This window comes from Juglans microcarpa x Juglans regia, chromosome 5S, assembly GCF_004785595.1.
Source record: "Juglans microcarpa x Juglans regia isolate MS1-56 chromosome 5S, Jm3101_v1.0, whole genome shotgun sequence".
NCBI classification, from domain to species: Eukaryota; Viridiplantae; Streptophyta; class Magnoliopsida; order Fagales; family Juglandaceae; genus Juglans; species Juglans microcarpa x Juglans regia.
The window spans coordinates 23,542,245-23,613,913 of record NC_054603.1 but is presented as its reverse complement, the minus strand read 5'-3'; the positions used below and the strand labels follow the sequence as shown (position 1 = coordinate 23,613,913).

The 71,669-nt window shown below is 37.4% G+C and overlaps 1 pseudogene; it reads right to left on the bottom strand.

Annotated features, from left to right (window-relative positions):
• Positions 1–30,392: 30,392 nt before the first annotated feature.
• On the bottom strand, positions 30,393–61,949 carry LOC121267695 (annotated as a pseudogene).
• Between the last annotated feature and the right edge of the window lie 9,720 nt (positions 61,950–71,669).

Sequence of the window (71,669 nt, the reverse complement as noted above, 5' to 3'; positions counted from 1 at the left end):
TGAGGGCCCTAAATAAAATACTATTGGGCTCACACCTAAATCCACCTATACTTTGCCTTTTTTACTTAGCCCACTAAGGATGCCAAGTGTCATTCCCCTATTGGCTTCTTGACAATTAATCCAAAATAAAACACTAGAGATCTTCCAATGATACAAAATGTGATTCTCATGCTAAAATAATCCAAAAAAAAAAAAAATTCCAACAATAAAAACTCACACTAACTAAGATTAAGGGAGCTAATGATTATGTCTTAATGGCCTTTTAGGTGGGGTGTTACATTACGTCCCTCCTTGCCTTTGGCACTTAAAAAACTTCTTCTAATGGAAGAGTGTTTCTAGATATTAGTTTGAGTTCAATTTTTCCTACTCTAAATACTTTTGCAGAGGTGGAGTTACCCATCATCACTTTCATGTCGCTTGTATCTTGTTACGTTGAAAAAGTATTGCGGTTAGAAGTGACATGTACGTTGGTTATTGTGTCTACTATCCAATCAGTAACATTACAAGTTCGATAAACTTGGGGACTTATAGTTTACATATTGTTCATCTGTGATGACCCGAGCTTGACTAAGCATGGTTCATAGAATTAATTCTTAGTTGCCATAGCATTTTAAGGGCTTTAGTTATTTTTTTTGCTTAGTTAAGGAAAGGCCTTAGAATTTTTGGTTTAGCAACTCGAGCCCAAGAAAGGAGTAACCCTAGAATGCCATATATAATTTTGGCCCTATTTAGAAACCCAGGCCCAATGGCTTTAAGCCCATGACCCAAACCCTAGTCACTAGTGCTATGTGTCATGCATGTGTTGCACTATGAATCTGGACTTGATAGTGGACTAAGGGGAAGAGAGGAGTGTAGGAAAAACCAAAAGGTGGCTTGCACACCTACCCTAGAGGAATTGCCACTTGTCAAGCATGCTAGAAGCCTTCTAGAAGAAATAAGGGGCAAAATGAACCTAGGAAGACTAAGGGATTTTCGGCCAACCCTTTCCCACATGCCTAGGCCCATTGTTTTGGCCCAGTTTCAAGTTCCAAAGTAGATATTCTTGGAAAGGGGAGCCTAGGGAAGAGAAAGGTGGTCTTTTCTAGGAGATCTGCATGGGAAACCGAAGGGGGCACAAGGGATTTCGACTTTGTCAGATTTTGCCACGTGTCAAACATGCAATAAGCTTCTAGAAAATTAGATGAAGGGACTTTTGCATCAAAGGACCAATATACCCTTAGGATTTTGACCACCACACTCCCAAGCACCATTCACTTGCCACTTGTCACTTAGATTACAAAATAGACCAATGGCACATTAGGAGTCACCTTGAGAAGGAGCAATGGAAGATGAAGCAACAAGAGAGAAGGAGAGGGCAGCAATGGACAAGGCACACGCCCATGCCACTTGTCACCCATGCCAAAGGCTGTTTGTTGGGAAAAGGAATAGGCAAGAGATGTTTTACAAAAGTACCATTGAGGAAATATTCACTTGCTTAAGAAAAAGGAAGGGCATAAAGGGAAAAAAGGAGGGGTTTCGGCCAAGGGAGAGGAAACCCTACATGCCACCCAAGTTGTCCCTTCCCAATGCAATCCCAAGTGGGATTCTAAGAGTCTTTTTGGTAAAAGAGAAGGGGGAAGAAGAAACACTTGTCCCCCATGCAAGGGTTTGGGTGGCAACCAAAGAGGGAAGTGATGAGACCACTATAAAAAGGAGGGAGTACACGCCTATGGGCTTTTTCCCTTGCTATTTTTCAGAATTTGCATGAACTCTCACTCTCTCCACACAACTCTCACATGCTCAATTGAAGATTCTCATACTTTGCATTTTCCTTCCAACCAAACAAGGAAGATTCACTTTCAAGAGAAGATTTCGCTACCTTCAAGGATAGACAAGGTAAGGCTCAATTTTCTCTTAGTTTCTGCACACACATGTCACTTTTCCAACTCAAAATGAGATTTAAATCTCAAAGGATTTTGAGAGTGGTGAAACACACATGTTTTTTTACTTGTTTTTATGAAAAATGATTTAGGGTTTTCAAGAAACCCTTGAAGTTGAATATTGAGATATTTTCATCCTCCATGTTTTTGATCACCACATGTGTTCTTACCTTACTTTGAGTTTTGTATAATAGCACGAGTGAAATGAAGGGGTTTTTGACTTAAAACCCTAAAGGCCAAATAGTTTAAGATCAAGTGATGCCCTAGAAACCCACAAGCACACAAGAACATGAAATAGGATTTTTAGACACTTTTTAATGTAATACATTTCAGATTACAGCTTGCTAGTTTTTCATTACGTGGATTTTTGTAAGTCACTTAACTTGCTCTCGGTTAATACTTGTATATATTTGTGTAAATCTTTTTATTGTTATGGTTATTTTGATTGCTATTTCTTGTTTGTTTGCTTGAATATGCTTGTATGATCTTGGAATATGAATATGATATAAATGGTATGATTCGGTTTAAGATGAAAATGGCAAGAATGTCCTTTGCATGTTTCAGTTCTAAAGAAAATATTGTTGTTAATTTGTGATACTTGATGATTGGGCTATACCATGTCTTAGGAGTTTCAGATCTTAGCCATGCTTTGATTTCTAAGCAATATGTTTGAAGTTTGAAGCATGTTTAAGTGATGATTCTTCATGTTTTTGCACTTACATGTTTCGGCCAATGCACTTTTTCATAGTTCCAAGTATGTGTTTTGATAGTTCATGTGATCTATGTTATCATGCCATGAATTGAACATGTTATGCTTGGTTATTTCATATGTCATATGTCAAGTACAAGAACGTATGTATTAAGTCTCATGTCACATGCATTTGGGGAGAAGTGTTTTCAAAGGAAAGAGTTTAAAAATTTTATCACGACCCCAAGTGTTAGGATGGGAGAATGTCCTAGTGGAACTCGTTTATCTACTCTGGAGTGCTTAAGAATGGAGTGGTAACCCCTGAGTCGACAAAGAACCGTCGACGAGCCTCAAATAGATTCTTTTTAAAGAATGCCGAAGCGAGGAAGCGCCTAACGCTAGTGGGTGCATAAGGCATATAACCTGAAGAAGTATTGTCGAGTTAATATGAAATCTCTGTTTATGACATATTCATCATGGTGCATGAACCATTGATGGTGCTGTAACTAACACGAACATGCGGTGTAAAAGGGAACCATGTTGTGTCCACCTTCTGAACAAGAATAAGAGCTCACATGTTATGGATCACTTGATGAAAATCTCGTGATATGATAAGGATCACTCGAGGAAAATCATGAGATATATTTTGATAAGGCAAGTTCTGATTAAGATCAACATGAAAAAGAAAGTCAAAGAAGATTTTCTGAAAAGTTAAAGTCTCTGTTACAAGTCTTTTGAAAATGGTCAAATGCATAAGTTAAGTTCTAGTCAAGTACATGTCCATGCATACATTTCATGATATGTCTCTCGTATGCTTGTGTTAACTATTGTATGTTGCGTGTTTACTTGCTGAGATTTCTCGAAATCTCATTATGGTAGTTTCTACTACCATTCTCCAACCAAAATGGTAGAAGTTGTGACAGGTACCCCGAATTCCCGAGAACCATGAACCTAGATGGTTCTATGATAGAGGACGAGTTTACTATACAGGCTTGTCATAACTATATTACAGACGCATTAAAACACACGGCCAAGCTTCTTAGGGAAATTCTAGCTAGTATTAGTGAGACCGAGATCGATGCTACGATCTACCAACCATCCAAGAATCTAAAATTTTGGTAGAACATGGACCAGTTGCCTACTTTTCTTGAGTAAGCCTCGAAGGTCTCAGCTAACGCAAAGGCAACAGCAAAAGACTTAGGACTGACACCACCCGAGCCTCAGCAATCTCATGGGATCTTCTGGTGTCTGACTCTTGATGGGATAGTAGTGATGAAGAAAACGGAAACTTAAGATATTTTGTGGAATGAAGAAAATAAAAGAAAAGAAACTTATGACTTTAGGTCTCAACTTTTTGAGGATCAATATTTTGAAAAGGTCCCGTGTTTTGGGAGTTTAAAAATATACTCTATGCTTTTGGGATACTATATCTTTTATGATGCATGCTTATGGAAATTGAGAATGTTCGGGTATTTTGTTAGTAACGGTACCATGTGCTTTGCAATTGCTTAGATTATCCAACTTTCATTATTATTCCGCTGCTATTTTATTGTATACTACTAGTATACTTAGGTGCATAACATATTATCTGTCATATACGAGGGGTGTGTAGCCATATGTTACATGTCCTGGCGTTTTAGTCATCGTCCAATCCCAAGCGGGGACTGGAGGCCTTACATTATCGGTTCCAACAGAATTAGTCTTGGAAGGCACCATATGAGCATGTGGGTTAGGCGATATTGGTTGTTCGTTGTCTTGGCTTTTTTTCTTCTTATAGGGACATTTTTTGGCCAAGTGACCCGATTTGTTATAGTTAAAACAAATAGGTCTCTTATCATGCTTGTTGATATAGGACTTTGATTTCAAATTGTGCTTTTATCATCCTAGTTTTACCTTTATTGAATTTTGACTTCTGGTGCAATGAATTCCTATGTGTTCTATGGCCTTCTACAATATTTGCTTTAAATTGAAAATTAGAAACCATTAGTGGGATATGATCATTTTCCAAGTGTTGTTCTTGAATCCTAATAGCGAAATCAAGGTTTCCCTGGTCATATCTTCAATCTTATGTTTAAGCACTTAATCGATTCCTCCAAGTTTCTTGGATACAATAGGTTCATTAGAAGTCATGGTGGCAATCAATGAATTAAAACACACATTTAGTTTAACAAAAAGAAAATCTACTCTAAGATTGATGGGAAAATTTGGATAATAAAACATATATGTGTAAATGCTTTGTAATTTAGAGAACATGTAAAAATAACAAGAACAAATTAGAAAGAGAGAACCTAGTGGTGTTGAGACCATGTTGTGAAGGACACTTTCCTTAGAGTAGATTCCACCGCCTCCAAATTTAAACATGCACTACTCCCAAAAATATAACAACGTCGGTTCCCTTTAATCTTATTTTTGGTACACACTAAAGGAAATCCTCAAACCCGATATAGACTAGCCGAAGCCCAAAGAAAGAAAAAAAAAAGGGAGTGTTTCTCTAATTTTGTAGAGAATTTGGAGTGAGTAAATTTTTGGGTGGGGTTCCCTAGTTATAGAGAATGAAAAGATACTTGTGAAAAATCACAACTTATATAAATGAAAAAGTACTTTTAAAAAGTCACAACTTATATAAATGAAATGGTACTTGTGAAAAGTCATAACTTATATAAATGAAATGATACTTGTGAAAAGTTACAACTTATATGAAAGAACACTTATGAGAAGTCACAAGTTTAAAATTGTAGAGAATACATTTAAAAGGTTTCTAATTCACCAAAGGGAACAACTTCTCCTTTGGTGGCCAAGTGATTAAGGTTCCTATCTCCAAAGCCATGCATTGGTTCAAGTTACCATGACACATTTTCATTTAAATCTTGACAACCGAACTGACACATTGAACAATAACAATGGTTCACATTATTTTTTACTTAATGGTAAATATTTTAATCATTTCTAAGTCTAAAAACCAACATGAACATCAGGTCAGGCAAGCTTGGCGAGTTATAAACACCAGGCCGAGTTGATACAAGCAAACTAAAATTTAGGGGCAAGATACCAAGTTTGATAAATGGGGGCCAACAGCTGATATATGTGATCTCAAGAGGTCATCTAGGGAGGATTTGTATAAAATTAATGATGAGATGACCATTGGAGCGAGTAGTATTAATTATTGAGAGACCAAACAAATCCATCTAGGGTGTGCACGTCTTGATGGGAGTGTGGACAACACATAAAGGGTCAGTTGAACAAGAGAACACACCAGAGTCTTCTCCAGCAAACCACCAGGCATTAAATGTATAGGTATGGTACTCTCTATCCAGAGTCTTTCCTCACTTTCCAACAAACCTCCGCTCCTCTATGGAGTCTTCTCTTTACTGTTAAATACCAACTCAGAACTCAATTGCAATCTACACCTAAATGGAAATGGACTCCCTAATATAAAAAACTGAAGCTCTCTCATGGCAAGATCTCAAGTTAGAACCTGCAATGGAGGAAGGAAAAAAAAAACCATCAGAGCAAGCATTAGTAGAGCGTCTAGTTGTTGCATGCCCCTTGAACAAATTTGCAATTCATGCAAGTATCAAAACTGCATGGAGTTTCATACAAAAATACTTGATAGAAGATCTGGAAGCAAATTTGTTCTTATTCATTTTCCAATCCCCTCAAGACAAACACAAAATCCTTAACCAAGCCCCATGGAACTTCAAAGGACACATGCTCATCCTTAAACAGTGGCCACCTGGTTCCATGTTGCAAGAAATTCGTCTGAACCACTTAGCTTTTTATGTGCAGATACATGGCCTCCCCCTGGACCACATGACTCATGACAATGTTACATATATTATAAAAGCTTTGGACAACTTACTAGAGGTAGAAGAAGATACTCAATTTGGAATTACATGTAGGAAATTTATCAGGATAAAAGTTGAGATCGACATCATCTTTCTACTGAAACAAGGGTTCACTCTCCCAAGAGCCTACAACTTAAACACTTGGGTGGGTTTCGTTCAAATACGAAAGATTGTTAGATTTTTGTTATGCTTGTGGAAGATTGGGTCATTCTCAAATTTACTACACTTTCCTAAAATTTATTCCCATACATCTTCCATTTGGTCCATGGCTACGAGCTAAGAACCCCAATTCGCACTATCTCGGACAAACCTACAAATTCCAAGCCAAGTAGAAGAACCACATCCGACCTTCTCCACTAACAATTCCTAGCAAACCTTCTTCAAAGCATTTCCCTTCCACAGCATCACTCAGTCCCCTTAGCAAACTTCTCTAACCAGAGAAACCCAACAACTAGATCCAACAATTCTCAACACAAAATGCAAAGGAGAAAGGGAAAATGGTGGAAAACACACAGGGAATACTCGAAAAACATTTTCAGAGCTTCATTCGGTGGAACTAACCAGCAGAACAAGCCAAGACAAAATTGGTTTGGACTTCATTAACCTCTCGCTGATCTAGCAATTAGAAAACTCTCAGCACTTGGCATTTCTGATGAACTTTCTAGCCATCCAAGGCAAGGAGCTACTATTGCTCATCATTTACTCATATGGATTTAATCCACTAGCCCCAACCATCTCCAACCCGATCTGAGAGGGGTTTAATTTTTTCATTGTACTCTCCAAGCAGCAGTCAAGGCAACCTCAAACCTCCCATCACAAGGGGCTATATGCCTTCCAAGCTCTAACCGAATCGGTGCCTCAAGAAAGGATTTCATCTCCCTTAACTGTTACGAAGAAGCTTCCCTGGCGTTTACAATGGAGACAACTGCAGTTGGCAGTACAAGGCTATCAAGCACAGCAAGCCAAGCACAAGGCCCACCTCATCTCAGTCCTTCAAAGTGAGCCCATTCCTACTCTCTCAAATTTTATTCTACAAGGCCTTTACCTTAACAAGGGAGCCTAGTCAGCTAACTCGTCTAAATCAAGCAATCCAAATAAGTCAATCCCACGGGTTATTTCAGTAGTCACTACCACCAAAATTTCATTTGCTGCAATAGCCCAGTTACATCCACAAAGGTCTCACGCTCGTCCTCACTCAACTCTGAGAAAATTACAAAAAGGCAGAGCCCCCCCCCCCCCCCCCCCGGCGGGCACCTCAGGTCACACTCAACTATGTTTGGAAAATCCAAAAAAATCTCCCTATCACTCTTGGCTTGTTACATTTGTATATGCTCTTGCTTAGTGTCACTTTAACACTATTTTTTGTAATTTGTTCGATTCAATATATAAAGTACTCTTGGGACCATGGTGTTGTATAGGCGATTTAAATGACTTTCTAAACCAATATGAAAATTCTTGGGGGTGCCCTTTCTTAACATGGTTAAAAGGCTTAGAACACCCCAAGCCCATCTCAAGGTCCAACCCACTGACAAGTACAATGAACTAACCAAACTCAAGCACTTCAGTTGACACTTAGGGTTCGTTTGGATACTTACAATCTCAATATATTTGTGAATAGTAGTGAAATAATTTTAGTTAATATGTTTCATTGGATTTTAGATAATGAGAAAGAAAAAGTTGAATAAAAATATTATAAAATTAAAAAGTTATTTGAATATTATTTTTGTTTTGAATTTTGAAAAAATAGTATTGGTTTTTGTGTTTTGTTTGAAAGTTTGAAAAAGTTGTAATGTTTAGATGAAAAAGTTGAAGATTTGAAATATTTAAAGTATTTTGTGTTTGTGTGATGTTTGGGAATGAAATATCTGAGAATATATGAGAATACTTGAGAAAGTTGTATTGCCAAATGGAGCCTTAAACACTTAAACAAAACAAAATATCCTCCACTTGCACTTAGGGTTTCATCACTTCTATCCCTTTTCAAACCATGATCTCCACAGCCACTCTCTTTCTCCAAACCCTAATGCTCATGGTAGGCTTGTTATAGGTCCTCTCCCTTCAAAACACCTTGCCTGCAAGGTGTGTAAGATCTTATTTAAACTTAGAATAGACCACCCACGTGGCGTCATCCAATCCTTGGCCCTGCCAACGTATGAATAACTCCACCATAGCTCGATTTTCGGCCTTTGTCATACAGTGGCTCAGTAGCTCCTTTGGCTCAAGTTGCATGATCCCTTGGTCATTGATCGGGGGCTACAATCACTATCACTTTAGCCTTAATCTTTTGCTTAAGATGAGACACGTGGAAGGTGGGGTGGATCCATGAGGAAGAAGGTAGATCCAGCTTGTATGCAACCTTTCCAACCTTCTGTAATGCCTAAAATGGACCAAAAAAATATGGGGCTAGCTTGAGGTTGCATCGGGTTTTAGGTACATCATTGGGCGTAACCTGAATATGGTGTTAGCTGGATCTTAAATCCAACTTAGAAATAATAACTAACTCTTATAACTCGTCCACCAACTCCTCTACCACGGGTATGGAAAATTTGTCCTTGATGGTCACACTATTCAGCCCTCTATAATCCACACAAAACCACCATGTTCCATTAGCATTTCAAGCCAACAACACCGAAGATGAATTTGGGCTTTGGCTAGGTTATGTAACTCCAATAGCTAGCAACTCTTGCACTATCCTCTCAATTTCATCTTTTTCATAATACGGCATCTATAGGGCCTTATAGATATGGTTTTTGTGTTGGGTATCAAGTTAATGGCATGGTCATGGGTTCGTGGTGGTGGTAGCCCCTTACATTTAGAAAATACATCTTCAAACTGCTCTAAAAGGATCTGTATAGCTGCTAGGATTTCCCTTCTAGCTTGTTGTTTAGTGTCAAGTTCGCTTTCCAATAATTGTAGAATTACCCCATTTTTCTCTAGTTTGTTGAACTTATCTAGGGAGCCTTCCTCAATCATCTGGGCAGCAGCCAAGCCTTGCATTTTCATTTCTTTTTTCCATAGCAAACATGCATTGCCAGCCTTTCAAAGTTCCACAAGACTGATCCCAACTTCTAGAGCCACTTAATGCCCAACACTATATCACATCCAGCCAATACAAGCAGTTGCACCTCCACAATGAAGGTAGTCCCTTGAATTAGGACCCTAGCCCCACTACAGTTTTCTTCACTAGGAATGAGTTTCCCACTAGCAATTCTCATCTTAACCCTTTTTGTGTTATCCAAGGGTAGTTTGGTTCTTTTCATTATGGCAGGCTACAAAAAATTGTGAGTAGACCCTGTGTCAATTAAAATGGTGACCCACTGTGTCCAATTCTCCTTTTTATCCTCATGGATCTCTAGTTGTGTGATCCTATCAGAGCATGAAGGGAAATATGTGGGTTTCCTTGGTTTGTACACAACTCCAGGGTTGATGTCTCCTCTCCTTTGTCACAAACTTCTTCTTCCACCACCTCACCAAGTTCCTTTTCTAATAGCGCCTCTTCTAGCAAATAAAGTTTGGGGTTTTGACACTTATGCCCAGGGCTCTATTTTGCATCACAATAGTAACACAACCCTTTATCTCTCATCTCTTCCATTTGGTGTTGATTGATTTTCTGTATGGCTAAATTTGGTTTCTGGTTGGTTTTGCTAGATTCGGTTTGGTCATTGTTGGATGTTTTAAGGATGCCTGGGTTAGGTAATAGGTAAGGCTAGATTTTTTGTAACAGCCTGCTAGAAATTCAGTGGTGGAATTTCTATTGACTTTAGGAACCTCGTGAAAATCCTATAAGTTTTTACGAATCGACCAATCGCATAGGTTTTAGTTTGTCAATATAGTCAGTATTATCACTCACTATGTTGTCGGAGGTGAGATTTTAATTATTTGAGGTAGTTAGAAGTGTCAGAATGCATTATGGTCTGCGCCATTAGACTCGGTTGATTATTTAGGATTTTATGGCGCAATAACCCATTTTCATATTTTCAAACGAAACGCCTGTTCGAAACTGTGTTTTTATTTTTAGGGGCACTTCGGAGTTGAATTTTGATAAACGATTTTTACTATAGGTTAATAAGAATATTTATGATTTTTCATTACTAAATTTATTATTCACCTTCTTCGGAGTGAGTGGTAACCTCAATAAGCGCACCAAATGCAGTGTTTTCTAAATCACAGTGTAGAATGTCCAAATTAGATGGGCTTTCTTTTTGTAAAACGTTTCTCCCGTCAGTGCCTTCATTTCTTAAAGTGCATCATGCATTCATGTGTTCATTCATTCATACATACATTCTTTCTTATCACTTTCATAGGCCGGTATACACTATTACGCCCCGTGTGTTGGGGTTAGTGGTCTTCCTTTGGACTCGGACTCTGCCTGTGGCCAAGGGTTGGGAATCCCTTTTCAGTCAGGGGGCAGCACTGAGTGCACTACCAGTACTACTTACCCGGCATTGCAATCTGCCCATTCATTGGTACCATTTTCATTCATTAAAACATTCATTCATTCAGTCTGATTCATGTAAGTCCTTTCATTTTTAGTCCAGTCCATTTAACAGTTTGTTCATGGAAAACCATCTTTTAAGAGTATGGGCTTAAACATCATCTTCCATGGCATCTATAAGCATCACCTCATGGCATCCATAAAAGCGTCGGTTCGTAGTATCCATAAAAGCATTGGTTCACAGGGACATTTTAACACCAGTTCATAGGGACCATTTTAAAACACTTTCTTTGCATCATTAGCGTAAAGCTCGAGGCACATGCCTCAACATTGATTTTCTTGAAAAATACGTACAATAGATACAACGTATAGTCATCCATTCATATGCGTACAATTAATAACTATGAGTGCGTAAAAAGGGGCTGTCGAGGAAGGGCCGTACATACTTATACTTTTGAACGCTTAGCATTTTCTTTCGTAAGGCGTCTTAAAGAAAGAGTGTTTCCTTTTCATTTCATTATTTCTAGAAAACTATAGAAGGGCATGAACATAATACTTACCTGGACTCCATGCTACTTTCATACCATGCAGTCCATTCATGCGCGTGTCAGATGGCAACCTACATGCATGCACATAACCTTAACGTCATTCTCTATCTAATGCATAAGTAGCTTAAACTATAAATAGTGCTACACTTCACTTGGACACTCTCCTTCTATCCCATGCTCTTACGTGCTCTTTACTATGTTAAAACCTTCGGGGACCACTTACGGTCACTATCTCTTCCAAACTCGACGTTCTACTTCGAGTGCTCATCTACTAAAGCGAACCCATGATTCGCCTTAGGATTAAGACACTAAGGGGTGGTTTGTATTCGCAAGTCATTTCAAGTCATCTAAACTCATCTCACTACTATTTATTACTATTCATCAACTTTAACTCACAAATCTCACTACTATTCACAACCCATCTCAACTCATCTCAACTCATCTTCGAATCCAAACGACACCTAAGACCTTCGTCTTACTCTCCTTTTTGAACTCATCTCAATGCGTGACTCAGACCGACTAAGTCACGCATCCCAATCCTAGACAGTACACCCATTACTACCTCCATGCATCTTAGCCCATACTAAATCCTCATTCCCATCCATACAAGCCACACGGCTCTAAGCCAACTCTGAGGCTTAAGCACCGTGTAACTATGCTTAGGACAGATTACCCATTACATATGGTGAATCCGTCCGGTATACGTGTCTCACCAGATTACACGTGTACCTTACGCCTTATCACCTAAGATTAACATATGACACGTTGATCATTTGCTTATGTAAACAAGCACTAAACTCCGATACCAACCTTCTCTTAACCCGACTAGCATGACTCTTCATGCTACCCGTCCTTTCTTACAGTTCATCCCAACACTTAGCACGACAAGACTTCATTCACAACTACGACTTACGTCACGTCATATAGCTCGAGACTACTCCCAAGGTACACCGTGACCTTGTCACGTCACCTAACATCCTGCTACGCTACTTCTACGCCAATTCCTAACTCATCACAAGTACGGTTCCTCACGTACTTCCGTCTCATCATGACATCTCATCACGTTCCTACTAAGCCATTTCTACACTAACTCCTCACACATCACAAGCATGACTGTCAATAGTCACGTCACTTTGTGACATTCCCCAGTCATGCTTCCGCTACGCACTCTTACACTTGTTCTGCTACTACACCCATACTGCCAACCATAAGTCAATTACGGTGACACTTGTCACCTCAGACTATAGGCCACATCACAACTACTTCGGGACACTGTTCCACAGTTCCCGACACTACTCATCATGCTCTACGCCCATCAATCACACAACCGTCCTTATCTCTGCGACATGCCACACGGTGTATCGCTGCACTTCTTGGAGTACACTCCCCGTATACTCCCTCTACACACGTCACACCACATCACCACTACGCATACCCGTCGTATGGTGCATCACTCCACTACATGGAGTACACTCCGCATGTACTCCCTTCATACACACTACGCTACACAGAGTACACTCAGCATGTACTCTTCCCGTTCCACATAATGCCACGCCATCATTACAACACATACTCCACAACCACACTACATAGCACACTTCCCAACTACGCCCAACACTTCTTTACATAGCACATCACAACACAACAAACTCCACAAATACTGACAGCACACTCCACAACCTAATCAACTAATTAACATCTAACATAAATAACGAGGGATAGAGAGTTATACCATCGGCGGAATAACCCGCACGTTAACCCACGTACGTCACGGTCGATGACGTCGAAAGGGTTGTATGTGGCGGCTAATCCACGTACGGTGGTTGTTTGGGCATTTGGATAGCTAAGTGTAGTCTTGGAAAGGCTCATGATGGCCCTGTGATGGTGGCAAGGGCGTAGCACGACGGATCTGGCCATGTGCAGTGGCTATCCATCACGTGTAGTGGTTACTCACTACACAAAGTGGTGGTTTGGACCTAGGGTTCGACTAAGGGAGGTACGGTGGAACTCGTGGTGGCGTTGAGGTGGCGCCACGGTGGCTCATGGCGGTGGATCTGGCCGCACGGTGGAGGAGAAGTCGTGGGAGAGTGAGAGAGAGTGCATGCATGGGTGGCAGATCGAGGCCATGGGTGGTTGGGATGAGATGGTGGTGGCTCGAGAATGCAAGAGAGGGTGGTCCCACGCTGTGGGTGGTGGTGTACGATGGTGGAAGGTGTGAAACCCGTCGTGTAAGGGCGAAGAAGCCGTGGTGGAGGAGGGGGCTACTGGCCGTGGGTCACGTGAAGAAGGAAGGGGGAGGGAAGGGGAGACTCATGGTGGCGCCTAGTGGCCGTGGAACCCGTGTACGGCGGCGTTAGAGGCTGCGCACGGCGAAGCCGTGCATGGGTCTCTTCATGGGTGCGACGAGGAAGGTGGCTACATGGAGGGGGCCAGCTTCAGTGGAGGATGATGGCCGGTGGGAGGGGAAGCTGCCGTGGAGGTGGTGGCGCCGTTGGGTGGCGCACGGCGGTGCAACGAGCACCAAGCCCATTCGGGCTTTGCATGGCCAACGGGGAGAGAGAGAATGGGATGGGAAAGCTCACCGGAGGGAGGTGGAGCTAGTGGTGGCAGTGGTGAGGCCTGCCAGCTCACGGCGATGCCGGTCTACGAGATGGAAGCATCGGCGAGAGGGAGAGAAGCAGCGTGCGACGTAAGGGAGAGGGAGGAGACAGAGAGAGGGCTGGGGGAAAAGTGATGGAGAAAGAGAGAGGGCACTGGGTTTTAATCAAGCCCTTCGTCTTGGGGTCTACGCAACGATATAATGATAGACCTCAAACACTGATTTAAAATGCATAAACATTAATCCAATTAAAAGCACTTAGAGGAATTAAAATAGAATATTATTTAAACTAAACTTTAGTTTATAAAATAATATTTATTCATCATTAATAAATGATGAAGTCTTATTTAATATGTTTAAGAGAATAAAACCATTAAATTAATTAAAGTTTTCAACATAATTTAAATCTCATAATATTTTAAATAACTGAAATCATTATAATAATTAATATTAAAATGATTTCCGACAATTATAGTATTTTGGAGCTCTTCAAAATATTATAATTGTCTTATTTAAAAATAAGCTTAACTCAATAATACTGAAAATACCTCATATAAATATTTTCAGTACATTTAAAACAAGGGGCGTACGTAGAAATCACATAATATCTCGAGAGACACGCCATCGTGGTTCGGTACGCATGACGAGGCTCACAGCCGCTAGAAAGGAGGGGCAGACTGTTACATAATTCTGTCCCCACAATTTGCTTACGTTAGAAAGAAGGAATGTACTGCAGAAAGAAGAAGCGTACGTCAGAAGAAAGGAGTGGGGTGTTACAGAATAGTATTAGACACTTGGCACCATGAGGAACGTTTGATAGATTTGAAGGAACAAAGGTGTGAGATCATGCCACCTAAGCAAAAACCCTGTTCCATCTGACCAATTAAATTGTGCCAAACCAAAGTGGATTTACACACTAGTAAAATCCTATATGGGTGGAGTCCAACTAAGAACCCAAAAGCATGGTGGAAACTGAAATCCCAAACAGTTTTATCCCAACCATAAAGTTGACCTCCAAAATCTAACTAAATCGGTTTCTAGCATTATTTTTAATCACTGGATTAAATTTATTTCACATGCTATTAATCCTTCAAATTTATGTTAGAACATCATTATCCAACCTTGTTAATCTTGGATAATTGATTGGGCCAAGAGAAATTGGATTTGGGCTTGATAGCAACTCAAACCCTCTTAAAATCCGAAATTGAGGCCCATTCGGTTAAGGCCCATTAAAGCCCACGAATTTGGCCACATTAGCATTGCTTCTTGGCTAAGTTTTGCACCCCCACTTGGCTGACTAGATCTTTCCAAAAGAGGGCCTAGAAGGTTCTTGAAGTAAAAAGCTAAAAGGCGACCTCACTCTTTCAATTCTACACTCCAACTAGAGAAAATATCTTGGGCTATTTTTTTATATTGTATTGGGTAAGAAGGACCAACACTCAAGCTTCATTTCAGTCTTATCATCTTCCATAACTTGTGCAAGAAGCCCTCCAGCCCACTTCCCACAAAAATATCTCTTATTTACACTTTTATTTGAAAGAACACAAAAGACGCTCTCGGACAGCTTTTCTGAGCTCTTTTGCACGTCTAATTCTAAGTTTTTATAAGTGTTTTCTCACAAAGTTTCCTTCATGAAAATTGTTTCAGTTTTATTCTAGTTTGCACAGATACCTTATTTGTTCCATTTGAAGATCTTTGGCCGGTCAAATGTTGTTTAAAACCTAGAAAGGTCATTTTGGGTGATAAACTAGAGAGTGTGTCATATTTTAGAGTTTTTGACCAAGCTAATAGATAGATCTTGGTTCGAAATTTTTATGGTGTATTTTTAACTTGTGTATATGATTATTGGTTGAGGATTTTTTGCATGATTAAAAGTTTTTGTGAAAGATCTTCTTAGATTTAGAAACTTAGAAATTGGAAGAGGAAAAACTATTTCTGTTTTGAGAAAGTTTAAATCTTTTATGGTCTAATCTTATTCCAATGGATTTGATATTTTTGTTTCAGGATCCTAAGCCTCTTATTTACATGTTAGGATGTTGGTTTGAAGATATTTGATGTTAGTTTCAAAGATATGAAATTTTATGCAAGGAGATATTTGGATAGGCCAAGTGTTTCATGTTTTGGTTGATTTTTAACCATGTGATCTTGAGTTTAAAGTTTAGATCTGTTTAGGATACCTTTTTAAATCATGTGATGTTTTGGTTTGAAGATCACATCTTTTTGAGCTATGGATCAAGAGGTTGGATCAAAAGGTTGATCAAAATAAGTTAGAAACAAAAATTTGTTTTTGAATTTGGAAGAATCTGAAAAGTTCAAGTATGGTTTTAGTGATTTTGATGACATTTGTTCATGATTCAAAACATGATTATTCTTAGGAATATATTATGAGTATATTAGAAGAAAAATTTTGGTCTAATCATGAGTTTTAAAATTTTAAAAAAATTGCAACAAGAATCAAGGGAAATAGCCAAAGTAAATTTTGAGTTTAGGACAAAATTTACATGAGGTATGTAAATTTTGGTATTTTTGGAGTTATGATGCAAAATCCTTAAGTTTGGAGTAAAATGGTCATTTTTCCATATGTAGAGGGTAAAATGGTAATTTTGCTCTAAGTTAGTATTTTCCATGTTTATAATTGTTAGTGATTAAGTTCTAACGTTTAGAATCACTATTTTCAATTCCTCGTGATCGCGCTTGAGTTTTCATAAGAAATACGGAGATGGAGGTAAGTTAGCTTTTAACTTAATATCAGTTTAATGTGTATGTGATGAGTAAAGGAACTATAGTTTATATATGTATGTTATCATATGTGCCATACCAAGTCATTACATATTCATTTGTTACATAGAATTTATTCTGTCACGTATTGCTATACATTGCAAGTATGACATGTTAAGTGTGCCATCTGTTATTTGTATGTCATGTCATGTAGTATTCACTGTTGCAAGTATGTCATGTTAAGTATGTTATCTGTTACATGTTATGGTATGTTACAAACTATTGTCTGTTACAATATTATGCCATGTTACGAAATGTTTCTTCTCAAGTACGTCATGTCTTTCGAGTTATGTTAAAGTCATGTTATGCTAGGTCAGGACTTCTATCATTTCGTATTCCAATGACGTTTCGTCTCGAATACAATTTGTGTATTTCGAGAACAATCATGTCAAGTTCTTCATGTCAATCACGACTCTAAGTGCTAGGATAAGATAATATCCTACTGAAACGTCTTTGTTTACAATGGAGTGTCTAAATAGGTGTCAAATTCCCTGAATTGATGAAATATTTTCAACGGATAGTGGGCGAGGCCTAACTAGCTAGTCACGGGAGTGTGCCAAGCACTAACGCCGATGGAGCCACATTTAAGTTCTCGTGGGGTCCACATTGAGTGTGGCACACGAGGTATGGGATTCACAGTAAGTGTGGCACATACAACGCACTCACAGCTAATGTAGATACATGTGTTGTGATGCGGTAATCGGCAAGGACACATAGCTCTAGGGTACATGTGTTGTGATGCGGTAATCGGCAAGGACACATGGCTCTAGGGGACCCATGTAGCATCCACATGATCACTTTATTAATCAGGCTTATTGAACAAGATTTCAAGTTCATGTATTTCATGTTCATGTCATGTTTCAAGTCATGTTATATTCAAGTTAAGTTCATGTTATCAGTTAAGTTGTACTACGGTCAAGGATGATACACGCTGCTTGGTATTACGATCAAGGCTTTTGCGCTGCCGAGTACTACGGTGAAGGTGTATAATTTACCGTACTACAGAAGGATATATCAGTTAAATTATACTACAGTCAAGGGTGATACGCACTGCCTGGTACTGTGGTCAAGGCTATTCGCTGTCGAGTACTATGGTGAAGGAGTAAAATCTCCCGTACTATACTCTTCATGTTAAGTAAAGAAGTCACTTCAAGTTCATGTTAAGTAAAGAATTCAAGTTCAAGTTCATGTTAAGTAAATAAGTCAGTTCAAGTTCATGTAAAGTTAAGTTTCGGTTCAAGTTCAAGTTCATATCAAGTTAAGTTTCAGGTCAAGTTCAAGTTCATGTCAAGTTAAGTTTCAGTTCAAGTCCAATGTTAAGTAAAGTTTCAGATCACGCTCATGTCAAGTCAAGTCTCAGTTTAAGTCCAGTTCAATTTAAGTAAGTCAAGTTCAGTTCACATTTCAGTTTAAGTTATGTCAGTTGTGGTATGTTATATGTCAAGTTATGCTATGATTATTTGTGACTTTGATTATGCATTCAAACTTTTACTGCCATGCATGCATCATTAACCTATATGGAGGTGTTTTGTTAACTTGCTGAGATTTGTAATCAAATCTCAGCTATGGTAGTCTCAACAATCATTCCCTACGGAATGGTAGATCTTGTTACATGATCTGAAGGAGAGCCGAGATTCGACCAACTAGAAACGATCGACTAAACGACAGTGCGACGTCGATAATAGTATAGTAGTTAACTTAAATTACTACCTGTACTTATGGAGTTGAATCTCCAGTACTCTTTTGTTCACAATCATTTTGGACTAGCATTGCGATCTTAGTTGTTTAGTATGTCTTTATGTATGAAGTATGTTTTAAGTATTTGAGATATTTTTAGTTTGGTGCATAGTATTGCTAAAAAAAAAAAAAAATCCGCTGCGAATATTACATAATGCTAGCTGCATGTTAGGAACATCGCATCTTATATGTCATAAATGGGGGTATGTAACTTTGTGTTGTATGTCTCAACACTTCAAATGTCCGTCCAATCCCAAACGGAATTTGGGGGCGTCACATTTGTGACCCCCTTTGGAAAGGTTAAATTGGTTGGATTAAACATTCTAACTGGTAACTTGATGTCATCCCTTAGTCCACTTATAAAGCAACTTAGCTTGTAGGTTTCCGATAGTCTCCTTAGTCTATTGGACAAGGTTTCAAACCTAACCTTGTACTCTTTCATAGTATTAGTTTGCCTCAATCTAGTGAGAGCGTCCATAGGATCATCATATGCATTAGGCTCGAACCTAACCAACAATGCTAAAATAAAGGAGTCACAGCCATGGATTTGTCCAAACTCTTCTAGATCTTGAAACCAAATGAGGGCTTTACCCTCCATGTGGAATGAGGCTAGACTCAATTGGTGTTGTGGTAAAGTGTTATAAAAATCACAAAACTGATGAACTTTATAAATCCAACCTGCAGAGTTTTCACCATTGAAAACCGGGAAGTCCAACATCATTGTTCTTGCTTGTACTTCACCCATGTGCTACTGCTACTGTTACTATTGAGGAGAGACAACTTCTTCTCTATTCTGAATGCCTGACGAGGATTTTCCATTTATGCCATTTTGATTCTTTTTCTGCAGCTCCACTATTAAGGCTACTAATTGTTGTACTATTGAGTTTGTTTGTCATTTTAAAGCTAGCATCTAGTCTCTAAGTTCTGATATTGTGAGTCGGTAGATTTCTTTAGGGTGGTGAGCCCATCTTGAAGTTGATTTAACCTTGTGTCTTCTGCCATGCCATGTATGTTGATAGCATAGAGAACGGTGTCTCTCTGATACCATTTTGTAACACATCAAAAAATAAAGAAATTCACAGACAAAAAGCTCACTCTTCGTAGGGAGCGCCTCCAAGAAAGAGGATAGAGAAAGAATATGAGAGAAAAGTAGGGTTTCTATTACATTCCAAATACTTTGCAATTTCATCCATGTGCACAATATAGTGTCAGACAACCTACAAACATGTAAATGAAAGGCCATGAGCCTCACTACGAGACCTGAACTCAAGTAAAACAGACACTTGCTAAAGAAAATAATTCAAAAGCATGCACTTTCGCCCAAGGACATACCCCTCGGCCCACTTAATATCACTAACTTACTTAACATAGTTAAAAGGCTCAGAACTCCCCAAGCCCATATTAGGGTCTAGCCCACTAACAAGTACAATGAACTAACTGAACTCAAACACTTCCGTTGACACTTGAAATCTTAACCAAAAGAAAATATCCTCTGTGTGTTTTGTTAGGAAAAGAAACCGCGCTTACATTTTCTTTTTCTTTTCATTTTTCTTTTTCTTTTTGTTTGATGCCCAACCAATTACATATGTATGGGTGTGTTAAAAAGGCTTGGAAATAGAATTTTACAAAATTTAAGGAATACATGACCTTCCTCTATAGAATGTCTACTGCAGTTGTTTGAGTAATGAATGTCGATCTCCATCTTTCTAATATATATGAAGGTTTGATTTCTCTTAATTACAAGAGTTTAAATACCCATTCTTGTGTGATTAATCCCCTTGTTGTCTTGATAATGTATTAGCAACCTTATTTTCTTGACCTTTCATTTATTATGCTGTAAAATCATGTACCAAAGATTTAATTTTGTTGCAAGGTTATTCCAACTCTTTTCTTCAATAAAAACTTCACAGTGAATAATTTTAACTTTCAAAGCCTTCCCCAATAAATAGATTCTCCACTTTCTCACTGCAACTACTAAGGCCCATAAACTCTTGTTCGTAGGAAGACATATTGAGGGCTCTTCCTTAATTAAGTGTTTGACTAGGGCATATTTGAGGTTTCGTTTGGTTCCTCAACCCATCTCAATTCATTATTACAATTTATTTCAAATTTCAACATAAAATATAATAAATAATTCAACATTTTGAAATTCCAAAATAATAATAATATTAAAAATAATATTCTAACAATATTTTATCATCTCATCTCAACTTAAAAATTTGAAATTGAAAAATGTTTTGTAGTTAAGTGATATTTGAGAAGGAAATTAAGAGAAGTTTTGAATCTCACTTTCCAAACATGGCCTAAGACTCTTCCTTTAGTGTTTGACTAAGATAAGCAATTGGTTTGTCATTTTTCATTGAAATTGCTCTTATGCCACTGGCCTTGTTTGGTTACACAAATGAGATGAGATAATGTATAATCCAGGACCAGTGCCAAGTTGTTTTAAAAAAAATTTGGATTCTTTTATGTGCGAAAAGCACATTTGAGTCTTCAAATAATTTTTTTAAATATACTACGGGCCTAAAATCTCTGTTTTAGTGTATTATGATTTTTTTGTGGGTTTGATATTTAGGTTAAAAAGAAAACCTTTAAGGATCGAGATATTTTTCTAAGACAAATTGTATTATTTTTAGAGATTTGAGTCGAGGCCTTTAATTCACTGAGTCCAAGCCTGTGTTACCTTACTTCAGACTCCACGTCCGTTTCACGGTTTGACGTTCGTTTTATTCCTCTTCATGCACGCATCTTTCTCTCATCTGTAGGGTTTTATTTTTGTTCTTTCAACCACCTATATATTCACATCCTTCGTACATGATGAAAACCCAAAATAGTGTTGCCATCTCCTTTTTCCCATCTCCCTCGTGCGCAGCACAGCCACACATGGAGTCATTTTTGCACCCCCGTTTGCCGTCCAACCCCCCACTGCGCCATCCCTGCACCCCCACCGTGATAGCCACTGCTTAACCATCGAAGTCACCTTCCTGACGAATCTGGTCTGCACCTCCATAAGCTGCCTTGACCCATTCAGCCGTCAGCCGCTGCACTTTGACGCACGAACCATGAGGAAGCCACGTCCAGCATGTGCACTGTAACACTCCCACTTAGCACTGCCCACGCCACTTCCATAAACCGCAGCAACCCACTTACACGACCACGCCACCACTAGTCGCCAGACCTGTCCGTTGATCCATATCCCTCAGCCGTTCAACACAGAAGCGCAGCCTCACCAACGCCGAAGGACCTCTGTTTTTGCTTCCCGAAACAGAGCCACCACTTACAGCCATCCCCAACTCTTTCTCGCTGCCATCAACCACGACAAGTGTATACAGAAATTGCCGGTGAAGACTTCCGGTCGCCCCAGTCCGCCGCACGCCGCCTCATGCCCCGGTAAGCTCACGCTGTTTCTTTTTATCTTCTCTCTTTTCTCTCGATTTCTCTCTGTCTCTCTCTCTTTTTCTACGTGAGGTCTCTCTCTCTCTAGATCTCTCTCTCACTACTCCGCCGTCGTGATCATCGCTGCCCACCGCACCCAACTACGTCGCAGCTCCACTCTCTCGGTGAGTATGGATGCCTATGTTGCATTGTTTGGTCTAGAGTTTTCATTTTACACATCAGTTTTCCTTCTGTGTTCATGCTTTTCCCAAATAGCCCATGTTTATGATTTTACATTCCAAAAACACCCTTGTCACCAGGATAGCTCATGGGGCATATTTTGTATATTAAACTTGTTTTGCATGGCTCTATTTGAGTGATAAGAAAGTCTATAGAAAATACTTTTCCTTTCAAAATAAATTGTTAACTATTCTATTACTAATTTCAGTTGTGTATTATAATAAGATTTTAGTTTTATTTTAAATACTTTAAAACTAATTAAGTCTATTTTTTAATTAAAAGACATTTTTGCTTTGTCTACTTTAATAGATTTTGATATAATTATGTTATCCAATTTTATATTGTATAGTTGAACTTCAATAGTAAATAAGTTAGAACTTAATATTTTAGTTGGAGTCATTAAGTGGAAAACGATGAATTTAGAAAGTGATAGTATTTTAGAGTTAAGAAAAATTTTAGGTTTTGAGGTATTAAAATAGGTATTTCAGGTTTAGATATTGAAATACATGAATTGAAAATTTATGGAAGTTACGTGATTATTTTATAGGTGGCGATTAATATTTGTTCGGCATTTTTGAGGATATTTCTGAAAAGCTAAGAAGTCTAGGTAAGTGGGGTTCCTATGCTAGACTTTACACAAATTATTGAGACTAAGGTTGACTTTTTGAAAACTTTGCATATTTTTGTGATGAAATGAAAACTTGGAAAAAACCAACCTCGCTCGCTTATTTGCATTACTCATGAAATCTGTATGAAAAAGAGAAAATATTTTCTGACATGCATTGTGTAGACATGAGCTAAATTTTGTCATGTTGTCTCTGAAATCTAAAAAAGAGCAATATTGAGAATTTGAAAAATTGTGCATTGATTTAGAAAGATGCTCCGACTTTTATTTTCGGTATGTGAGAATGATCTAATTATGTTTTGGTACTTTGTTTTATTTTGATATAGCATCTGAAAACCTTTGGCATGGTGTACTGATTTTGTATTTGACTCTATCTCTGCTCTGCTCTGTTATGCTCTGCTCTGTTTGGGTTGGTACCAACTTCTCTGTCTCTGAGTGTACCCACTTTAGAAACAAAGTGGTTTTATTGTGGTCTTTCCTGTGTGCACACTCTGGGCTCCGAGAAGAATAAGGGAAAGATTTCACCTCTGTCTTTGCCCGGTTTGGCCACCGGGGTTAGCATAACCCTACCACGAGGGTGAAATATGGTCTCTGCTCTGTGAGATGCTCTGCTTTGATGTGATGATGATGCTCAGGTTATGTAACGCCCCGACTCCAAGGGTCCGGAGAGTTAACTCATAAAACCTGATAATCAGCTCTAACAAGGCTAGAGTACTTCCAAATTCAAGAATATATCCATTTTCCAAACCTCAAATCGAACGTAAATAATTCAATTAAATAAATCAAATAAACTCATTTATCCAATATTCAATCCAACAACCCAAATAAAATCAACTCTTCTTCATGTCTCAAATAACAACTAGAAATAATATAACATTAACATAGTCTCCATAAACCGTCTAAATCCATTGAAGCAAACTTAAGAAAGATAATTAACCTCTAACACCAACACTAATATCATGAGATACCCAATAACAAATCAATGTTAATCTTCTCCATAGACTCTAATACTGATCTTCAGCTGAGTCATCGATGTCATCTGAAATATTATGAAGATTAACGGGGTGAGTTATCAACAACTCAACAAGCAGAGAGCATATACTAGCATGTAAACATGAGCATTTATAACATCTGATAAGCCGAACAAAATATTTACTTTCAGAATGCAGAAACAAAACTTGTACAAAAACATTAGAGCAAAATTTTCAGAAAAATATACTTAATCCAAAAAGAGAATCCGTTGGCATTTCTAAACTGAAACATTATAATCTTATCATCGTTTTATATCACATCGGGACAATACCATGTTTAACCCCCGTGGTAGGGTTATAAACCACCATTATACCCGTGGCTGGGCCATTTTCCATATTTCACCCCCGTGGTAGGGTTATAAACCACCATTATACCTGTGGCTGGGCCATATACTATGTTTCACCCCTGTGGTAGGGTTATAAACCACCATTATACCCGTGGCTGGGCCTTAACAGAAACAGAACGGATTTCATCGAAAATCCGATTACAATCATATACAGAATCAGAACTTCATGCCAATGTTTTCAGATGACGCATCACATCAAAACAAAACACTGAAAAGCTTCAGATCATTTCACATGTTCGAGATAAACATAAACAAAACATTCTCATTTGTTCATAACAAAACTTTTAGAATTCCTTATTCGCTCTTTTACATAGTTCAGAAATAAAGTGCACAAACTAGCTCATGTCTACACCAGTCATGACAGAAAAACACTTTCTCTTATGTAAAATTTATGCATATGCAGAATAAACATCTGAGGTTATTTTCAGATCATCTCTTTTCAAAAAAAAATAAACACATTTATTCTCAAAGTCAACCTCATTTTATTTGTTTTATGTAAAACTAGTATATGAACCCCGCTTACCTGACTTCTTCGTATTATCAACACCTTGAGCCGGAACTCTAATAGTAACACCACCTAAACAAAAAGAACATATATCCAACATTTAATAATCAAACTAGTAGACTGCTATTTATTGAGTAATAAATCAAAACAGTCCATTCACAACTCAAAAACTATCCTAATAATTAAACCCGAACAACTCTCTTCACCCATTCGCATTTAAAACCCAAAACAACCACCTTCTATAACACCAAACCAATCATAATTATTTCCAAAACCAACAACCGCAACTTCAATAATTAAAAACATAACCCAACTCAAACTTCATTTCCAACCTTCCAATAAAACAACTTCAGTGTCCGCATCAATAATTAATTCATTCAACAATTTAAGTCTTGCATAAAAGTTCAATACAACTAGCTCAAAATACCCATAAATTTACACCAAATAGTCTTAATTAATAGTCCAAAACAGTCTCACAAATCCATCCAAAAATCATACTCCTCAACTTCAATAATTCCATCACCTCACCACAAACCAACATATGAAACACCCACACAAAAATAAATATATAATTGTAACAATTTGCCAAAAGTAACTGCAGGAATGCAAAATCTTATCCACGCCATTATCAAATCAGTAACACTTTTACAATTCACAACCCAATCACAAAATCCAAACACTACCACAAGCTTCGGGTGAGATTACCTAACCAAGTCACGAAAGCTTCAAATCCACCCCGAACCAAAACAATCCGCTGTAGTCTACGCTCAGAAAAAATTCATAGCACTTCCTAGTGAAATGCTTTTGCACAAAGGGAAAAATTTGAGTACTCCGAACATGTTTAGTGTTCCAAGCATGAACACTATGAATTCAGATGGAACGGGGATGTGTGTGAAAATTAAACAACGAAAAAAAAATAAAAATGAGACTGGAAATGAATGGTGGGAGATGAGCAAGACTACACTTCTGATGTTCGGCTCAGCAAGCCAAGCAGTGTGTGTGTGCGTGTGATCAAAACACGGCAGAAACCGAAAATGGAAGGAGACCCGCACGAGTAAGAACTAGTAGAACAGAGAAAAGAAAGAAGAATAACCATAAAGGAAAAAGAAAAGCCATAATAGAAGAAGAAATTACCAAGTTTTGTTCAAAAACCGAATGAAATTGCAGTGGAGAAACAGTTTGAAATTCGAAACCCCTGAGTCGAGCGGACGGTGAAGATATGGAGAAGATGAGAAGAAAAAAAAATGGATGAGAGGATCCGGTTGCAATGACTGCCGAAGTGAGCCAAACCGATTCTTGAGTGTGGTGAGAGATGAAGATCAACTGCTAGGATTATGGAGGGGTTGGTGCGCACGGTTAGTGTGATGTGCAGAAAAATGAGGTGCAGAGGGGAGAAATCGTGGGGAAGAAAAACAATGCAGCAGAGGGAAACTCACCTAAACGACGCCGTCCGTCCCTCCACTTGAGCTCGTGGGCTGGGCTTCGTCCTGACTTAAAAGGGGCTGGGCCTAAAGCCCGATTATCACAGGTTATGTTATGCCAAAGTACTCTGGGTTACATATGTATTAAAACCATCACTCTGTTACGTTTAAAAAACATGTTTTGTTCTGAATGATAACTCTGAAAAATATTTTGTTCTACATACTGTACTCTATAAATGCTCATGTTTGCACGCTAGTATATGTCCTCTACTTACTGAGTTGTTGATAACTCACCCCTTATCTCCACAACATTTTTCAGATATTTTGGATACTTCAACGGAGGTTCAAGAATAAGAAGCATGGGTAAGCCTTTGTGAGCATATTATATTAGATACAAAGAGGGTGCTTGTTATTGAAGAATTTTTATTGAATAGTTTCGTTTTGCTCTGTTGACTTAGTATTTTGGGAAGTGGGCATGTATTTTGAGACTTTGTCGTATTCTTAGTTCTTTATTTTGGGAGTAAATGGTTTAAAGCAATGAGGTCTATGAGTAATTGAGGAATTTGAGTTTATATTTGTATAGTGAGATATGATTTTAAGTATTAAGAGGCAACTCTCCAACCCATCCGGGACCGGGGCGTTACAGATGAGATGAAAATTGAAAGTCGAATAAAATATTGTTATAATATAATTTTTTAATATTATATTTATTTTGGAATTCGGAGAAAGTTTTCATAATGAGATTAGATGAAATAAGTTGAGATGGTTTATATAACCAAACGAGATCTAAAGAATCATACTCGAGAACAAAAACAACTTCGTTGAAATCAAGAGAGGTCGACACAAATGGGGTTTTAAAGGTTGTACTGAGCTTTTTGGAAGTCCTCTTGTGCAACAGCTATTCATTTAATAAGTAGTTAACCTTAGGGCATGCTTACATTAGTTAATTGTGAAATGGGCTATAAAAAAAATTATGAGTGTATCATTGCCCATCAATATGTCATAAAAAAGACAACTACAAATCTCCTAAAGGTAAGTGAACTTGTTCACCTTAGTAGATAAGAGCATTCCTGAGTCCAAAAGGCATTTCCAAGAATTAGTAATGCATGAATCCTAAAGTTGTTTTTTTTATTTCTTCCTATCTTGCTCGAATATGATAATAACCCATTGGGGCTGGTGAAATTTAGTGTTTGTTTTGCGAGAAAAGGAAATAAGGGAGAGCAAAGGCTTGCGTGAAGAAGAAGAGGCAATTGGGAAGACTTACGAAATTGGGAATGAGAAGAAACCCTAGACATTAATTTGTTATGGGCTTACATGGACTAATATGGAAAGAATGGCTAATGGGCCCTACGGTAGAAAGGGGTCGTGGGTCAGTTTGGAGTTCAAGGCCCTTCGTTTATTTCATCTTTATTTCTTACTTGATGTAATACAAGAGAACAAGGGCATTTTAGTATTTTTGCTTTACTAGTATTTGTAGTCTGTCTCTGACAGAGTTAGTTATCAATCATCTAGGATATTCTATTGTTTCCTGCAATTGGAGGTCTCCTCCCTCGAAGAAGGCTTGTTTTTACAAAAATTACAGTGAAATCATTCAAGTTCTCAGCACCTACGTTCCCTCTTTTTTCCATTTACATTCAACCTGTTACAAGTGGTGTCACCCCTTTGTGGTCAAAACTGACCATCAAAGTCTTCAATTTCTACTTGATCAAAGGGTGGGTACCCCCATGCAGCAGAAATGGATCCTAAAACTAATGCGATATGATTTTCTTGTGGAGTACAAGAAGGGCAAAGAAAACTTGGTGGCAGATGCCTTATCTAGGCAAGGGATGGAACAATATGGCTCTAATCTCTCTCCCGACTTGGGATTGGGTTACTGAAGTGAAGGGTCTCTATGATTTAGATGATGTAGTGTAGTTATTACTCAAAAGGTTCCAAGGGGGCAACTTAGCAAGCCAATATTCTATGAGAGAAGGGCTCTTATTCTATAAAAACAGAATTTATGTTCCTGCAAACTCAGAATTCATGACCAAGGTTTTACAACTAGTGCATAGCAGCCCTATGGGGGGCCATTTGGGTTTTGACAAGACTTTACATAGGCTGACTAAGGACTTTTATTGCCAGGACTCAAGGCTGATCTAAAAACTTTCTTGAGGAATTGTGACACGTGTCAGACAATGAAGGTGGATAACACCCTCCCAAGTGCTCTCCTACAACCCCTTCCAATACCATCCAGCCCATGGACAGATATATCCATGGACTTTGTGGAAGGATTACCACATTCTCATGGGTTCAATGCACTGTGGGTAGTGGTGGACAGATTCACAAAATATGTCCATTTTGTCCCTATTTCACACCCTTACATAGCTAAGGTGGTGGCACAATTGTTCATGAAACATGTGTTTAAATTACATGGAATGCCCCATTTCATTGTCTCGGATAGAGACACAACTTTTACAAGCAAGTTTTGGAGAGAGCTGTTCACTCTACAGGGTGTTCAATTGGCTTTTAGCACTGCCTACCACCCCCCAACGGATGGGCAGACCGAGGCAGCGAACAAATGGGTTGAGAATTACCTACGCAGCTATGTGAGTGACAACCCTAAAGACTGGTCTAACTGGGTGGCCTTGGCCGAATGGTGCTACAATTCCAACCAACATGCTCCCACAAAAGTGACCCCCTTTGAGGCACTTTACGGCTATAAACCACCTAAACTAATGAGCTACATAACCAACTCAGCAAAGGTAGGGGAAGTTGAGATTACAACAAAGAGATGAACTTTGGCACCTTCTGAAACAAAACTTGGTTAGAGCTCAGGAACGTATGAAAAAATATGCAGATCAACACAAAAAATAACAAAACTACCTGGTAGGAGATTGGGTCTATCTCCGTCTGCAACCTTACAGACAGTGCTCAGTTTAGCACATGCAGAACCTTAAACTTGCTCCTCGCTATTATGGCCCATTTCAGGTTCTACAGAAGATCAGTGAAGTTGCTTATCACCTTCAACTGCCTAGCACGGCCCAGATTCACAACGTCTTTCACGTGTCGCAGCTGAAAAGGAAAATTGGTCAGAACATCAACCCTTTACCAACACTGCCACCAGTAAATTCAAAAGGGGTTTTCAAACCCTCACCTGAAGAAATCATCACGAGGAGAATGCGGAAGGTAAAGAACAAATCTTTTGGAACTGTACTACAAGCTTTGCAAGGAATTTCCTTACCTTGTAGGCAAGGTTCTCTAAGGGAAGGGGAATTTGTTACACAACCATGGGCACGACATGAGAAGTATTGGGGGCAAAGGCTTGAGTGAAGAAGAAGAGGCAATCGGGAAGACTTACGAAATTGAGAATGAGAAGAAACCCTAGACATTAATTTGTTATGGGCTTACGTGGGCTAATATGGAATGAATGGCTAATGGGCTCTACGGTAGAAAGGGGTCGTGGGTCAGTTTGGAGTTCAAGGCCCTTCGTTTATTTCATCTTTATTTCTTACCTGATGTAATACAAGAGAACAAGGGCATTTTAGTATTTTTACTTTACTAGTATTTGTAGTCTGTCTCTGACAGAGTTAGTTATCAATCATCTAGAATATTCTATTGTTTCCTGCAATTGGAGGTCGCCTCCCTCGAAGAAGGCTTGTTTTTATAGAAATTACAGTGAATTCATTCAAGTTCTCAGCACCTACGTTCCCTCTTTTTTCCATGTACATTCAACCTGTTACAGTTGGTTGTTTCTGAGTTTAATTGGTACTGATATTCATATGAACAAGTTTGTAAATTTCGATTGGGTTTCGGGCTTGTTCATCTTTGTTTGAACTATTGTGTTAATCCATAATGTTGATAATACTCTGAACCCGTGGCTTGTTCGATTGGATTTCTAGCTTGTTCGAGTTTATTCCTAGTCAGTGCCCCCATGTGAAGAATAATCAGCTTCTTCCTAATTGATCAACCCTATCGGCCCTAAAGTGAACAATAATCAATCAATCAGTTTCTTCCCCAATTAGAACAATAATCTATTTCTTCCCCAAAAATTATTTTCAAGTTTCTTCCCTTCATGGGCGACGGAACTTTCAATGGGCTGGAACTTTCAACAGCGTTGTGCGGCGGTGCTAGAAGGGGTTCTGTGTAGAATTTTGGAGTCTTGATTTTATCAGATGTGCAGCATCTTACTGTATTTGCATAGAATTTGCTGACATGGTGTATTTTATTGGTGGCTGTTAAAGCCCCCAGAACAGACGACCATTCCGAAGGGGTTCTGTACATAATAATGACCTCAAGTTAGACATCCATCAAGATGAAAGCTTGACCAATAAAAATAAACTTTTTATAAAATGGGTATGATAATATTACATTTCCAATTATAAACACACAAACCGAATCACAAAATAGACGGACAATTATACGTTGAGTTTAAAGCATGGAACACAAACAATGAAGAGAAATTGCCGGGTGGAGTCCAAACGCATTAATGGTTACCTCGTACATTTATACAGTAAGGAGACAGATGAGCAGCTAAGCACCCTTGTTGCTATTCCAAGGCTTGATCACGGCTACAACAATGATTGCAACAATGATAAGAAGGATGATAATTGCAATGCACATCCATTTCCTGGAGTTCTTCTGAACCGACTTGGCCTTTTGGAGGGCAGTATTCCCTTGATTCACATGATCTACCGCACTTGAAACCTGGAAAGAAGAGACTGAAGACACATTGTTCAAGGGGTTATCTACCCAAACAAGGCTACTCAGGGATTGATAATCTACGTTATTTCATTCAATTATTCCCTAGCAATGTCTACTCTTCGAAGAAATTCAGAAGGTCAACCTTCAAGAGCGCAGTTCAATTACATGTGATTCTATGTTGTTGAGCATGTCCCCTTGTGCATCCACCAACACCGCCATATCCAAAAATATCTGAAATAGACATGGGATTTAATCAAAATACCATCCAAATGTCTCTCTCTCTCTCTCTCTCTCTAGACACATGCACACTCCTAGCATTCCTCCATTCGATTCATTTGTCTGTCGCATGTTCAATATAAATAGATATGTTAAAAGGAATAGAATGCAATTAGTCATTTTTGGTTTACATGTTCGTGTGTTTGCATAAAAGAAAGTATGAAAACAAAATGAATATGTTTTTTATAACTAAAACAAAATGAATATTTTCAAGCAAAATAGCTGCTCTTGTGTCCAAGACTTGCAATCTGTATTAAGTTCACATTGTCCAAGCATCAAACCCTATTGATATAATGTTCCTTAAGTTACCCAGGGTCAGGATCTTCCCTTAGGCTGTTGAAACAGAGAAAGCCACACTCAAGGGGGCCTTAGTCCGCCAAATACTCCTCCAAGGGAAGGTATCCCAAAGTATAAGGAACGTGTAGAAAGACCGAATCATTAACTTCCCTTTCTTGAAAAAGGCCCAAAGAATCTTATCTATACCTCCAAAGCATACTCTAGTAGGTCAAGAGATTGAAGAACTCCGTGAATGCATTACTCTCCAGTCCTGAGCCACTTTAGAAAAGCTAATATTCCACTGAGGGGTGCCACTGGATAACTAACTAGATCAGCCATTAAGTTTGTTGTGCGCATTACTATACACCACTGGGAAAGCTTCCTTGGGGGCTCTATCACCACACCAAAAGTCATGCTACAATCAAGTCCCAAAGCCATCACCCGCATCAAGTCTGTTATAAGTAGAAATATCCGCCAATACTTTTTTTTATATATATTTTTCCATATTTCCACCCCATGGGGGCCATGTACCACATTAGAAAACCATTCACCCCAAGCACAACAAAATTTAGAATCCACTAGAATTTTCCCAAAGGTCTCCCTCTCACATTGGTGACATCAAAGCTACTTCTCTAGTAGAGCCTGATTGAACAAAAGCAAGTTGAAAAGTCCTGATCAACCCTCAACATTTGAAGAGCACACCTCGGCTCAATTTACTAGGTGAAATTTGAACTATTCAACAAACCCACTCAATAAAAGTCTCCCGTTGCTCCGCAATTTGGTTGGCCATGCTATTGGGAAGCGGGAATAGGACAAAAAATATCAGAAATGATGCTCTTAATCAAATTGATCCTACAGTTACATCCTCGTCCAACTAGCCAATCAGTGCTCAATCTTCTCAATCACTCCATCCCAAAGGAAGGTTAAGATATTTCATAGGCAAAGAGAATACCTTGCACTCCAATATGCTAGCTAGACTATCCAGATTAGAAACATTACCCACAGGAACCAACTCTAACTTAACCAAATTCACTTTCAACCCGAAAAGAGCTTGAAAGTATTAAAAAGGAGCCCTCAAAGAGCGGAGGTTGTCCTGGTTCACTCCTAAATATACAGGTATCATTAGCAAACAAAAGGGAGGAAATGATAAGCACACCTTCATCAATAGTAGCTGAAAACATTTTATTGAAAGCCTCTATGACAACTTGAAAGAAGATTGAGAAGTGTAAAAAAAGGATGACAACTCCTAGACCAGGACAAAAGCTCTCAATCTATTACAATGCAGAGTTCATCACCAAAAAAACCCCATGAAAGGAAGCAAGGCCTCAACCTCTACAATATGACTTTTGATGCCAAAACATGAATTAACTAGAGACCCTTTAGCACTATTGTTATGATCATTTTCCAACTGACCACTAAAGGCTTTCATGTATTGACACTTTGATACATTAACAACATTCCTACATGTGCATTAATAGCCGTGAACTCCTAAAACCCTCCTTTTCAATGAGTGTAAATGAACTTCTCTTCCTCTTCCAATGGAGCTGTCTCGCTGGCACTTCCCTAAGAAGACTATATAACTGCTTTTCCCATCATGTTGGACTCTCAATGACACTATGGCAAGTAAAATGATCAAACACTGCTAATGAGCCATTTGACTAGACTCGACCTTTATTATTTTTTTTTTTTTTATGTCGGGAGAACCACCCCACGACAGAGCTCATAGGACTCACCCATGAAACCTAAACCCCCGGAGAGACCAGTACAGCAACTCACCGCCATGGCCTCCCACTTAAATTGCAGTTTGATCCCCAGGAGGAATCGAACCTGTGACATGGGGCTCAAGCACACAAGTTCGCCCTTACCACTTGGGCTACCCACGGGTGGGTAAACTAAACTCGGCCTTGCATTAGCATAAGCCAAACTAATCATCAAATAAACTGTTTATATTTGATGAACTGTTTATACATGTCGAGAAACCCATGAAGCAAAATTCAGAAAGCAGATTGCTATTTAGGTTAAAAAGTCTTCCCATTTAACTGTATAAGCATTGAAAATAGGGAGAAGCTATCAGGAAAGTCCAGAAATCTAGGTTGCATAGATTCATTGTACTATAAACTAACATCTTGATGCACATCAATGCAACCAACCAATAATAGTACCTGCTGTAAATCAAGAAGCTTCCTCTCTACTGCTCTAACCGCATCATGGCACTCGTGAATTTCTGCCACAGTGGCCATTATCTGCAAATACAACCAAAGAATAAATGATGTGAGCAATTTGAGCGAATGACTTTTATCTTCACGTAAATGTTGATGTAGCGACCTCTGACCCAGAACATCTTGAACAACCCCCCCCCCCCCCCCCCCCCCGCAACACCCCGACTATCCATACCTATAATTGGTAAAGTTAGAGTTCCCATTTTTGGAAGGTGCCCAATTAGGAAACCTTCGGTTTCCCATTTTGGAAAGCTACAATTTATATGCATAATGTGTTCTTAAGCCTAAAAATAGTGTAGATAAATGTTAGACATTGAAGTTTACAATAAGATAGAGGCTGGAATTGAGGATTTGATAAATATGGTTAGAACTTGGTTTTCAAGGTGCGCGGGATCAAGCACATATTTTTATTGCGCATAGAGTTGACTTTTCACAAATGACCTAGCAAGCCTCAATCATGGTAAGGAATCATGTATTTTAAAAGAAAGGATTTTGGCCACGCAGTTAAAGAATTTTGGCTAAAATGGAGAAGAGAAGAAACATAAAATTCGAGGAAGGAAATGTGGTTTAGTTTTATCAAGTTTTTCAGATCATAATAAAACATGAATTCTCGGGTTGATTCAGGGTAAAGTATAGGTTTTAGAGGGATTGAATTTGTACGAATATTTAATTTTTTTGTCAAAGAGATTAATAGGCCTTGTTATTTAATATGTTAGTTTGCTCTGTCACAATTTCGTCATTTGGAGGTGTCATTGAGATAGGTTTTCTATTTTTCACATATATGGGGTCTCAGGTATGTTTCTCTAGAAATTATGGGTTTAATGTTACACCCAAGTTACGTTTTAATTTTTATAAAAAAAACTACATGATCCGAAATTCTAATTTTCAGTTATGTTCTACTGAACATCCATATTGCATCATTGCTTTTTTTTTTTTTTTTTTGATAAGTAAAAATCTATATTCGTATCATTGTTAAAATTTCAGCTTTATGTAAATTGAGACTCCAGTCTGCCAAATTTACCGTAAAATCTAGAAAAGTAATTTTGGTTTCTGTCTTGCCAAAATATTTGTATGTTGAATATGAGTCTAGAATAAATTTCATGGTTTTTTAATAAGTTTTCAATAGGATTTCACCATCATGATTTGTGGGTGTAACGCCCCAAACCCGGGTGGCTTGGAGAATTACTACCTGTGACTTATAAATACAAATTCCGACACAACTAAAATAAATCTCCATCAAAACTTTATTATCAAAACTTAAACTCAAGTCTTCCAAATAAACACCTGGAAACTCCATAAAACCAATATTGCAACAGAACAAAAAAATAAACTAAGGAGTCCACAATCTCCCGGTAGTCATAACAAACCAAACTGATAACTTAACGAGTCTTACTAACCCAAGATAAAATTAAATCTAAGAGACATTAAATCTGAAGGACATCAGAATTCCTTCTCTTAACATCCCCTCCTCGGCTTAATCATGCTCACCAAACTAAACCCGATCCTCAGTTGGACTAACCACATCATCTGAAAATATTATGAAGATAGGGGTGAGTTATCAACAACTCAGTAAGCAAGAGACATATGCTAGCGTGCAAATATGAGCATTTACCAAGTGCAATATGCAAAACAAAATATTTTACAGAGTTATCTTGCAGAACAAAAAAATATATATTTTCCAAATGTAACAGAGCAATGGTTTTAAGACAAGTAAAACTGTAATACTTTGGCATAACACAAACTGAGTATCATTATCACATCAAAACAGAGCATCACACAGAGCAGAGACCATGTTTCACCCCCTGGTAGGGTTGTGCTAACCCCAGTGGCCAAACCAGGCAGAGACAGAGGTGAATCTTTCCTTTATTCTTCTCGGAGCCCCGAGTGTGCACACATGAAAGACCACAATAAAACTACTTTGTTTTCAAAGTGGGTGCACTCAGAGACAGAGAAGTTGGTACCAACCCAAAACAGAGCAAAGCAGAGACAGAGTCAGATACAAAATCATGTACACCATGCCAAAGGTTTTCAGATGTTATATCAAAATAATACAGAATACCAAAACAGAATCAGCCCGTTTACACACACTGAAAACAAAAGCCAAAACATCTTTCTAAATAAATGCACAATTTTCAAATTCTCAATATCGCTCATTTTTCAGATTTCTGAAACCACATGACAGAATTTAGCTCATGTCTACACAATGCATGTCAGAAAGTATTTTTCCTTTTTCACACAGATTTCATGAATAATGCAAATAAGCGACTGAGGTTGATCTTTGTTTTCCCAAGTTCTCATCTCATCACAAAATATGCAAGTTTTCAGAAGATCAACCTCAGTCTTATTAACTTGTATAAAACCTAGCATAGGAACCCCGCTTACCTGACTCCTGTAGCGTATTATCTAAGCCTTGAAAATGATCTCTATCAATCTCGTCACCTATTCATAAAAAAATAATATAAATACACTGAGTATTAAACGACCATTGGCATAACCTCCATCTAATAATTAAATCATATAATCCCAACCCATATATTATAGCAAAAACAACTTACTAGGACAAACATATAGTAAATTGGACAGCCCGCATTTCAACCCAAAGTACCATATACTAATCTTTGATATTATCCTAAACACCCACCAAAGTCAACATCAAACACAAAAAATAAAATATCAATCCCACTTCAATGGCCCCTAACTCCAAGCAATCACCTACAACTCAACCAAAACAACAATAATATTGCTCCAAATAATTTAACCTCCACTCCAACGGTTGTAAAAAAAAAAACTCGAACAGTACAAAAACAACACCTACTCAACTCCGAGTATCCATTTGGTTTACTGCACATCCAACCCAAACACTTCAAAACTCAGAACATTCCAACACATGGTGTTCGCTTATACAAAAAAAATGCCCAAAGAAAAACCCACGGACTACACTAAATGAAAACATGACCCAGAAATTTCATTGGAGTGAAATAAATTAATTGAGGTGAATGTGTGTGTGCGGGCGAGAGAAACAGAGAAAAAGAATGGGTTACCGGTGAATAAAAGTGTCTCCAGTGGTGGCTTCGATGGTTACAAGGCTTCAAGGATTAACGAACAAGTAGCACAACAGTTACACAACAAACAAAAGAAAAACTGCAGTGGAGAGAAAGAGAGAATGCCGACAATGAGGGCCTCGAGTTTCGGAAACAAGGTGTAAAATGAGAGAGAGAGAGAGAGAGAGAGAGAGAGAGAGAGACCTGAAGAAGAAACACTGCGCAAGAGGGAGAGAAGAGCCGAGTCTGAAGAGAGAACACCAACTACAGAAATAGCGGAACGCGAGAGAGAGACGTCGACTATGAGAGAAAAACTGAAAGTGAGGGCAAAGGAAAACGGAGGAAATTTAGGGCATGGGATTCGGAACCACAAAACAAACTCAACAAAGAGAATAGAGGGATTCGGGAAGGTGAGTGGGTTATGGGAAGGAGAGGGACACGGGGGCAAAACAGAGGAAAAAGAAACCGAAAGAAGGGGGAAGAAGGGATTGGGGGAGGGAAAGGAAAAGGAAGAAGAAACTTACCCCTCCCAAAACGGTGTCGTTTCGCACTCCTCCAAAGAAAGGGGCCTGGCCCTTGCGCACGATTTGGGCTTCACAAAGAAGAGAAAAAAAAAACTAGGCCTTACAGTGGGTATGGTATGGAACATAGCAAAATTCACAGAAACTAGGGCTCAAATGTGTTAAGGTTTTGAACGAGCAAATGATCATCGACTTCCAGCAATTTCTAGATTCTACAGTTACGTCCCTGAGTTGAGAAAACTTTAGGACTGATGTTACATGACTTGGGAGTTATAATGAATTAGAACTGATTTTAACCCATTAGGATATAAACTTTAGTACTAATTTTACTTCACTTGGAGGTACCAATGCTATGGGTAGATGTAAAAGCCACACTGAAGGAGGTTAAGAAGGATTAACCAGTTAGGATGCTTACATACAGCCTGATGCAGTACCTACCCCTTGTGGCCATGCTGCACAACCTTGCACACACAAGGGTTAATATATGCGTGGACCACTACGAATGTAAATTTTAAAGATTAATGTTTTATGATGTGTGCACAATGCTTAAATGTATTGAAGTGTGATTTCGTATGAAACCTGATTAAAAATATTTTACTCTATGATGTATTATTTATTGAGTATTCGAATCATTTTTATTTTTATGTTTTATATGTCCCAGATCATCGTGATGGGGATAAGTTGGCAGGCCAAAACCAGCTAGTAGTTGCGACCATGACTTAATCAAGCATATAATAAGTTTTTCACACAGTTTGCTAGGATTTGGTTGGTGTTGACATGGTGACATTGAGCATATTTATTTAGTTTCAGTTTATTTGATTTTGGTGCATTCAATATTATACTTTAATAGAATTTTCAGTTATGTTTTAAGGTAATAAATTTTTGGACTTTTATATCTAGTGGTATGACATGACATTCTTAACCCTATGAGGAGTGTTACGCCCACTCAAAAAAAAAAAAAAAAAAAAAAAAAAAAAAAAAAAAAAAAAAAAGATAATCTAAACAGATTTTCTAGTCCAGCCTAGCTTTTCAAGGGTAGAATGTAGGTTAGCCGAAATTGTTTCTAAAAATTATAGCTCCTTAAGTAGTTCATGAGAATATTACAGTCAAATTTGAACTAAAAAAAGGGAAATGACAAACCTGTCCTCGCCCTTGTTGCTGTTTGCCTTCTGGAAAATTTGTTCGCTATCTCCAGTGTCAATTAATCCCTCAATTGTCTGCGCAGTGTCCACATAATCAGAACAATATCTTGAAAGTTACGTATTTACTCAGAAATTTTAAGAATGGAACAAACTTTACCTGTAATGCCTCGGTCCTGCACGGGTTGGAGAGTTATTTATTCTCACATTTCAATAATATAATTATAGACTCCAAATTTTCAATATCATAAAGAAATTTCAATTCAAACTAATTTCTTCAAAATAACCAATTTTCTAAAATGCCAAGTCATCATAACACAATAACCTTTCTTAATAAAAATCACCAATACTCAACGAAAACTTTTTATACTTAATCCACTACTCTTAAATCATCTCACCCAAATCTTCAAAATCTTGATTCCCAGCTGAAATATTCAAAATCATCTGAAAAAAATATTGTGGAGATAAGGGGTGAGTTATCAACAACTCAGCAAGCAGAGAGCATATACTAGCATGTAAATATGAGCAGTTATAAAGTCCAGTATGCAGAACAAAATATTTACTTTTAGAATGCAGAAACAACATATTTACTTTCGGAATGTATAAACAAACTTGGTACAAAACATCAGAGCGAAATTTTCAGAAAAACAAACTTGTTCCCAAAAAGAAAATCCTTTGACATATCCAAACTGAAACATTATATTCATTTCATCTCACAGCATCACATCGGGACAATTACCATGTTTAACCCCCGTGGTAGGGTTATAAACCACCATTATACCCGTAAATGGGCCATATACCATGTTTCACCCCCGTGGTAGGGTTATAAATCACCATTATACCTATGGCTGGGCCGTATACCATAACAGAACGGAGTATTATTGGAAACAGGTCACATTCAGATACAAAATCAGAACTTCATGCCAAAGTTTTCAGATGATACATCATATCAAAACAAAATACTGAATAGCTTCAGATCATTTCACATGTTTGAAATAAACGGAATCAAAACATCTTCATTTATTCATAGCAAAAACTTTTAGGTTTTCATATTCGCTCTTTTTGCATAGTTCAGAAACAGAATGCACAAATTTAGCTCATGTCTACACCAGTCATGACAGAAAATACATTCTCTTATACAGAATTTATGCATATGCAAAATAAACATCTGAGGTTGTTTTTAGAGTTCTTTTAAAAAATAAACATGCTTATTTTCAAAATCAACCTCATTTCATTTCTTTTATGCAAAACTAGTATATGAACCCCGCTTACCTGAACTTCTTAAATATTATTCTGAAACTTTCCACAATCATGCTGAATGAATGTCAATCGTCACCAATACAAAGCATTAAGCATTACTAAACTTCTAAAAGGACCTACTAAAACTCTTCGTTTGCTTAAACTCATTTCAAAAAAAATTAACTTAATTATATTTAAAACTCATCTTTCTATAAATTATTAAAACAATAATTTAATACTGCCAACAAACAAAGTATTAGGACATCATAAGCTTCTTAAGCAATAGTAATACATAAAATAAAGTTCCTTGAAAAGTCATTAACGTAAAATACAACAAATCTAATTTAAACATCCAACTCATCAGAAGTAAGCTCATTTAAACAAATTTCAACAGTTTCTAAAATATAAAAGCCAATTTACACTTACAATTTACAACTTATTAAAATATTTACATGACTTACAAAAAAAACATCTCAAATAAATCAAACTCAATATCAAAATAAACATCAAACGCCAAGAAAGCGTACTAACTTATAAATTAGATGCAGTAATATAAATATACTTAAAACAATTTCTTTATAAATATCATGAAATCTTCTAAATGAGAAGGGCGTTTTGGGAAAAACCATGAACAGAGCAAGGAAACAAAAGAAATCTGAGATTTCAACACATCCAGACTAAAACCGTGTGACAGACTACAGAGGAGAGTCTCTACTCACCGAGAGAGAAGGAGAGGCGCGACGGGCAGTGTGGTGGGCGGAGGTCGAAGTTGGTCGGCGCGGCAGCATGGCACTGAGAGAGAGAGAGAGAGAGAGAGAGAGCAGCGTGTGTGTGAGATAGAGAGAGGGTGATAAGCGAGAGAGCACGGAGAGTGAGAGAGAGCAATCGTGAGGGAACAAATATGGAGGAGAGTCAGTGGGCTCACCGATCGGCATGGGGTGACGAGGGTGCCACCGCCTGTGATTTCTGTTGCTATTACTGTGGTTTCCGACGCGCAAGATGGCGGTTTGCAGTGGCTCGCGGTGGAATAATGCTGAGAGAGAGAGCGAGTTGTACGCATCACGCGGCGTGCAGGGGGCTTCAGACGGTGGCGCTGTACATCACTGGGCAGTGGAGGCTTAAACTCCGGCCTTATCTGTTGCTGTTGACTGCGACGTCGCTGCCCAATTATGGCTAGGCATGGCTCTCGGTTTGGACGAGGATGCTCTGTCTTCATGACTTCAAACAGAGCAACTGCAGTTTCCACTGCCCACGGATGTTGGTGATGGTGGCAACAGTTTGGGCTGTTTCCGAGAGTGGAGAGGTTGCTTCAGGTGTCGCGGCAAGGTTACCTCCGGTATAGTCTTGCAGTGGTGCGGGTCTGGGTAGAAGTTTACGTGGGGGTGGAGGCTGTGGAACGCAGTTCTGGTGGCTGGTCTGGGCGGATGTTTACGACTGGTGGATGAACTGGACGGCAACTATGTGGAGGTGCTGGGGTGACGCGGCAGTGCACGGTGAGGGCCTCGTACAAGCATGGGTTGCGTCGATTCTGTATGGGGAGGCGGCACTCTAGTCTAGGTTAGAGATCACTTCCGTCTTCTACGTAGAAGTTCTATCTATATATGAGGACGGTTGGCGTGAAAATAGAAATGAAACGTGCGTGAACTGAAGTTAACGTGTGAATACGTTGGTAACTAGAAACGCAAAAAAAAAAAATATATATATATATATATATATATATATATATATATATATATATATATATATACACTCATAATCCAACCATACAAAATTTGGATCCGGGTGCTACATTACCTCTTCATCAGCTCTTGGGCCAGTTACTAACAAACATGATTCCAGATGATTCAAACAGGTTAACTCCTTTTCATGAAAAATGTAGCAAATCATACTGCAGCTATATACTCATTGATCAGTAACAATGTCCAAACCTGTAAAGACAAGCCTCTCAACAATCTCTCGATATTCTTGGTGGATGACTTCCCGTAGAGTCTGGAAAAATTTTTAACAAATTGTAGATGACATAAGAACAAATGAGAAAAATGAGATACTGTCATCCAAATACAAAGAAAATATTCATCTGACCACCAACCTGAAATTCAGCCATCTTGTCCTTTAACTTCTTTTTCAAGGAACTGCAACAAAATATCACAGACAAGTAGTTATATTTGGTTGACTCTGAATAAAATCCATTGATATATGGAAATATTTCAAAGATGGCGATAAATAGATCTCATTCCATGAGTAAATCATAGAGGATTTAAACAATCAGGGAATTTAAACGTTCAGTAAGTTCTCCTTGCAGGACAAAGGCAGGTTCAGAAACCTCAGAAGAGGACACTCATTTAGCAAAAAAAAAAAACTTTGCAAAGAATCATGCAGACAGTTCCAATGGTACGATAAATCAACCGAACAAACGAAAAACAGCATAGCAAACAGATCAACAATGTATAATACTTATATACCAATTGCATTATACTTAATTGACAATTGCAACTATTTATTAATTAATAAATCCTAAAGTAGAAAGTATATCTTTAATTTGTCCATATAGAGTAACAACTTAAGGCATGTGGTAATGATGTTTTTAAGTATATTCATTGACAAAAACTTATGTACAAGTATGAAGACCGATAAAAAGAATGTTGCCCATGAAAAATAAATTGTAGAGAATTTAAACAATCAGTGAATTTTCCATTGACTTCTACAAATCGCAAATTCTATTATTTATATGATCTATAGGTTGTCTATATCAGGTTCAATCTAGTGATTTCAAACACTTTCTCCCCTCCCTTGCATCCTAACTGCAGAAAGTAAAATCAATATTTATCAAATTGACTGATCTAACTCTCATGATCTAACTCTCATAATCTTCTTGTAACGGTTTCTTCTATTGATTCCTTACAAGAAAAAAAATTATTTCCTGAAGAAAACTAAAGATTTTAACAAAAACATAAACCATCCACAAAAGAACAGGCAAAACCTACATTGCCTCACAGAAAGAATAGAAACTTGTATCGAAATTCAGATTGAGATCTCAGTAGGAAAAGGCATTCCAACATCACGCATTGTTAAAGTGGGTGATCTTCAAGTGATGGTTTATTTCTGACCCATTCCGGTCTCGTTAGACGAGAGTAGGATAGCCGAATGAGATGAGGCTGCTTCAGCTCAAGAGAAAGAGAGGCCCTGAGTCTGCTCTGATTCAAACAGGCCGAGTGGATCGTCAAACCGGCAACTCAGCTTCTCAAGCCAAGATTGTATCCTGGGCCGGCACTGTGCACAGTCAATCTATCGATCCCAAAGCCGATTCCAATTTTGAATATAAAAAAGGTACCAGGGAGATATCTTCTGATCATGAGCATGTGCCTTTCGATGAGGGCATATGTCAGAGTGGATCAAAAAGGGTCTTGCATCAAAACCCAGCAACTTGTCTAGGTCGGGATGTTAACAGGGCCAATTTGGTGACTGGGCTCACTCTGTTTGCTACTCAGCCTTGGCCTGCTCAGGCTGGCCCGTCTCAACATAAACCTAGGGCCATGCCTCTCTTTTCTGGTAGGTGCCAGCAATAAAAGGAATATTATTTCAATAATATCATTCCAATCACTAAAGGAATAATTTGTCCCTTAGCTAGGTGCGGCTCTTTCTAGCAATCAATCAATCTGCTTATCACTTCAAAATAAGTCGTGTCCTGCTAAAAGTGGAGCTCTTTTGGGGGTGGACCACACGAGTCCTGTGAAAGATAGCTGAGGACTATTTAATAGCACTTAAATATAAGAATAGAAACTTGTATTGTTTATCTGTGGAGACTTCACAGACCCCCAAAAGTAACCTACTAATTAGATGGTTTCAACAACCTTTGGGTGCTATATGGTTTCAAGACTTGGACGAAGCATAATACATTGACAAACAGAGAGCAAATTACATATAATCTGTCTCTAGCATGCATGTTTTGAAGCAAATTATTGATATGATCTCATACTAACACAACTCGTTTTTCCTTTTTGAAAATTCTCATCACAGCATAACTCAAAAACATAAAAAAAACAAAAAAAACGTAAAAAGGGAGGGTAAGTATAACTAACATAGTTGTTGCCGTTCTAGTTCGGTCTACAGCTGTTCCTTTTCCACACCCAGGCTTCTGCCTATTTGCTAAATTCTGGACTACAGAGAAAAGAGGAGGTATGAGAAGGACTTTGCATGAGGAACCAAATTACCACAAAAAAATGAGAAGCAGCAAAAAGGTCTAACCTCTTTGTCAAGTTCTTCCACTTTTGACTTAATGTATCGGGAAGTTAACTTTTCCAACTTCATCAATATCTTTCTCCATTCGCTGCTTGATTGCTGGAGATAATGACAGGATCCATCACAATTATTGATTAAATATAAGGCTCTTTTGCCTTAGTGAATTGGAGATTGCATAAAAATGAGCAAAAAGTAGCTAAGACAAGTAACTTCAAGTATATATGAGTCCTTGGGCTATGCCTATTCTCATTCATAAAATTTCTTCTGTATTGATAAAAAATATATATGAATCCTCCATCAATTGGAATACATATGTTTACATGATCTAGAACAATATGCAGTTATACTATAAGTTCTTTACAATCTCACTGTTATATCTAATGCCATAAGAAAACATTAAAGCAATAATTTCAGATTTCCTTAAGAACTAAGAATCACTTGTTAGACTAAAAATAATTCTAGAATGCGGAATTACACTTTAGAAACAAGAATTGATAGGTTTTAATGCCAAGAAATAAATACCTCCGGCCATTGATGCTATTCACTGTTTTGTTGCGTTTCTCTCTGTGTTTGGCACTTCCAAACTCTTCTCCACTCTATTTAGATGGTGTAATACAGAAGGGAATTGAATGAGTGAGTCTGGAGACCAAACACTGTATTTATAGCCGAAGCCTCTATCAAACTTCGGTGTTTACGTGTCCCACATGATCCTAGTTTCATGGGATCAATTATCAACGTGATGGAAGAGTGTTGGACCACTTCAAGGACTCTTAAGTGATAGACTCGTTCTCACGAACGTCTCCGTGAGAAACGGTCAACATTCTCCCACTTGGTCCACACTCCTAATCAAAGATTTCATCTTAAACCTATCGATAATCTCCATTTAAGTAATAAATACATGAATCATGGCGATAGGTCCTCTAATGACGAGTATTACCTTCTATGTATTACTATGTATTTATTCTTTAAACATTATAATTTATGTGAGAACAATTTCTTAATGAATAAACCCTATGTTTATTCTTGGTCCAACATAGATGAATTTTTCTCAAAATTTAAATTAAGAAAAAACATCAAAATATTTATGAATTTCATTAAAATAACATTGTTCATACAATGAAAAATTACATAATGGAATCAAGTCCCATGTTCACTACATGATCCTTGAATTTCAAAGGTGGCATGCCCTTAGTCAAAGGATCGACGATCATTAGTTCAGTGCTTACGTGCTCAATGACCACTTTATTTTCTTTAACACGTTCCCTTATGGCTAAATATTTAATGTCGATGTGTTTACTCCGACTCCGACTTTTGTTGTTTTTAGCCATAAAAACAGCAGCTGAATTGTCGCAATACATTTTCAATGGCCTAGAGATCGAATCCATAATTCTAAGCCCAGAAATGAAACTCTTAAGCCATACACCATGTGAAGTAGCCTCAAAACAAGATACGAACTCGGCTTCCATAGTGGACGTGGCAGTCAAAGTCTGTTTGGCACTCTACCATGATATAGCTCCACCGGCCATCAAAAATATGTATCCTGATGTTGATTTGCGTGAATCAACACAGCCAGCAAAGTCAGAATCTGAGTAGCCAATTACTTCCAAATTATCTGTTCGTCTATACATAAGCATGTGTTCTTTGGTTCCTTGAAGGTACCTCATTACTTTCTTTGCAGCTCTCCAGTGGTCTAAACCTGGATCACTCTGATATCGTCCCAACATTTCTACAGTAAATGCAATGTCAGGTCTTGTATAGACCTGAGCATACATTAGGCTTCCAATAGCAGAAGCATATGGAATGTTCTTCATTTGTTCCCTCTCAAGGTCGTTCCTTGGGCATTGGTTCAAATTGAACTTATCACCCTTTACAATGAGAGCTACACTTGGTGAACAATCCTTCATCCGGTATCTCTCTAAAACTTTATTAATGTAGGTTTCCTGAGACAGACCCAAGATACCTTGAAATCTGTCTCTATGGATTTTAATGCCAATGACATAAGATGCCTCACACATATCCTTCATATCAAAATTTTTAGAGAGGAATTATTTCACCTTATGCAGCAAACCCTTATCATTGGTTGCTAGAAAAATGTCATCCACATATAAAACAAGAAAACATATTTTACTTCCACTGACCTTCTGGTATATACATTGATCCATAACGTTTTCTACAAAATCGAATGACGAAATTACATTATGGAATTTCAAATACCATTGTCGAGATGCCTGTTTTAAACCGTATATGGATTTCTTGAGCTTGCAAACTAATTGATCACCATCACTAGAGTGGAATCCTTCAGGCTGTTTCATGTAAACCTCCTCCTCTAGATCTCCATTGAGAAATGTTGTTTTCACATCCATTTGTTGCAACTCTAAGTCAAAATGGGTTACTAATGCCAAAATAACACGCAAGGAATCTTTCTTAGATACAGGAGAGAAAGTTTCCGTGTAATCGATTCCTTCTTTCTGAGTGAATCCTTTAGCAACGAGTCTTGCCTTGTATCTCTCAATGTTGCTCAATGAGTCTTTTTTAGTTTTAAAGACCCATTTACATCCAATGGATTTTACACCATTAGGCAACTCAACAAGATCCCAGACTTCATTACTCTTCATAGAATTCATCTATTCCTTCATGGCATTGTACCATAATTCTGATTTTTTGCAACTCATGCCTTGTGAAAAGAACTCGGGATCATTTTCGGCTCCAATGTTATAGTCAGATTCTTGCAGATACACAACATAATCACTAGGAATTGCTGATCTCCTTGATCTAATAGATCTTCTTAATGTACCACCATCATCTTCCTGAGAAGTATGTGGTTCAACTTGTTGTTTAAAAGTTGTTGGCAACTCTTGAACTACTTGATCTACTGGAACGTCATCAGCAGCTTGTGGAATGTCAATGATTGGTTGTTCAACACCAGTTTGCACTTGAGGGGTATTGTAAAAAATATCCATTCTATCACTTGAGGTGGAAGGTTGAGATTCTGAATGATCATTCTCAAAAACTATGTTCCTGGTTTGATCACTCCCACTGATCAAGTCATTTTCAATAAACTTTGCATTTCTTGATTCCACAATCCTAGTGCTATGATATGGACAATAAAATCTATAACCCTTAGACCTTTCAGCATATCCAATGAAATACCCACTAATGGTCCTTGGATCTAGTTTCTTCTCTTGTGGATTATAAATTCTCACCTTAGACGGGCATCCCCAAACGCACATATGTCGCAAACTCAGTTTCCAACCTTTCCATAATTCAAATGGCGTTTTAGGAACAGCCTTGGTTGGAACTCAGTTTAATATATACACTGCCGTCTTAAGTGTTTCAGCCCACAATGATTTAGGAAGATTGGAGCTGCTAAGCATACTCTGCACCATGTCCAATAATGTTCAGTTTCTTCTTTTTGCTACAACATTCTGGTCCGGTGAACCAGGCATGGTGTACTGGGCAACAATCCCATGCTCTTGAAGAAACTTTACAAATGGCCCAGGTGCTTGTCCACTCTCTGTGTATCTACCATAATATTCTCCACCTCTATCTGATCTCACGATCTTAATTTGCTTATCGCATTGTTTCTCTACTTCAGCCTTAAAGATTTTAAAGGCATCTAATGCTTCATTCTTGTTATGAAGCATGTAGAGATACATATATCGTGAGTAATCATCTATAAAAGAGATGAAATATTTCTGACCATGTGAGTCCATGTCTGGACTACATATATCAGTATGTATGATCTCTAATATTTCTGAACTCCTATTGGCACCTTTCTTTGACTTGTGGTCTGCTTTCCTTTTATGCAATCCACACAAGTCTCAAAATCAGTAAAATCCAGAGTATTAAGTATCCCTTCATTTACTAATCTTTTAATTCTATCTATGGAGACATGACATAATCTCCGGTGCTATAATTTAGAGGAATCCTCATTAATAACACATCTTTTAGTGCTAGTGTGAACATGCATTGAATCATAAGTGGTATTGTTTTGTAAATTAATGCAGTAAAGACCATCAGACAAAATACCATTTCCAACACAATCAGATTTATAAAATAAACTGAATGTTGAATTTGAAAAATTAAAGGAATAATCAAAAGGTACTAGTCTTGAAACTGAAATCAAGTTTCTAGAAAAACTTGGAACATAAAAGATCTTTTCCAACTTTAAAACAAAACCACTAGATAAAATTAAATAGCAAGTTCCTACAGCTTCCACATGCGAGCCCATCTTGTTTCCTGATAAGATGCTTCGCTTACTTCCCATTGGCTTCCTTAGGTTTTGCAAACCCTGCAAGGAATTTGAAATGTGGATTGTTGATCCAGAATCAATCCACCATGTGTTAATATTGACATTAACCATATTAGATTCATAACAAACAAGTGAGGTTGGATTACCTTTGTCTGCAAGCCATTTCTGGAATTTGGAGCATTCCTTCTTCATGTGTCCTTTATTTTTACAGAAAAAACATTTGGAATCTTTCTTAATACCACCTTGGGGAGGTATTTTGTCTTTTCCTTTCAGTTTGGCTTGAGATTTGCCCCTTCCATGCGTTGCCAGCATTGCACTTTCACCTTGTTCCATCATTAGTCTCCCTTCCTCTTGAACACACATGGTCATGAGTTCATTAATTGATCATTTATCCTTATGTGTGTTGTATGAGATTTTGAAGGGTCCATATTGATGCGGGAGGGTATTCAAGATGTAGTGCACCAGGAAGGACTCTGACATTTCAACCTCGAGTTTCTTCAATTGAGCCACATTGTCCCTCATTTGCATGATGTGCTCACGCACACCTTTCACACTGGTGAGCCTTAGGGATGAGAACTTCATGATTAGGGTGCTTGTTAGTGCCTTGTCTGAAGTGACAAATTGTTCATCAATGGCCTTTAGCAAGTCTCGGATCTTTTCATGCTGATTGACAGAAATACGAATACTAGCAGAAATTCTAATCTTAATGAACATCATGCTGAGGCGATTAGATCGCTCCCATCGCTCATAAAGTGCGATGGCTGCTGCATTGCTGGTATCAGTGAGTGCTGGTGGTTCGTCTTTCCTAATAGCATAGTCTATGTCCATCCACCCTAAATAAAGAAGAACTCTCTCCTTCCAGATTTTGTAATTATCTCCCTTAAGTTCAGGGATATCATAACGAATATCAGAGAAATTTGTAGGTTGTGTAACTGCATATAGATTACATGCTTACGTTAAAATTGAGGCCTAAATAAATATTCATGTGTTATCAATATAAATCATGCTTTAAAAATTGAATCTAATGACATAAAATTGCCTGTGGGCTAAATTTTTAATTCAAGTAGATCCAATTAATCTATATGATAGAATTTTATCAAATTATTTACTTAATTCATAATTCTAAAGGGTATATTATAATTTGATGTATATTCTATCTTAGAATTTTATGATAAAACTATCAAATTATTTACTTAATTCATAATTTCTATGGGTAATTTATGAATAACTTGATATTTTATCCTAATTAATAATATAAATATAATAAAAATTCCTGTGGGATAAAATTTATATTAAGTATAATTAATTACAATTAATGTCTAATATTCTTTATGTGATCCTAATCAATCATAATAATTTTACTTAATTAAAGATGCTGTGGCTATTCTCTAATTAACATAAAATTATATGGATCACTAGACATTTAAATTGCATAAGACTGGCTTAATATAATGAATTACATAATTTTAACTAATACTAAAATGTTATTATTATGCACAAAATATTCATAATATAAGCATAAAAAATGCATAATCAAAACTGCATAACATTTAATTTCATGTTATAAACTATATACTCATCCAAAAATTGCATGTATTAATATAAAGCAAAATTAATCAATTCATGCAAACTAAATATGAGCATAATAAACAAATTTACACTACAATTATCCAAATTGCATATAATTAAAAAAACAAAAAAAATAATAATAATTATAAGCACAAAGGGCATGAACCCAAAAAAAAAACCCACTTTTCAAGTTATCTAAATAAAAGTGGAAGATTTTTTTTTTTTTTTTTTTTAAACAGGCCCATATAAACGACCTATCGTTTTCCTTATTGTTTAAAACAAAAAACAGTCATGTAAACGACATGTCATTTTTGTCAACCTTATAAGCGACGTGTCGTTTAGTATCGTACTGGTTAAATGGCTTCCGAACAAAACGACATGTCATTTTCATCGAATTGAAAACGACGTGTCGTTTAACATTATACAGGATAAAATTGCTTCAAACAAAACGACATGTCGTTTTATCAAATTGAAAACGACGTGTCGTTTATCATTATACGAGATACAGACTCCTGAAGTAAACGACGTGTCATTTTCATCAAATTGAAAACGACGTGTCGTTTAGTATTACTAAATGAAACATTCCTTGCTTAAACGACATGTCGTTTTCAATAAGGCTGAAATGACATGTCGTTTGGGTCGTCTTCAACCTCCAGACAGCACGTAGAAACACGATTTTCAGACCATTTTTCACCTAAAAAATCACATTTTTAAGCACAGAAAGTTTAGAAAAACTATTTCTAAATTATTTCTAAACTTCTTTCAAGTCAAAACCATCTAAAAATCAAAACTTAAAAAATTTTGAAAAATTTAGGCCAAAAAACAGAGATGAACCGAATTTTGATTTTAAACATCAAGGCAGAGGTAAACCTTGCTCTGATACCAACTGTTAGACTAAAAACAATTCTAGAATTCGGAATTACACTGTAGAAACAAGAATTGATAGGTTTTAATGCCAAGAAATAAATATCTCCGGCCATTGATGCTATTCACTGTTTATCTGCGTTTCTCTCTGTGTTTGGCACTTCCAAACTCTTCTCCACTCTATTTAGATAGGGTAATACCGAAGGGAATTGAATGAGTGAGCCTAAGGACCAAACACTGTATTTATAGCTGAAGCCTCCATCAAACTTCGGTATTTACGTGTCCCACGTGATCCTATTTTCATAGGATCAATTATCAACGTGATGGAAGAGTGTTGGACCACTTCAAGGACTCTTAAGTGATAGACTCGTTCTCATGTACGTCTCCTTAAGAAACGGTCAACATCACTATCTTCATATAATGTTCTTTACCATCCAAATAGAACCGAATATATCAATCATTTGGTTCTACTAATTAACGCAAAATGTAAAATTAGATTCTCATCCTTATAATTTTGTAGATCTATTGAACGAGATGAATCGCTAAATTATCCTACCAAAATATGAGAAACATTGCCCTAACAATCTTAATGGGCAGCTCTATATCATAGTTTGTCCATGTGTGCACGAAATAAAGACTTAGATTGACACATGTAGCTAAATCTTATGTAATTTTGTTAGATTAACATCGGCCATATGATCTTTTTCTTTTTCTTTTTTTATTTATTTATTTTTTTATGTCAGGGAACCTCTCTAAGACAAGGCCCTTCGGACCAAGCCCTACAGAGTAAACCCCGGTCCCGTGCACCGTACCCTTGAAAATTTTCCTACACAGAACTGGTTAAACACTGGCCATATGATCTAATTTGATCATATCTGGTGTTACAAATCTATTTTTATGCAATATACTTTCTGAATCATTTATTATTCTAGTTATTTCTTCACATACATTGTCACCCTCAAACATTGGATTCTAAGTTTGGGTTGAACTTCAACTAGACCTATGGGCCAGATTTGTCTTCACTGGATTGAGATTCTATGATTTAATTTTTATGTAATGTTCTTGTTTGATTATTTGAATTTTGGGCTCTTCATTTTACATGGTAGTGAGTGGATTATGATAGTGGGCTTGCTGTCCAGTCCACTGGACAGCTTGTGGAGTCAACTTGGTGCCCAATTTAATTTAGAACAGTTGACTTTTAGATATGGAATGTTTTCCCCACACAATAGTCGTGCTTTTGTGCATATCATAGTGCTGCTAACAGCCATAAGCTTCCAAGAATGTTTTTATTGAAATAGGGAAGGTATTATGTGGTTTTATTACTGAAATAGAACTTGGGACAGATTAGGAAGTTTTCCCAAACTGCAGGCAGCAGAATTTTGAGTTTTCTAAGCTTATTAGGCAAGTATTTGACTTATTAACCCACAGTAATAAATTAGAGAAGTTTGATTGATCTGGGAGCCGGAACCTGGAAATTTCCCTTTATGTGAGGGTTTCAAGATCGTAGGATTAAATTAGTAAAATATTCCTTTTATGGAAGACGTTGACCAGGGTTTTCAAGCCGTCACAGCAGTGTTAGTCTGGGAGAAACCCTATATGTTTTAGGAAAGTTGTTAAACAAAATCAAGGAGGAACCTTCCTAGAATCATGCTGAAAATCCAATATTTTGTTAAAGACCCAACCATTGGTCCAAAAAGCTCTAGGAGATACTAATTTGGTTAAACCTTTAACCTTCAGAATCATAACTTATTCTTCTCCCACCAGAGCTGCCGCCCATCAGCTTTAACTCCCATTAAAATTTCAAGATTTCCTCCTAACTTCAAATCTATGTCTCCTCTATCAAAATCATGGGATTATTTGACTCTCTATAATGCAAATCAAGGCTGCCACCTGTGCCCGAGAAACTCGAGTATATTTCTAATAAAATTCCAAAATAAGGTGCTGCCAGGATTATACCAGCAGTCCCTATGCTCATATGTCAACCCTTAGGTCCAGAAACGCTAAAGTTCTTTTCTACCCAAGTGAAACCCAACATGCCACCCTATAGATGAGCCCTAGCTGCCTTTTAAGCCCATCAACCTACAAGGCAGCAAGCAATAGAGAAACCACGCGCCCTAATTGTGCTACCCGGTAGCCAAGAACGACCCCCTACACCTTGATTCTCATAAGTCGCCAAGAGAAGAGACCACAGCCCCTCCTCCATTGTGCTGCCTCTCTCTTCATGTCTACACAAAGATTTCTGCTGCAAACCATTCGCTGCCACCCTAGGTAAAATGCAGCCTCACGAGCACTTAGAATCTATTATAGGCTGCTTGAAACTTGCACAAAGTACAACCAAGTCTCATCAACTTTGCCACTGTGAAAGCAGCTCCAAGTGAGTTCTCTACTCTCTCTATATGTGCTTCGAATCATGTCCTGCCATCCTACAACCCTCTTCCTTGAGTTCTATCCACCAAAACCACTAGATGGAATCTCTAAACTCTGCTGCAATTGTGAAGCCCAGGCCCATGGCCCAGCCAGCAGAAGCCCAGCCCGAAGACTCTCGAAACGGCACCGTTTTAGTAGGTTAGTCATCCCCTTTCTGTTTTTCCCCCACCCCGACGGTTTCCCCCCATTTTCTTTTCCCCTCCTCTGTTTTTACCGAAAACTGCTCCTCTAATCTCATTCTCTCAACTCGACAGTTCTGTTTTTCCCTTGTTGGTTGTTCCTCAAAGCTTTAGCTCTCTCAACAGACCCATCTCCTCTTCCTCTCTCGTTTGGTGATCTTTTATCTTCAGGTATCTCTCTCTCTCTCTCTCTCTCTCTCTCTCTCATGTTACACCTTGATGCTGAAACACGAGGCCTTCATTGTCGGCACTCTGTCTTTCTCTCCAGTGCAGATTATTTTTGTTGGTTGTGTGATTTTTGTGCTGCATTTTCGTTAATCCCTGAAGCCTTGTAACCATTGAAGCCTCCACTAGTGACACTATCATTCGCCGGTAACCCACTTTCCTTCTCTGTTTCTCTCGCTCGCGCACACACGTTCACTTCAATTATTTTTTTATTCACTCTAATGAAATTTCTGGTTCATGTTTTCATATAGTGCAGTCCGTGGGTTTTTCTTTGGGCATTTTTCTTTGTATAAGCGAGCACCATGTGTTGGAATATTTTCTGAGTTTGGATTATTTGGGTGGGATGTGTAGTGAATTTAATGAATACTCGGGGTTGTGTAGTGGTTATTTTTATACTTTTCAGGTTTTGTACGACTGATGGAGTGGAGTGTAAATTATTTGGAGATACATTATTGATGGATTGATTGAGTTGTTGGTAGTGGCTTGGAGTTAAGGGCCATTGGAGGGGTTGATATTTTGATTATTTGAGTTTTGATGCTAGTTTCGGTGATATTGAATTTGGTATATGGTACTTTGGGTTGAAGTATGGGTTGTCCAAGTGATTATATAGTTGTTGGAGTTGAGTTAATTTTACTGAAATATGGTTTAGAATTTGGGTCTTATTTTTTAGATCGAATTTGTGTTGTTGGTCTTTAATACTTAGATTATATATATTATTTTTTATGAATATGTGACGAGACTGATAGAGGTCGTTTTCAATGAGGCATAGATAATACGCTGCAGGAATTAGGTAAGCGGGGTTCCTATGCTAGATTTGCATAAAAAGAAATGAATTGAGGTTGGTTTGTAAAAATGTGCATGTTATTTTAAAAGGAAATGTGAAAAACAACCTCAGTAAATATATTTTGCATTTACTCATGAGATACGTATGAAAGAGAAAAGAAATACTTTTGACATGAAATGTGTAGACATGATAAATATTTGACATGATTCTGAAATGTGCAAAAGAGCGATTGCGATATCTATAAATTTTTGTATGTATGATATAAAATGATTTGAGTTTGTTTATGATCAAATGGAAATGATATGAATATGTCCAACACGTGGTTTGATACGATATGAATATGAAAAACCTTTAGCATACTTATCTGTTTTAATCTGATTCTGAATATGTTTTTGATATGAAGATACTGGTTCACGTGATATGGTTGGTACCAACATGATATGACATGATATGAGTGCACCCACTTTGGAAATAAAGTGATCTTTTACGTGTTCTTTCTTATGTGCACACTCGGGGCTCCGAGATTGAAAAATGGAAAGTTTCACAATATGATATTGCCTGGTTTGGCCACCGGGGATAGCACAACCCAACCACGAGGGTTAAACATGGTATATAATATGATACGATATGATACGATAAGATGAAAATTTTCAGTTATGTTATGCCAAAGTGTTCTTAAATATGAAAATGGTTTATGAATGTGAAAAGATTGAAATGTTGCTCTGATTTCTCTGATAATACGTTTTGAGATATGCATATGAGAAATGAAATGTTTTGCTTCTGCATACCAAACTTTCTAAAAAAAAATGGCTCATGTTTACATACTAGTATAGATTTTCTAATTACTGAGTTGTTGATAACTCACCCCTTAATTTTAACATTTTTACAGATGATATTGATGATCCAGCTAAGGGTCAGGAATAGAAATTGGAGCTTGGCTAGATATGGATAGAGGGGCGGGTACCTATGGGTACCATTGTTAGTAGGAGGATTTAAATTTGAATTTTTTTGAAGTTCTTTGGGTTAATTAGATCTATTGATACTTAAGGATGTATCAGTTTATTTTGTTGAGGTTATTGGGATATTGTGGACCTCTTTTGGTTTAAGTTACTTTGATATGATGATTTTTGGGAGTTTATATTATGGTTTTTGAAAAAATATGAGATCGTGTACTATTTATGAGATTTTTGGAGTTTTTAGATGCTTTGGAAGACATGTTTGTAAGTGACATGTAGTAATTCTCCGACCCATCCGGGTACGGAGCCTTACAGCAATATAGGTTAGGATTTCTCTTCCATACATCAAAACTTCATATCCTAGCATTAGAAAATCTCCTATGGTATTTTATGGGAGTTTGACATAGAACTCACATCTTGCTGACCTGCAGGGCAAAGGATTTCCTATAACTCAACCTTGGGTTGGAAAAGGTTAGAAAACCACCCAACTTCTAGAAGTACTAAGAATATAGGTTGCTGCAAGCAACCTAGATAGAACCTAGAACCCTACCCTTACCTAGTATTGCACGTAAAAGGGCTTAGAAACATGCATAACAGACTCCTATACATGCTAGTATGACGTCACAGGCAGGACACACACAAAACGCATGCTTTCAGGAGCCAAACAGCATTCCAGCAACATCATACAGCTAGTAGAATATATGATGTTTGAAATGTCTAGAGTAAGGGATACACTGCAGATGCATGCATACCACCCACTCACAATATGTAAAATGTTTTACGTATGATTTTGTACGTCAAAAACCTGATTTTTCTAAAAGGTGGACTTTTTAGGATATAGAGCATGAGCATGAACAAACATTCATTAATGCACGTTAGAAAAATGATTAGTTTTATTACCAAAACTTTTAATTAATTTGTGATAAAACCTTTCTGATTCATTGTTATAAAACTTCCAGTTTTTCAACCAAACAGAAAACTACAATTATCACAAGTCTCGTAGTTTGATATCAACCACAACCAAAGAATAACCAATATTACAAGATCTGACTAGATTACAATTATTGAATAGTATAGAACAATATGACGCATGAACCTTATCAAGAATCATAAATAGCAAACAAGAAAGACAAGAAAATATAACCTGTAAAAGGAAATAATCAAAATAACGAAAATAAAGGAAAGAACACACCGATATACGTGGTTCAACCCTAATGGTCTACATCCACGGCAGGAATGGCCTCAGAGATCTTTATTGATGAATAATATATCACAGAGTAGGCCTCAGTACTTTAGAGCTACAAATATCTCTCACTCTCTACCAGAAATCACATTGATTTCTTTTCTAAGAGCAAAGCCCTAGAAACCCTAAAATCGCCCCTTTCTCTGCTCTCTCTCTCTGTTGCCGTCAAAATACAGAATGGGAAATCGAATTAGGTTTACAATGAATAGCAACGAATATATATGGTACAATAGATGCAGATACGTGGAGCAATCCAGTGGCTCAGCAATTTAATCCTCAGATGCAGTCACAGATCTCTCACGTGATTTAAGCAGCTAAGCTTTAATTGCTTCAAGGGTCCAGATTGTGCCACATCAGATCCATTTATTTACATGAGAATAAAACACATTAGTAAGTAAAACAGCAGATAGATAAATGTATTGACATACATATTACAATACATATTTGATATGTCAAGTTTGATTAATTCACAAACACAACAGCTAGTGTCTAGGAAGGAAAATGTTATTAAACCATGTGCATATCCAAAACATATCATGCAAACTTATTCGAAACATTTATCAGAACTCTCTCCAAAGTTTTAAAATGGGTTGTTGTTAACAACCGCAAATGACCCGAGAAGTCAAAGTTGAGCATGTTAGCATTTGTTTTACCAAAAGTTCATGAATTCCTTAAAATACATCCAAAAGGGGTTGCTGTCAGCAACCTTTATGTGTGCTGTAATTATTTTGTTTTGCATGAAAAAGTGTTGTTTAACTATGCAATGTACTTTCAGCCCCTTTCATGAATCTTCCTTGAATTATGACAATGTTGCTTGTGGATGCAAATTATGATATGCTGAGCAGTCCTTTGTCATGAAAATCACTCTTATGCATGTTATGCTTATTGATTGTCATAAATGAAAATCACTCTTATGCATGTTATGCTTATTGATTGTCATAAATGGATGCCATGTCAAGATAACCATGCTTATGTTAATATGCCATGTTTAGTGCTAATGCCATGCATATATATATGAATATGACATTTCATGAACATCCTGAAGTTATAAAAAAAATGAACATCATTATGAAATCACCACTTGTATCAAAATTTTAAGCTAATGGGAAAATATAGATTTTGTATCATTTACATTATATCTTAACACTCACTCTCACGTGTGGATCACAATATCCCTTAATAATTGGGCCCAACACTTGGAATATTTAATTAAATTGGTATAGAATGGAGTTAGGGTTCAGACTCAGAACCTTTACTTTGGTACCATGTGAAATCACTACTTGTCCCAAAAGCTTAACTTGATGGGAGGTGGTAGATTTTAGTTATTTATATTATATCTTAACAATCATGAAGTCAACATTTTCACATGCACCATGATAAGATAAGAAAAAGCCATATGAACAATAAGAAAGCTAATTTGATGCTTGGCCTTACGTCAAGGGTGAATGTCCAAGCTATATACCTAAGCGTGGTCAAACCATATGTGATGATGGCCACGATGCAAGTGAAAGACAAATTAACAAGTCATCAATGAAGCCAGATTAGATGCATAGAGTCAATCATTCGTTCATCCATGTCACGTGAATTGCATGATTACTTCTTAAATTCCGGATATATTGCAGTTGAATGATCCACATGCTAAATATAAGTCTAATTAGGCATGAACGTCTCCAAGTTTATGCTATGCTTATAGTATAATATATTGCTTACTAATTCTTCGACTCACTTTTTTTATGCTTAAATGTCCCAGGAGGGCAAGGAGTACATTTTACTTTACCAAAATCTTGGACCTTACAAATAAGTGTTATTGCCTGGACTAGTTTCTATTTACGTCGTTATATTATTATGTTCAGTTTTATTAAACATTTTCATGTCAAGCTATTTTATGATTTAATAAGATGATCAAAATTTTTGGCATAGGATCTCTTACTGAGTGCAAGTTACGTATGGGTGTTACATACTTGCAATACTCATAACTAGTTTAATCAAAATCATTAATACTGTACAGTAAGAATCATACATATGATCATGAAAATATGAGCGTTTTGTCAAGTGAATTCAAGAAAAACAAAAGTATATTAGTGTGGGCTTGCACATTCCAAAACAAAAGTATCCAAAAATAGTTTATTCCAAGCTTAAATGTCACTAGGTAACAGCAATGTTCCAATCAAATGTGACATGATGAAAAAGTCTTGTACAAATCTCGCTTCATAGAATCTATAGCGGTCACTAAGAAGTGTACTCAAGCATGTTTCCTGAATTTGAGCTTTTGGCCTACACACAAAGTCTTATTAAGAAATAAATCCTCTTTTGGTTTTCTTGATTATATTTTAAAGACAGAATGCATCAAGCCATAGAGTACACACTAATGTTGGCACTGCATGAGAAAGAATGGAGACATTCCAATCCCCCAAAATATATCAAAGTCAATTGTTTGGTGTCATAGAAAAATAAGTTGAACACAAAATGGGAAATTTGCAGTGTAATTGTGATCATAAGGGGGACAGTGTTAGATTAGCAACTAAATCCATGCAGTCATAATTTATACACACACACACATACTTGTGGATATAAATTCAGGATGATATTTATATAGGGTAGACAACAATGCATATGTCAACTAATCAACATAGTTACCTTGACCATGATTGGCTAATACAATAATAGCTATTATAACCATGAAATCATAAACCATTTTGTACTCCTGTCAATAAAAAAAGTGAAGCATCTATGCTAGTCAAGGTAAACAGAGCATATTCTTTTCCTTTTTGAGATACGTCCAATTGCTTTGAACATAACCAGAACTAGGTCTGGGTGGCGGGCTCCCAGGATCCGGCCCACCTACCTAATCTGCCCAGCCTGCAAGGGTAACTGGTGGAACTCTTGGCAGGTGGGCAGATCGTTTAAGAAATAACAGATGAACGGGATAAAAAGTGTTGGAAAAAAATCCACCTGTAAAACTCCTGCCCACCCGCGTATATAGCCTACCCATCAAAACATTAAGGGGTTGTTTTCATTTAATCATTACCTAATCATTACAACTTTCTCAAACTTCCAAACAAAACACATAAAACAATTCAATTTTTTCAAATCTCAAAATAAAAATTATATTAAAAAACTAATATTCTAACAATATTTTCACTTTATAATATTTTTATTCAACTTTTTCTCTCTCCTTTTCCAAAACTCCATAAAACATCATAACTCAAACTATTTCACTACTATTCACAAACCATTTCACTATTATTTACAGATTTTTCATTTCATCTCATTCTCCAAGCATCCCCTAATTTACCTTAGTGTTCTCCTCTTTCTTTCACTTGTCTGCTTCTTTCTCCCTCCCTCCCTCTCTCAACCATGATGTGTACCAAAGATTATGACTTAAGGAATACAGCTACACCCATGGTCCAACCACACCAATCCTCCACACCTCGCGGTCTAATCATCCAAGTAATACTCTCTCTTTGTTTGGTTGTGAACTTACGATTTTGTAAATTCTCTATATTTGTGTTTGATTGGTTGATGTGAGTTTGTGATTGGTTGTTAGCGTTTGCATGGTAGGTTTTGGTTTGTGAACCTGTCGGGCAAGTTCAACCCCTCACCCATCCGCCCATAGGACAAGTATGGGAGGATTCACAGTGGTTGAGGGGTAATATAGGCCCCCAGCCCCAACGGTCTGGGGATTGATATTTTGATCATGTTTTAATTCCTGCTCCCATAATGTGCCTTCCATAGTGAAAACTCGATTCTAATTTTGTAGTTACAAACTTCTGGTTCTTGTCTTGCATTCTATTATGATGTGTTAAGTTCATCTAAGCATAAACTTGTTTCTAGCTTTTTAAAGTTTAAGGTTTACAAACTTCCACACTAAAGTTTAAGGTTTTGTTAAATTTATATAAAATAAAATAAAAAAGATTTAGGGCTCATTTGGACACTTAAAATATCTCATAATATCTATGAATAGTAGTAAAATTATTTGTGAATAATAATGAAATGGTTTGAATTAAGATGTTTTTATTGGGTTTTGAGAAATGAGAGAGAAAAAGTTAAAAAAAAATATTATAAAGTTAAAAACTTGTTTGAATATAATTTTTTAATAATATTTTTTTTTTTAAATTTGAAAAAGTTGTATTGTTTGTTTTTTATAATAAAAGTTATATTGTTTTTTGTATTTTGTTTGGGAGTTTGAAAAAGTTGTAATGATTAGATAAAAATGTTGAAAATTTAAAATTGAAAAATGTTTTTATTTGAGTGATGTTTGGAAAGGAAATAGCTGAGAACACTTATGTTCTCAAACTAGCCCTTACTCAGGAGATTGCATAATTCGTGCTTTAGGGGTTGTTTGGGAAACCAAATTCATCTCATCTCAAAATTTCACATAATTTCATTCCCAAACATCACTCAACACAAACATTTTTCAATTTCAAATTTTCAACTTTTTCATCTAATCAATACCTAATCATTACCTAATCGTCAACTTTTTTAAATTTCAAAACAAAAATAATAATTTAAGTTTATAATAATTTTATTCATTTGTTTCTCTCTCATTTTCCAAAACCCAATAAAGTATCTTAATTCAAACCACTTCACTACTATTCATATAATTCTCATCCCATCTCATTTCTCAAGCATCCCCTTCACTAAAAAACCAATCAATTTATCTTGTTAACCAACATGAAACAATATATTTTATGATACATACCATTTCCTTCTCTTTTTTTCTTTTTTATTTTTTATTTTTTCCGGAGATACACAACACAGCACTACATGATATTGAACCATCACAATGCCCATGGCCCACCACTTACCACTACATCCAAGGGGCACAAACCATTGGCAACAAAATTCTACTCAAGGAATGGAAATGGGCTTTTATAGCATCAACAATCGAAGCCTGAAACATGCCATGAACACGAGAACAATATGTGTAGTTGATATTACAAGCACGCCCCCACCCCCCCTCCAAAAACACCCATACTCTAATTTCTATTGCATAGGCAGCTTTTTATCTATCTATTCAGCACACCAATGAGAATAAAGAGATCAAATCTGGTTCAAACCCTCTCAAACACTACATTAACATTTTACTTTTACTTTGGGAAAATTAACATTGAGAAATAGGATAGATTAAAGCAGAGTGCACCTACACATGAAACTTGCAAACTTTGTATAAATATTAAAAGAAATGAAATATGTAGAGGTTACCTTTCATGGCAGGAACCTTAGTCACAACCTTGGACTCTTCGTGCGCATCCTGCATGCAAGATTTCAAAGAATTTTATCAAGTACTTTAGATCAAGCAAGAAACCAGCTCCAAATGCAGCAGTCTCTAATCATCTGTGCTCATCAGATATCAAAACTCTAGCTGACTCAAATTCTCTCATTACTGACTAGCATAACATTATCATGCACTAGAAGTACAAGAGCACTTCATGATTTTTCGCATTAGGTTGAGGTAAACTGCATACAATTTTCTGCTGTGTAGATTGAAAAATCACAACAGGCTTACTTGCTTTTGATGGACCTTTATGTTTTCTGGCAGGCCGGATAAATTTTCTTCCCAAAAGAGTAGCTGCTCTATTTATACTACAGGAAATCAGTTTCCATTGCTGGTTTCACCACATAACAGGCCTATACTTGGATCTTTTCACAAATTCAGTTATACTCCAACCTACCACTTGATCATTTTCCTTATCCGTATTTTCACATCCTTGGACGACGCCACATCTTAGACTCCATTTGTTTGGAAGGAAAATGTATGTTTTCAGTATGAGAAAAGTATTAATTCAGCAAGAACGATCCTCACTCTAATGACCCACACCTTCCACAGCAAGGAAGATTCTAAAAACGATTTTATATGCTCCAACGGCAAAACCTTCAGCCACAACAAGAAGTCATTGAGACCAATTGATTTGGACATCTTGGCTCATTTCCAAACGTTTAGGGTCGTTACCTACTGCTCACATCCTTAACAAATTCGTCATATTGTTTTCCAGCAAATTGAGAGATCTCGCTGTTGGAACCCGTGTCCATCCCAAGTATTATCAGGAGTTCCAATTCAAATGCTATATATCCAGTGCTCTTGTTGATGCATGCTAAATGCCGAGGAATTTATGGCACTCAGCAATTGTTTCATGAAATGCCTCAGAAAAATGCAGTCACTAATCATTCCTTGATTTCGGGTTATTTGCATTTTAAATGCCGGGGAATTTTAATTCATTCATTTTTGGAAGCGTTACAAGAGGTATAACCCCAACAAAATTCAGTCTCGACTACGACCGGGATTTTGCTCCAATTGGCAGCCGAAGGGCTTGGAACTCAGGGTCACCATCTCAGTTCAAAGTAGGGTTTCGCAGTAAAATTGTTGAGAAGATTGATTGATATGGTCAAAGTACTAGAGTGTCACTATAAGAAAAACGGACTTTTATGACCATTTAATTGTGGCGAAAAGACCATTTGTGATTAAAACAGACTCATTTTAGCTATAAATAGTCATTTCGCTGGAATTAACTAGCCACAAATAAACAGTTTTCTTGTAGTGTCTGGATGATTCCAGGCAGATTTTCGATAAAATGCTGAATCAAAGTGTCATGATAAAGAGTTCCATAGTTGTTGGTTAATGCACAGATTCAAGAACCTGAAGGGGAGATAGTGATAGCAAAACAAATTATGTGTTTGGATCTCAAATCAAATTATGCAAGTATAATTGTTTGCTAGGTAAATTTTCTAGTCCAAGTTACTTGGATCAATGCCATCAAATTCATTACCATATAATGCAGCACCGTTTGGAGACTGACACAGACTATAGGAACTACTAAAAATAATAAAATTTGTTAGATTGCTCATCAGTGGCTCGGCATCGTGTGGATTATTCCTCTTTTTTTGGGAGGATTATTCCTCTTTTAAGTTTTGAGAGTGACATCCCTCTATATATTAAACAAAGATAAAGTACCTTCGCATCACTCCTACGTTTTTTCGTATCACATTCTAAGCGGCTGTTTGGGTATTAGAAATATCTCAATTAAGATTGTAAAAATAAATTGGAGAATCGGAAAATTGACCCGTATTGGTTGGTTCAGTCCGATTTTGGACCGGTCCAATCCGGTACTTGTTCCTCCATTTTAAAAAACAGTCATAACCGGACTGGTCTCGATTTTATGTTTTCTAAGATTGAACCGGGCAGGTTCGCATATTTATATATTTTTAATTAATTTTTAATATTATATATAATATTTTTTATATTATAAATTATAAAATTTATAAATTATATAATAAATAACATAAAACTATAATTATAAGTTATAATTATATATGAAATAATGTTATATTATAATTTATAACATAAAATCTTAATCTTAAACATGAACATTATTTTCATCATATGTTTTAAATATAAAATATATATTAATTACATTTTATGGGTTAATAAATTCTCAACATATTCCTTTTGATAAATATATTAGTAATACTATATACATTAGTATATTAATTACTATATTATCACTAACATATAGTAATAGTACTATACCAATAGTATTAGTGTATTACTAATAGTATTAGTGTAATACTAATATTTATATGTATTAATATATATATATATATATAAGTATAAGAGATTAGAGATTTAATATATATTAAAAACTGGAAAATCGGATCGAACTAGGCCGGAACAGATAAAACCGAAAGTGTAACGCCCCGTCCCCCAGGGTCCGGAGAGTTAACTCATATCACTTAAAATCATTTCCAAATAATACTTTTAAAATAAACCAGAATCTCTATAACATATTAACCTATTTGTTCAACACAGATATCCATGTTCCTACATAAGGGCACATCAGAAGTGTCTCATTAATATACATAAACTTTTCCACAAAGACTAGAAATATCCATTACTCAAAATACCTAGGCCACATAAAATATCAACACTACCAAACGATTCTCCAAAAATCCTTGTACCCCAAGGCACTTAGCCTTTTATGATCAACAAAACTTGCAAGTACTCTCTATTCCTGATTTCTAGCTGTTGTATCAAAAATTATCTGAAACATATTATGGAGATAGGGGTGAGTTATCAACAACTCAGTAAGCAGAGAACATATACTAATATGCAAACATGAGCATTTATAGATTTCAGAATGCAGAACAAAACACTTTCTATTTTCAAAATGTAGAGTCAGAACATGTTTTGAAAAAAAATATTACAGCGAAAGTTCATAATATTCTTATTCAAAATTCCTTGGCCCAGCATAACTGAAACATCATATCAGAACAGAATTCCATGTTTAACCCCTGTGGTAGGGTTGTGCAAATCTCGGCGGCCAACCGAGCAGAAACAGAATATGAATCTTCCCCTTATAATTCTCGGAGCCCTGAGTGTGCACATAGAAAAGACCACGCAGAAAAGCACTTTGTTTTCAAAGTAGGTGCACCAGAAACAGAAAAGTTGGTACCAACCCAAACAGAGGCCACAATTTTACACCCGTGGTAAGGTCAGAACAACAACAGAATGTCATGCCAATGGTTTCAGAAATCACATCATATCACATCAGAGTACAGAACACTTTCAAAACAGAACAGAATCAGTTCACAAAATATAATTTATGCACAAAATTTCATATTTGCTCTCTTTTGCACAGTTCGGAAACAAAATGTCAAAATAAGCTCATGTCTACACCAGTCATGACAGAAAGTACTTTATTCTTAAACAGAATTTCATGAGTTATGCAGAACAAATAACTGAGATCATTTCAGATTTCTTTTCATAACAAAACATGTATATATTTTTTCAAAAAATCAACCTCAGCCCATTTTATTTATTTTTTTATGCAAAGTCTAGCATAAGAACCCCGCTTACCTGGACTTCTTAGCTTTTCCCAAAAATTTCCTCCCAATGCCGAAAAATTATCAATCATCACCTATAAGGTAATCACGTAATTCTCATAAATTTCAATTGAACATGTATTTCAATATTTAAGCCTAACCTTCTAGAATAACTTATTTTAATTCCTTAAAACTTAAAATCCTCATAACCTCAGAATATATCATCACTTTCTAAAATCATTGATGTCCCTTTAATACTTCGACTAAACATAACAAAAACAAAATCTAACTTAGTCACTATTGAAGTGTAACTATAAAATCTCCTACTAGAAAATATAATTATAAAAAGAATCCGAGTCCAACTTGTAAAGCCCAGGCGTTGCGAGGCCCGGATCTTGGCGTGAAAATGGCCCAGCCATTTTAGTGTTTAGTAAGAGTCCCGAACGATGTCGTTTTTGGAGGTGAGTGTTTCTTCTTCAACTTCCGTTTCCTTCTCTCCTTTCTTTCCGCATTTCTCTGCTTCAATTTCAGTTTCTTCCGTACCTCTCTCTCTCGCACGTCTCTCCATTCTCTTTTTTTTCGGTTTCATTTTTATTCCTTGTTGTTGGCGTTATTTTTGTGGCTTCCGAAACACATACCCATAACTCCCCATTTTAGTTTTCACTTAAATCAATCCCTCACTTTGCAGCAGAGCACTGGGTTCCCTCTCGCATCTCTCTAGTTTTTCCGTTGGTTCTCTTCCTCTTGTTCAAGATTTCGTCTTCAGGTATAACCTCTTCTCCTTCCATTTTTTTTTGGTCTGCAACAAGACTCTATTTTAATGCATCCTCTCAGCCGATCCTCTCTCTGTTTCGTTTCTGCAGTTTTTGGTCCTTGCCGTGAGTTTGAGTAGCATTTTGTGAGTTTCTGGTTGCTGTGCGTGGGAGTATTTCGGGTTGGTGTGTTTCGGGTAGGCATTGAAGCCTTTGCTGGAATTTCTTATTGCTGTGGCGTACTCATGCAATTTCTTCTTCGAATTTATTTTGATTTTATCCTCATTTCTATAGCTTCTTGTTGCCGTGAGTTGGGATTGCATTTCGTCAGTTCTTGGGCTTCCATGGCTTGTGATTCCTAGTTCTTGGTCATTTAAGCGAGTAAGCCAACACTTTGTATTAGAATGGTCTTAAGAATTTTTTATTATTGGTGTTGGACGTAGACTTTGGAGGGTGTTTTAGTAAATATTAAGATTAGTATATGATATTTTGGATTGAATTTAGGGCTGTCCAGATTACTACTTGGTTGACTTAGTAAGCTATTTTTTTGCTATAATATGGTTTGGAATTGTGGGTTTTAATTATTTCGATGGAGGTTGTGTTATTTTCTTTTAATACTTAGTTTATATATTTTTTTTATGAATAGGCGACGAGATTGATAGAGGTCAATTTCAAGGTATAGATAATACGCTGCAGGATGCAGGAGTCAGGTAAGCGGGGTTCCTATGCTAGGCCTTACACAAATTATTTGAGACTGAAGTTGATTTTCTGAAAATTTTGCATATTTTTTGTGGTGAAATAAGAACTTGGAAAAAAAGCAAAAACCAACCTCGGTCGTTTATTTGCATACTCATGAAATCTGTACGAAAAAGAGAAAAATATGTTCTGACATGCATTGTGTAGCCATGAGCTAAATTCTGTCATGTGATTTCTAAAATCTGAAAAATGAGCGATATTGAGAATATGAAAAGTTGTGCATTTATTTGAAAAGATATTTTGGCTTTTGTGTTCAGTGTGTGTAAACTGTCTGATTCTGTTTTGATACTTTGTATTATTTTGATATAACATTTGAAAACCTTTGGCATGGTGTACTGGTTTTCGTATCTGACTCTGTCTCTGCATTGCTCTGCTCTGCTCTGTTATGCTCTGCTCTGTTTGGGTTGGTACCAACTTCTCTGTCTCTGAGTGCACCCACTTTGGAAACAAAGTGGTTTTATTGTGGTCTTTCCTGTGTGCACACTCGGGGCTCCGAGAAGAATAAAGGAAAGATTCACCTCTGTCTCTGCCTGGTTTGGCCACCGGGGTTAGCACAACCCTACCACAGGGGTGAAACATGGTCTCTGCTCTGTTTGATGCTCTGTTTTGATCTGATGATGATACTCAGTTTATGTTATGCCAAAGCACTATGGGTTTTTACTTGTCTTAAAACCATCGCTTTGTTACTCTTGAAAAATATGTTCTGTTCTGCATGATAACTTTGGAAAATATTTTGTTCTGCATGCTATTATTTGTAAATGCTCATGTTTGCACGCTAGCATATGATTTCTGCTTACTGAGTTGTGATAACTCACCCCCTATCATGATAATAGTTTTCAGATGATATGGAGAATCCAATTGAGGACCTGGATTAGATTGGTGAACGTGTTTAAGTTGAGGAAATGTGGTTAGAAGAAGGACTTCTGATATTCTTAATTTTTTTAATGTCTTTGAGTTTTAATTATATTTTTAGGTTTAGTAGGACCTATGGTTTTATCAGTTTGGTATGTTACTATTACCGGCAGATTGTGGACCCTTTGATATGTTTTTTTTTTTTTTAATTGCTTTTAAGATTGTGTGGAGTTTGTAATGAGATTATCGAGAAGATATGAGATTGATTTCATTTATGAAGTTTTTGGAGATTATTCTTTGGATGTGTTGGGAGACGTGTTTATGAGTGACATGTAGTAATTCTCCAAGCCACCCGGGTTTGGGGTGTTACATTTGGTATCAGAGACAGGTTTGAATTCTGCATACTATAAACCTTGGAGGTTTAGATTTCTGTGGGTTCATAGGATGTAAAGATTTTAGAGTATAGATAGTGATTAAGAAGTCATTTTCAGATTTATTATGATAGTAAAGCGAACTATAGGATTGAATATTGTTGATGTCGAAAGTCTTAGAATTCGTAGGCTTTAGGAATAGCCATGAGGTGTGGTATTTCACAGGTCTATGAACTAAGTTCATGTTGATTAAGGTTTAGTTTAATAACGGAGCCTTCTTAAGTAGTTAAATGGGTTTAAGTATTAGTTTTTGGAAATTGACTATTACTACGGTTATGTGTACTTTTCTATTCTCCGTTATGAGTTATAATTTTGAATTATAAAATATACGTTTTGTTTTTACAAATACCACTAAATTTTCTATGTTCTTATAAACTCTATTTTTTTTAAAGCGTTGATTAAAAAATTCAAGTTATTTTGTCAGGATGCCACCTCGTCGTAGAGAACGAAGCATGTCGGATCTGAATGCGATCGAGAACGAAAGGGAAGCAAACCCGAGTGCTTCCGACGTATTACGAGCAGCTGTACATCAATTAATTGATGACCTTGTGCAGAATCCCGCGGGTCGCCAGCGTAATTTCAATGAAGGGGGTTGTACTGTTGAGCAATTCAATCGAATGTACCCTCCTTTATTTGATGGGAGAGGCGATCCAACTTTGGCGGAGGATTGGATTCAGGACATTGAGGAGATTTTGCGAGTCCTAACCTATACTGAGGAGCAAAAGGTGGCATACGCCACATTCAAGCTTACTGGGGAAGCGAAGAGGTGGTGGATCTCTGAAAGGACCATTAGAGAAGCAGAGAGGACAGAGATAATCAGTTGGCTGCACTTCAAGCAGATCTTTCTTGAGCGCTTCTTCCCTAGCTCTTTCCGTGAGGACAAGGCTATGGAATTTGCCACCTTGGTTCAGGGAACAATGATGGTACATCAGTATGCTGCTAGGTTTACTGAGTTATCCCGTTTTGCTACTTATTTGATTCCCGATGAGGAAAAGAAGGCACGCAAATTTGAGCAAGGACTGAATGAGAAACTGTATGTGCATGTGGTGGGTTTCCAGATTCGGAACTTCTCAGAATTGGTGGATAAAGCAACAGTTTTTGAAAGAACCCTTCAAAGAAGCGCTGCAATGCATGAATAGAGGAAAAGGACTACTCCTACTGGGTACCAGTCTGGCATGGATCAGGGACCATGGAAAAGGAGGAATGAAGGTAGTAGTTCGGGAAAAAGGCCGGTTCAGAGTAATCAACAGCCCTACCAGTGTAGGACATGCAATCAAGTGCACTCCGGAGAGTGCAGAAAAAGGGCGGGATTGTGTTTTCATTGTGGCAAAACAGGACACTACATCAGGGATTTCCCAATGCAAAATAGGAGCAACCAGATGTTCATACCGCCACCTCAGAGTAATGAAGTATCAGCCCAGGGCAGCAATCAACGTCCTACTGTGCCTGCTCGAGTCTTTGCACTAACACCTGGAGAGGTTGAGGGTAGGAATGACGTGATCACTGGTATGACTCTTTTGTTTTACTTTAAGGATTTATAGTTTCTATTATTTTCTTTTCTTTGATTGATTCTGGTTAAGACTTTGAATATTCTTGGTTCATGGATGAGTTTGAATGTGATCACAGGTACTCTTTCTCTGTTTTCTAATAATGCTTTTGTGTTATTTGACTCGGGAGCGACACATTCTTTTGTTTCCACAACGTACTCTAAATTTTGCACTTTAGATGCTGAAAGGTTGAGGAACCGGTTAGTGGTTGCGACCCCAACAGGGAATTCTGTAGTCTGTAGTGAGATGTTACCTGGATGCCCTCTTTCTATAGAGGGAAGACTAATGCCAGCAGATTTAATAGTTTTCCACATGGTTGGGTTTGATGTGATTTTGGGTATGGATTGGCTGGCTTCCTACCACGCCAGTATTGATTGTGCTAAAAAGGAAGTGGTGTTCAGGCCCCCTAATGAAGGTGAATTTCGGTTCACAAGGTCGAAAGTGAGGTTGACTCCACCCATCATTTCTGCCATTCAGGTAGGAAAAATGTTGCGTGATGGTTGTCAGGGATTCTTAGCCTGTGTGGTTGAAGCACCAAAGGAAGAGTTGAAGTTGGAACACATACCTGTTGTGAGAGATTATCCAGAGGTCTTCCCTGAAGATTTATCGGGACTTCCACCCGAGCGGGAGGTAGAGTTTGCTATTGAGTTAATTCCAGGCACGACACCCCTTTCGAAAGCACCTTATTGCATGGCACCGTCTGAATTAGCAGAACTTAAAGAGCAGTTGCAAGATTTGTTAAGACAAGGGTTTCATCAGGCCCAGTGTTTCACCTTGGGGAGCTCCAATTCTTTTTGTGAAGAAGAAGGATGGATCGATGAGAATGTGTATCGATTATAGGGAACTTAATCGGGTGACCATAAAGAATAAGTACCCGCTACCCCGTATAGAAAATTTGTTTGATCAGCTTCAGGGTGCTCAAGTATTTTCCAAGATTGATCTTCGATCAGGTTACCACCAATTGAAGATCAGAGCTGAAGACGTGGCTAAGACAGCGTTCAGGACTCGTTATGGCCATTATGAGCTTTTGGTCATGCCTTTTGGCCTGACTAACGCCCCAACCGTATTTATGGACTTGATGAACAGGGTGTTCCATGAGATTTTGGATAAGTTTGTGGTTGTCTTTATTGATGATATACTGATATACTCCAAAAACGAGATCGAGCATGAAGAACATTTGAAGTTGGTACTTGGGACACTCAGAGACAAGCAGCTGTTTGCTAAGTTGAAGAAGTGTGAATTTTGGCTTGATTCAATCACGTTTCTGGGGCATGTAGTTTCAAAGGATGGTATTTCAGTAGACCCAGAAAAAGTGGAAGCAGTGGTTAATTGGTCGGCACCGAGGAATGTTCATGAGGTTAGAAGCTTCTTGGGATTGGCGGGGTATTACCGTCGATTCATTGATGGGTTTTCCAAGATAGTAGTTCCTCTCACTGCACTCACCAGGAAAAATAATAAGTTTGAATGGACAACAAAGTGTGAAGAAAGCTTCCAAGAGTTGAAACAGAGATTAGTGTCAGCTCCGGTGTTAACAGTTCCCACAGCTAGAGGCGGATTTGTTGTCTATAGCGATGCTTCTAGGCTTGGTTTGGGGTGTGTACTAATGCAACATGGGAAGGTTATATCTTACGCCTCACGCCAATTGAAAGTGTATGAGCAGAATTATCCCACTCATGATCTGGAACTCGCGGCAGTCATTTTTGCACTTAAGCTTTGGAGACATTACTTGTATGGGGAAAAGTGCGAAATTTATATGGATCACAAGAGTTTGAAGTATTTCTTTACCCAAAAAGAATTAAACATGAGACAAAGGAGGTGGCTTGAGTTGATCAAGGATTATGATTGCACCATTAATTATCACCCAGGCAAAGCTAATATTGTAGCCGACGCTCTAAGTAGGAAGTCAGTGGGACCGACAATTGCAGCTATTACCACTCAGCATAGGTTGCTAATGGATTTAGAAAGAGCCGGTATCGAAGTCATTGCTAGTGATACAAATGCTTTCATGGCCAGTTTAGTGGTTCAACCTGCTTTGATAGATAGAATCAAAGCTACTCAGAAAGTGGACTCAGGGTTGGTGAAGTTAATGGAAGGGATCGGAAACGGGGACAAACCTGATTTTTGTATTTCCAAGGATGGAGTTTTGAGGTTTAGGAGTAGAGTATGCATACCTGCTGATGATGAACTAAAAAGGTTAATTCTTGAAGAGGCACACCGTTCTTTGTACACTGTTCACCTAGGGAGTACCAAGATGTATCGGGATTTGAGAGAGTACTTTTGGTGGAATGG